The 62,508-nt window shown below is 46.1% G+C and overlaps 3 protein-coding genes across 6 annotated transcripts; 2 read left to right on the top strand and 1 right to left on the bottom strand.

Moving 5' to 3' along the window:
- Positions 1-11,340: 11,340 nt before the first annotated feature.
- On the top strand, positions 11,341-36,573 carry SMYD1 (SET and MYND domain containing 1). 2 transcript variants are annotated; one of them, XM_027691256.1, is made up of 10 exons: positions 11,341-11,558; positions 20,989-21,165; positions 21,845-22,058; positions 23,552-23,682; positions 25,588-25,626; positions 28,301-28,493; positions 31,943-32,035; positions 33,176-33,339; positions 34,850-35,018; positions 36,081-36,573. In XM_027691256.1, exons 1-10 carry the CDS (start codon positions 11,422-11,424, stop codon positions 36,237-36,239), a joined length of 1,476 nt encoding a protein of 491 aa, XP_027547057.1. In that variant the 5' UTR covers positions 11,341-11,421; the 3' UTR covers positions 36,240-36,573. The 2 variants fall into 2 exon arrangements, with proteins under 2 accessions (XP_027547057.1, XP_027547058.1); XM_027691257.1 differs by lacking the exon at positions 25,588-25,626 and having other exon boundaries at positions 11,342-11,558.
- A 916-nt stretch (positions 36,574-37,489) lies between these two features.
- On the bottom strand, positions 37,490-40,839 carry FABP1 (fatty acid binding protein 1). Its single transcript, XM_027691258.1, has 4 exons — positions 40,696-40,839; positions 39,492-39,664; positions 38,175-38,267; positions 37,490-37,611 (listed from the first exon to the last, which is right to left on the bottom strand). Exons 1-4 carry the CDS (start codon positions 40,760-40,762, stop codon positions 37,561-37,563), a joined length of 384 nt encoding a protein of 127 aa, XP_027547059.1. The 5' UTR covers positions 40,763-40,839; the 3' UTR covers positions 37,490-37,560.
- A 9,881-nt stretch (positions 40,840-50,720) lies between these two features.
- THNSL2 (threonine synthase like 2) lies at positions 50,721-59,157 on the top strand. Of its 3 annotated transcripts, none has more exons than XM_027691296.1 (9): positions 50,722-50,853; positions 51,332-51,559; positions 52,255-52,449; positions 52,716-52,868; positions 53,533-53,763; positions 54,609-54,757; positions 57,438-57,563; positions 58,429-58,568; positions 58,677-59,157. In XM_027691296.1, the coding sequence occupies exons 2-9, from the start codon at positions 51,337-51,339 to the stop codon at positions 58,942-58,944; spliced, it is 1,485 nt and encodes a 494-aa protein (XP_027547097.1). In that variant the 5' UTR covers positions 50,722-50,853; positions 51,332-51,336; the 3' UTR covers positions 58,945-59,157. The 3 variants fall into 3 exon arrangements, with proteins under 3 accessions (XP_027547099.1, XP_027547097.1, XP_027547098.1); XM_027691297.1 differs by having other exon boundaries at positions 50,723-50,853; positions 51,335-51,559; XM_027691298.1 differs by lacking the exon at positions 52,255-52,449 and having other exon boundaries at positions 50,721-50,853.
- The last annotated feature ends 3,351 nt before the right edge of the window (positions 59,158-62,508 follow it).

Here is a 62,508-nt window from a genome sequence, read left to right as displayed (position 1 = left end):
TTTCCTACCTCGGTCTAACACATGTAGTTTTGATAAACTGGGTTCCCCCGAGAGAGAAATATCTTCAAAAACAAAGACACAGAGTTCCCAACATTTGCCTCGATTCTGGAACCTTAAAGATTTGCTCTACTCAGGTTTTCTGCATGGTCACAAGATGATGATTAACACATTGTGACATGAAACAGGCAGGGTTCCCAAACAGTAACTTGGCTGGGGAAGGCAGAGCAGCACCATGAGCATGGCAATGTCACCTGCTTTAATGCAGCTCTTGGCATTCCCCTGCTGTTACTTTAGCAAACAGCACTGGAGTTCAGCTCCAGCTTTTCCAGTATAGCACAGCACAACCTCAGCTGCCTTCCTTAGCCCAAACAAGGCCAGAACGTCCCAACCCACAAACGGATACAGCAGCTGCTACTGAAGTTGGTTGGAAGCACAGCACCTTCAGAACTGCTGGGTAACCACTTTTAAAAACCCTGAGCTGGCATAGCTTCAGCCTCAAACCACATGAAAAAATGTATGAATAAGTGCAGCCTTTTATTTCTGAATAGTTAGTGGATTTTTAGGCAAATATAAACATATATATATATATCAGGCAATGTATTTATACATGGTCTTCTGATAAACTGTATTGAGACAAGTTCAGGAATAAAATAATCTGTCTCTCACTTAAAATCCCAGCCAGGCAGTGAGTTTGTAAATGGTCTCCAGTTTGGTCTGGGACACTGCAGGCTCCTTCCCAACCACTTCCATGCACATCCACAGCCTCCTTGATAAATGACACGTCTCTGCTCGCTCCCAGAGAAGGGTCACGAACAAGTCTGACCTTTTTCTTTCTAACTATGCCTCAAGGCCATTTGCCACACACAGCAATGATAGAGCACAGGGAGCTCTATGCTACCACTGCCTGTGTGCAACCAGTTCTGTAAATATTAAGCTGAACTTAAGGCCTTTAGCTTTCAGATTCACAAGACATCTTTCCTGGCAACTAAGAAAAACTTATTTAAAAGAACAGTTTACCTGAGAGTTTGCAACCATGCCATCAGAAACTTTTCAGAGAATCAATCAAAAGCAGTACCCTTGCAGAACTGTCAGACTGACCTTGTCATTTATATGTCTCCAAAATATTTAAATAAACGTGCTGGTATCATGAATTTGAAGTTGTTTGGATCAACTTTCTGCCATTAAGAAATGGCAGAACAGACCAACTACTGTTTGTCACAGAGGGACTGCTCCTTAATAAAAGGATATGGATAAAAATGTTCTAGAAATAAAAGACATCAGATTTTTTTAAATAAAAGATCCACATATTCATGGCACATGATGAAGTCAAACAGTAATTTTCAGTGTAGTTTTTCCTTTATTTTTAGGCTATTCCCCCCCCAAAAACGCTGTTTATGTTTGTCAACAGCCAAATTCTGGAGGAAAAACAGATCTCTGGACTGGAGACATGAATCCAGCCCACACCTCCTATTCACTATGACCCAAAGGCAGTATTTTCTCATGTAATTATTTGTAGACCTGATGGTCTGTCCTTGCCACAGATTTCCCAGCTTTATTTTTGAAACCTGTGGTAACTGGTAGTGCCACAAATGTGCTGTGAGAACTCATGTTTTGTGAAGTCCACTGACATACTACAGCAACAACAAACAGCAGTTTATGTATCTAAAAGGATGCACGAGTGAAGCACCACACATCAGGAGCTTCTGACAATCAAAGCATGAATCTGATCCTACTGAAATGTTAAGAAGAGTTTTTCAAGTGATTTTAGCATGGGACATTTCACCTCAGATACTCATAGGGCCCCATTAAAAGAAAGATCCCTTAAAGATTTAACTCCATGTTCATGGGAAGTGTGGAGCACTGTAACAGTTCCCTTTGGCTTCTGGGGTGAGAAATCCCACTGAACAGATTGATACCTCTCTTCATTAATGGCCCCTTTTTCAGTTTCACAACACACCATCTGCCTCACCTGCACCACTTCCTCTGCTCTGTTATCCTTCCTAAATGCTTAGGAAATGCTTTTTTTAAGAGGGAACTAAGCTGATTAGACAGAATGGGAAAAAAATGTTCAGGTACCATCCAGGCATAAAGGGAAAATCCAGCAATAAAATAAGTAACAAGTTTCTGCTCCATCATACTTCACTTTGTGTGTCCAGAAAGAGAATGTGAAAGAACATAGACTGTCCTTAAAAAAACAGATATTCACGCAAATAAAAAGAAAATATTATTGTTGTTGGACTGTCAAGGAGAAGAAAGCAGACCCTGGAGACAACTGCGACCCTTAGTGACAATCCAGGTTAGAATTAGCATAGTCCCTAAGGGAAAGCTAGAAAAGCAGGTGAAGTTTTCCATTTCACTTTCAAAGAAAGGAATAAAATATTTTTGATTCTTTTGACTATTAATCCTCAGAAGCCATACAGTATTTCTTGTGGTTACTTCAGCTCTTACTACGATTCAAGAACTTAACATCTAGTACACAGAATAGGTACCAAAAAGATTTTATCAGTCAAAATGCCTACAAAATGCTAAAAACCAGAACACACACACACAAAATGTGTATTCCTTGTTGGATTTGTAACTCTAGTCATTTATAGTAGTCAGTCAAGATGCTTGGGCATTTTAATAAAGGGCTGCTTTACTAAAATTCCAGACATGCTGCAGAGCCTCAAGAGAGAAGGAAAACAGAGGTGAGAGGAGATGAGAAAGAAGAAGACTGGAAAGCTGGCCTATGCCTCTGCACAGAGACAGGGGACAAGACTTGTTCAACACCCTTAAACCTACATTCTCACATGTAGGAACATTTGTATTTAGGCATTTGAGCTTGAAAACACTGGTTTTCATTTCTGTGCATCTCCGAATCCTGCAAAGGTACCATGGGAGAAATGAGTTACCTACTGTAAAGGGAGGAGTTAAAACTTAATTCTTATGAATGTAATTTTGACGGGACCTTTCAATATTATCCTAAACTGGCAGAACTGGCATAAACAGCATCACTTTAAAATGACTGCTTTCAGTTGGGGTATGAACAATGTTTGAATTAGTTGGTTTTATTAGAAAACAGGTGTTTCAATCCAGGTGCTTTTTTAAGTGACTCCAGATGCCAACAGTTTGCTATTTGAATATGAAATAAGCAGTAAGTGTCAGAGAAGGGCACGATGCCTCCTTCCCACCTAGGGAAGAGTATTCTGCTCTTCTTTGAAGAAATACAGTTGGTGCATTTGCTGCATCACTGTTCCCTCTGAGTCAATGTTCTGCTTAAGTTGCACTTGGAGTTCTGCTTCATAATTTTATTTTTTATGATACCACGCTTGAGATTGAGAAGTATGTTAATAATTTGATTAAAATGTAATGTTTCAGTGAGTTGGTCTCACTCTTACAAATCCTCCATCACTAAGACAAGCCATGAATCACTGAAGATTTACTAATTACCAAAACCCAATCAAACTTTGCAAAGATTGGTGCAAGAAAAGTTTCCGAAACACACTTACATTAACTCATAAAAATGATTTCTCATTCTTATCTCCAATGTGACTTATAAAAATGTCTCAATAAATAAAAAAAAAGTTATTAAAGCAGAATAGATCATAACAATAAATGCATGCTTGAAACCCAGCATACTATTTATTGGCATAATTTTCTCACTTGTATCTTCTGAGACTGCTCAGAGTACACAGCAACTAATAATTCAGATGAAGTGAAATTAAAAGCAGCTGAGATAATAGTGAATAACATTGGTGAAGACAGAGAACAACTTCATTGTTTTAATGTTCAAACACTGAAATATGGGCATTGAGAAGGCAATGAGAACTTCAGGCTCTCTTACCAAAAGGCTGAAGGACTTCAAATAAATTAAAAAAATAAAAATAACAGAGGTGAATTTTGGACATTTGGAACCCAATAAGTTGCCCAGTAATAATACATCAGATTCTTAGTGTCTGAATTGAAAGATAATGATTTGCTTACTGTTTCTCTATTCTCCATTATGATCTTAGAAGCATATCCAGCTTTTTTTCCTTTGTTTTCTTTGTTTTTCTTTTTTTTTTAAATATTCCTCGTTGGCACAGCAATTCAGCACTGTCATTAAAACTCTAATGTGAGAAGCTTAAAGACATTTTAACGTTATTATACTTGCATATTATACTAATTGAGAGAAGTTTGAGAACACCTTTCCAACTTTAAACCTTTGCTATCTGTTTTCTTACTTTTGCTGGGTTAATTGTAGAGGAATCTTTGTGGCATGCCACATAGGAAAGGCAGGGAAAAAAGCGTTCCCTCAAGGCAGTATAAACGTGGTGGGAAAAATACTAACATTAATTAAAATATCAGAAACCAGGTAATTTAAGAAAGTCTGTTTGACCCAGGATGTTCTACCACTTGATTAAAGGGGAAATGCTCCCAGCTTTAGCCTGTTATTAATTTTTCCCTTCCAGTTCTTCAGGGTAGGGAACACAGAAAACAGAACAATGTAGTAAAGAAAAAGTCTAGGCTAGACAAACCCCTCAAGGCAAAGGCATAAAGTTTCAGGTTCAAGGTACTAAACCCACAAAATGACACAGGCAATTTGTGCCCTCAAAATGCCAACGGCAAGCACAGCATTTTAATGAGAAATGGATGGATACACATGAGTCAGGTCCAATGACTGCAATTCCACAAGAGCAAATACTGACTCACGTATTTTCTCATTTCACGAGCCCTTTGCCAGAGCTGTCTCTGAGGCACATCCACACAAGGGTTAGAGCACCTCACCAGGTACCACCTGTCAGCCTCACCATAACCCAGGTGCACGCTCCAGCCTGTCCCAGCTGCAGGGCAGAACAGGTTAATTTACATCACGTGCACCACTTTAATTTGCTTTACTCTGCAAGCAAGAGAGGTAGGAGCCTGCACGCTCAGTTATCTCAGCTGACTGGTTGTAACTTCACATGATGTTCAAGCCCTATTGCTTGTAATCAGGCCACCATATTCCTACTCCATAACAGGATGAAAGATGAACAAAAGCTTGAATGCTGAGACTACTAGCTGTCTGAAACAGCAGCACTGAAATCCAGTCCCTTTTGGCTGTGGAAGTACAAGCAGCGTACAAGAGGAGCCAGAAAGCAAACTTAGAAATACACTCAGATATCCACAGAACTTCAACTTAAAAGGGGCAGGCAAAGGTAACAGACTTTAAAACCCTTATCAAATACGGTGGACTGTGGTATTACAGCACTGTATTCCTACACAAGGAAAGGAGGCTCAACCAGAGAGATTCTGATATCTGCAGTTCGGTGAAAGACTCTTCTTCAAGGAAACAATACTATAGTAGCACTAAATTTTAATTTTCTCAGTGAGTTTACTCACTGAATACCTTTTTTGAATGATTTTTGTTTTGGCTTGTTTTCAAAGCCCATAGGATTGTTAAAACAGTGAAACAACAAAACCGATTCTGTTTGGAAATCAGTGCTATTAACGCTGGCACTGCATGTTTCCATTAACTAGTTTTGTCACTCTAAGACTTTTTCCCCCACAGAATACTGTAATAAGTTACCTTACAAGCTTTTATATTCATTTTTGAACACTGCATTATCACAGATTTGACTAAGACGCATGGCTAAGCCTTTACACACTACTAAAATAAGGGTTAAAATGAGTGTTGCCCAAACCTTCTCAGAGGCACAAACCAAAACAAACAGTGCTAAAAGCCTCAATGGCCAGAAATATCTATGATCTGCCCTGGCCCACAACAGAAGCTTGCAATTGGTGTGGAACACAATGTTCCCCCTTTTGCGCAGGATGAGCAAGTAAAAATACACTTTGCCTGCTCTTTCACTGCTCTGAACTCTGCCAGGACACAAGAAATGTTTTAAAACATTGACTGAAGTGCAATATACCAATCACTACCAAAAAAATTAAGGTTTTGATGAAATTATAAAGAGTTGTGCCATAGAGTCTTTCCAAAGCTGAAAGTTATTGCTGATTTTACATTTTAAAAAAGGACACCCCCCCTCAGACCATCAAACCAGAATATACTCATAACATGCAGTTCCACAGCTCTGTTTGGCACAGGTATGAACTGACAAGCACAACCAGCAATCCTTGGTGCATCTGGCTCATGACAAAATCTGTACCAGCTCTGCACTAAAAATAAGGGTGTGAGCCACCTCTAAACTCTGAGGATTTATGAAACACAACCTTCAGAGTCTTAAAATCTCTTGGTCAAAGTACTTCTAAAGTTGCTAATGCACCAAAGCACATTTTGGAATTCAGAAACGTGACAATTCAGTTTAAGAAATATGTGCAAAAAATAAAATTTAAGCCTAAACATAGCAAGACTATTCCAACTGTCCCCAAGTATATTCCTTTGAAGAGCATACATACTTTCCTCCGGAAAGCTGACTGCTTAAAATAGCTGTCAGCTTTCTAAAGAGAATGATTAATTCCACTGGAGTTATTTCTGTTCCAAGAGTACTACTAAATTTAACTGACAATGGGAAAAGCTGCTGCTAATGGATGTTTCACATGTTTTAAAGTAAGTCCATGTATATGCATTTGTGTGTGTTTTTTTAGTTTTTGACTTGATTTTCAATCAGTCAATGCTTATAAACCACTGACCAAAGCCTTTATGTGTGCAAGTGTTAAAAAATACTTGCAGTATTTTAAATGACTTGGTATTCCTGGAACCACAGAATCACAGAATGATTTGGGTCAGAAGGGGACCTTGAAGATCATCCAGTTCCAACCCCTGGCCATGGGCAGGGGCACCTTCCACTAGAACAGGTTGCTCAGAGCCCCGTCCAACCTAATCTTGGATCTCTTAGTTGTTTTTTTTGGGGTGCTATTTCCTAGATTTCAGTGGGCTGATGTCCTTCGGGAGGGACTGCCTTGGAAGGAGAGGATGTAGGAAGCTCCCTTTGCTTCTGAGCCACAAACTTAAGATGCAGCTACAGAGCTCTACATCACACGTGCACAAAAGGAACCTGTTTGTCATTTTACTGTCCCATAAGTGTGAGATGAGTTTATGACAATAGAGCAAGACCTCTTTGCACTGAAGAATAAATCACAACACTGCTTTTATTGCTGACAACCCTGCCTGCTCCTTCCACATGCAAACGCAGCCAGGACTCTGGTGGCAGCCTCCCCATCCTGCTCCTGCTCCTCCTCCTCCTCTGCCACAGCCCCGCTCTGGCCATGGCGAGGAACAGGAGCCAGTCCCCCTTCAGAGCCCGGAGCTCTTAATGTGGCCCAACCACCAGCTCCTCCCGTGGGCCAGATACCCCCTCACCGCCCCCCTGGGCCACCTATAGTGCCCAGGGCTGCCATGACCCCCAGCTGGCCCTGTTGGTCCCCACCTCGCTGCCCCAACCAGATCTCCCTGTCAAGGCCCGTGGCCTTCCAGCTGTCAGGGCCTTGTAGTCACCATATACTGACTGCCAGTAACTATATAGTGATTGCTACTGACTGTATAGTGACTGCTAGTGAATGTATAGTGACTGTATAGTGACTGCCAGTGACTGTATAGTGACTGCTAGGAACTGTACAGTGACTACTAGGAAGGCACAGTGACTGCTATGACTGTATAGTGACTACTAGTGATTGTATAGTGACTACTAGGAACTGTATAGTGTCTGTATAGTGACTACTAGTGACAGTATAGTGAGTGCCAGTGACTGGTAGTGAAACAAGAAGCCAGGCCCAAAAGAGTTAACTGAGAAATCTGGGCCTGCTAAGGAGCTGCCAACATCTAAACAATCTGTGCTCGTTCTGTTCTACCTACTGGACCAAAACTTAAAAGAATGGTAAAAGAAACATACAATAGGCCCAGAGGTAATAAATTAGGATGCAGTAAGATAAAGTAGACATTTGACTAGGAGAAACAGGCCAGGAGCCAAGGCTTTCTGCAAGCTTCAGTGAGCAGGTCGAGAACAATAGAAAAGAAGGAGGGTCAAGCTGAGGAAGATGAGATTAAGCCCCCAGACCCACAGGAGGAAGAGCGGATGTACCACCAAAATTGAGGGCCAAGAGAAGCACCACCCCAAGCCCCGCCTGAGCTCCACCTATACTCCGCCTGTTATTAATATATCTAGATAGATGTTGTAATCACATGAATATGCATTAATCATATATGAAAATTGTATAAGAACTACTGATTTTGTGTGAAACCTTTGAGCAAGTTCTTTGTGGTGCAAACCACACTTGCTCCCGGCGCTGTCAATAAATACCTTTGCTGCTCAAAGATCCAAAAGGCTGTGAGCAGTTCTTTATACAGGATTTTTCGGATTCAGTAGAGACTATACAGTGATTGCTAGTCACTGTATAGTGACTGCCAGTAACTGTATAGTGACTGCTAGTGACTGTGTAGTGACTACTAACTGCCTAGTGACTCCTAGTAAATGTATAGTGACTCCCAGTAACTGATAGTGACTGCTAGAAACTGTATAGTGACTGCTACTAGCTCTTGGGAACTGCCTCAGAACTGCCCATTAGCTTCTAGTAATTGTCAGTATCAGCCTCGTGTCTGCCTCACAACTACTAGTAGTACCTGCCTTGTAATTGCCTCAGAACTGCTGGTATAGTGGCTGCCTCAGAACTATTAGTACCTGTCTAATAACTGCCCAGTAACTACTAGTAAGAGCCTAGTAACACCCTAGTAACTGCTCAACAGCAACAATAAAAGTCTCTCAACAACTATTAGTAAGAGTCTACTAATGTTGCATTAACTGTGTGGTAACCTCTAGTAATGTCTTAGCGTCTGCCTAGCAACTACTAGTAATGGCTTTGCAGCTGTCTAATTTCTATGTAATAACTACTAGTAACTGCCTTGTAACTGCCTAGTAAATACTAGGGACTACCTAATACCTGCCTAATGACTGCTAGTAACTGCAAGCCTCCTCCCTCACCTCTCTGCCCCCCAGCACCCAAAACACCCCCAAATCCCACAAACTGCTGCTGAACCACCAGCTGGCCCTCCCTTCATCACCCCCCTGATCCATCCCTCTTCAGGGCCAAATTCCCCTCAGTCCCCATTGTGCCCACCACTGGGAGAATGAGCAGACTGATTTCCCCCCAGTTTTCCCTGCTGTCACCCCCAAAAGGGGTTCATCCAGATCAGCCCCCCCCTTCACACAGCAGGTGTTTACATGGAATGGTTAAAGCTGAATTACAGTGACAAGATGAGCCTGAGGAACACCTGCCTAGCATGGGTATTTTTTTACCCCTCTTTCTTCCTTTTTTCTTTCTAATTTATGACTTGCCAGAGCTTTACTCACCACAGTCCAAAGCTACTGTGATTAAATTTGATAAAATTGTGCTTTGGATAATTTTTAGAGGGCAGCAGAGGGTGCTGTTAGTTCTTCTCTTAGGAGGATGGGGCCACTCACCCCTCTGGCCCAGAATCCAGACATACCCAGAGTACAGAATAATAATCTCCTGTCAAAGGGTCATCCTTGCTCAGCACTCCAGAACTGATGTTTCTCTCCAGCTGGCTTTGAAATTCAATGTGTTTCCAAGGGGATCAAAGTAGGTTCACTCCTCCAAATAGATATTTAAAAAGAAGGAACCCACATTATCCAGTATCTACTCTAGAAAGGTAGATTCATTGTTGTAAATGTATTATTTGTTCTCTTATTATGTTCTATTCTATTCTGTATTATTTGTTATCTGGGAATCAGAAACAGTGTTTAGTGTGATTAACGACTGGGTTCAATATAGCCACGCTCCAGATTGTGTGGTTTGGGGAAAAAAAATCAGCATAATTTTGAGGTGCTAAAGTACTTCTGGTAGTTTCTAAAAGAAAAGCATCCTGACTTCACCTATCACACATGTAGAGCATTGCAATTAAAATTGTAATTGCTTGTAAGGCTTAATTGCCTGTAGTGACTTTTCTGCGCTGCTCAGTGTTTCTACAACAGCTTGTGCTGACGGCTCTGGGATGGGTGTGGCCCTCCTCGGGAGGAGTGGAGGTGTCTGATTGTTTGGGGAAGACACAGCTCATAATCACATGAGCAGCCGGATCACCCTGGATTTATGGAGCTGTGGATTGATATTGTTTGTGCTTGGCACACTCAGGCAGACTATAACACAGGGCGTTTGTGCTGAGGTATGATACCAGGCTTCATTCACAGGCAAGGAACGTTGCCAGAATCTTTTAGCAGAAGATGCTGAGCAGTTCTGTGTCTTGAGGAGCCCAATGGTAATTCCCACTGCCTTGGAAATGTAATGTGTTTCTTTAACTGCCATGGGATGCACAGGAATCACCATCTTTATTTCTTTGCATCTCACTTTCCCTGTTAATCAGACAGATTTTTTTCTGTGCAGCACAGAGGTGTGGGAAGAGGTTTGCAATCATTGTTATCTGCACCGTGCTTAGAGAGCAAACACAATCAGGTTTCCTATGAATGGGAGGGTGAGATTAGCAGGAAGCAGCCCTGTGAAGTACTATTAAATGATAAAAGAATGTTGAACAGCAATCTGGGCTGGGTTCAATTTCCACAGAAGTTCACTCTTACATGTGGAGGCCTTTCCTTTTGTTTCCCTGAACTTGCACTGGGGCAGAGAGTAAAGCCAGGGCCTGCTGCTAATGAGTTTGATTTCTTTTGCAGACTCCTTTTCCACTCAGGTGGCTCAGATTTTCATCCACAACCAAGCATTGGAGATAGGGCGAGCTCTCAGGTGCAACACTGTCTTTCAAGGAGTTTTAGTGCATTCAAAACTGTGTGGATATCTGAGATGTCTGCTTGTTCTCTCAGCCCACACTGAACTCCTGCTGCCCTTCCAGCTCCTTCCTCACGGCTCTGTACACACGTTGCCACTGGCATTTGGGAAATGAATCCTCTCTTCCAAGCTCTAGTGGTGACAGGATGCTGAGAATTTCCAGGCACGTGTTTCAGTGTTCTCCCTGCCTCTAAACATGCTGTCCATCTCCTTGAGGGTAAAAATAAAGCAGCTTTGTTTGATTTCTAGAAAAAGCCAGACGACAGTGTAGGGGTCAGAAATAGGCATCCCAGCCCTCCCCATCCCACTATCTCAGCTGTTGCTTCCTGAGAGACAGAAGCATGTGGTTGCTAAAAATACCCTGTAAAGAGAATACATTCTCTCTCCAATGGGAGAGTATAAATTAAGCTGAGTTGTAATATATACAACTTCTTTGGGGTGGGAGAAACAATTCCAAACGTCATTTTCGCGGAGGATTTTCCTAATGAAGCAGAAATCCCACCCCTGTCCCTTCCCTGCGTAGGTCGGCGATATTGTGCAGAGAGAGGATCTCCGGCTCCTGCCTCTCCTGCTCCCACCCCCTTCCCCTCCTATGGGAAGCGATGTGGCCAGGGGTGGGGGGAGGCCGGCCCTTTTATAAGCGTGGCCTTCCAGCAAGTCCAAGTTGATAGGAGTGACAGGAGATTTGGCTTGCTCCGAGATACCCACCTCCCAAGCCTCGGGGTCCCTGGGATGACCAAAGGAGGAATGGAGTCAGTTGAAGTGTTCACAACTGAAGGCAAAGGCAGGGGCTTGAAAGCCCAGAAGGAATTCTTGCCTGGGGATGTCATCTTTGCGGAGCCAGCCTATGCAGCCGTGGTTTTTGACAGGTAAGAGGAAAGCACTTGTAACACACAGACCAAAAGTAATCTTGATGCAAAATTTCATCTGCCTGGTTGCATAGAAGTTTGAAAGTGGACAACGCCAGGAAACAGAGTGAAGGGAAGTCAGAAGCACTTCTGTAGATACTTTCACAGCCTACAGTGCATGTGCTTCCCAGGGCTTAGATCATCTTTTTTACTTTTAATATGGTGCAATGTATTTCCAGGATGTGACCTTGCAAGGTGCTTGGTGTCATCAGCTTTTACAAATGCAGTGGAAGTTGCATGTATTCTGTGCCTCACAAAACCAGCCCCAGTGAACTGCCAGGAGTTAGTGTGATTCAGGTACAGCGATCTTGGACTGACTTTGCTGAAGCCTCTGGTGTGTAATGCACGATAAAAGTGAGTTCCATTGTGCTCTGCTCACATGTACCACCTCCAGCTGTACTCGCAGCTTCATCACCCGCTGCCCTCGGACTAGGAGCTGGTGGGGATCAGCGGCTGACATTGTTTGTGTTAAAGTGATTTTATATTTACACATAGCTGAGTCAACTGGAGACAAGTGTCTGCTTTTGCTCTTGCACGAGACTGAATTTAAATTTACGTCCACACTGATGTAGCCAGAAATTAAGTTCTGGTACAAGGATGTTTTTCTTTTCTGCTGCTTGTTTTAAGCATAAACAACATTTGCTGAACTTGCACTCCCAGTGTGGCTGATAAGTCCCCACTTCTGCCCTTTGAATCAGAGGAAGATTCACTTAAATAATGTGGAAGCTAAAGGACGCAAAGAACCAATTTCTGTGTTAATGTCCATAGGGCTAAATCTAGAACAAAGCCTCAGACATGAATGGAATTTGTTCAGGCTTATAATAAAGAGAATAACTGAGAGCAGAATGTGGCCCTAATTTTTAAACTGAAGAGTTAGATGTCAGTTGAAGGTTTCATTCTGGGCTTAGGAAAGTTGTGAGTGTTCTTCAAGGGCATCATGGTCAGTCCCAAGACGGATTTTTTTGCCCCAAGCCAATGACTTCAGTAAATACTCTGCACTTTAAACAGGTCTGTGAGCAGCCCTGCCTAGCTGAGCTTTCCCTGATTGAACAGGCTCTGCTAATGAAGTCTGGGGCACAAGCAGAGGTCGTGTTGCTGTTTTAATCCCAGTCATTTTGTACCTGAAGCTGATCAGTGCTACTGTGTGATCTTGCAGTAGCAGAGGATTGGAGATAAAATGGACAGGGCAAGAAATAATTTTTTGTCTGTCTTTCATTCACTTGCCCTTTAACTGTCAGTGGGTGAACATGATTATGAATCTTTGCAAGACCAGCAATGACAGCTGTAGTTTTTATTTTAATCTGTCATTGCAAGAGATCACATTAAAAATGTCATTGTTCATTTTAAAATGCTGAGTTCTTGAAGTCTTAACCCTGAGCTCAATTACAGTAGTTGGGGACAAAATCATCTCTTCTTGATGTGTCCTTTTAGCTCTTCTACTTCAGTTTCACTTGTGTCACTAGCTGGAATCTTCTGGTGATATTATTTTTGCTTCAGAAGTGCCTATGGACAGTTATTTTTCCCATATGCCTTATTAACAATAATTAAAAAAAAAGAATTAAAAAACACTGAAAACGTTTTGGCTTTTGATGGCTGGTAGAGAGTTTTTTTTCTTGTATGTGAAATGTTGCAAGCATCATGCATAGAGCAGAGCTGCCCGTGTTGAAGAGCTACAGCTTTGCTGCATTTTCAAATGTCACTTGTGTAATGTGAGATAAGGGGAGAAACTATCACTACATCAGCTCTTAGACTGCAGACTGTGTCTCAGGCTTAAGTTTCCAACAGAAAACCTCGGATGGGGAGAGATGTGCTTCAGTCCCTCCCCACACTGGGTTTGTTTAGTTTCCAGAGGGCAGGTCCAGAAGTTGAGCAGCAAGGAGGCAAGTGCATCGCTTCTCTGTGAGGGGAGAGGATGGGGATGGCTTCAAGGCATTCTGATCTTCTTCTTCTTCCTGTTGTGAAATAATAATGGACTCTTACCCTCCTGTGACACATTTTATCCCAAAGCACTTCATATAGGTCAGTGGGGAAATGCAGTACCCAAATTTAAAACAGGCAGTGCCAACTAAATGCCTGTTGGTTAGTGCTTGACAGGGGATAAGCTGGGCCTGAGATATAATGGAAAAACACATTTTTGTTGTGGAAATTACCCTGATGCTTTTCTTACACACCCCAGGCTTTGGTTTTGAAGGCATCTTCTACTGCTATCCCAGAGTATACAGTTGCATCAAAATCCATTGAATTGATTGCTGTCAGAGAAAGGCAGCCTGAATCCTTGTAGGACCTGCAAGAATAAATTCACACTAGGCCATGGTGGCTGGTTTTGCCCTGAAAGAACTGCTGTTGCCTCTGCATGGATGATGAGTCCAGTGAAGAGGCATGTGGTTTTCCTTGCCCACAAACACACCTGTATAGGTCCTAAAATTGGTGTTGAGTCTATGCTAATAAAAAGGGTCTCAGCCTGCACAGGGAAACCCAAAGTCCACAGTTCCTCATCCTAATTCAACTCAGCATCTTAATCTCTTGCTGAAAGCACTCTGTATGTGTTCTATGGAAAAGGGGACTCAAATGCGAGTGATTGGTGGGTTTAATTTTTTGGGTCAGGTCTTACCAAATATGTGACCAGATTTTCCACAGATCTCAGCTTTCCTTGTGCATAAAGACAACCACAGAAGCACTAGAGAGCAGAGTTGGTCTCTACTTCGCTTGTCCAGCAATATGCCTTGAGACTCAGCTTGCAAATGGAGACACCCAAAGCCAAGGTCTTTTTAAAGAATTTGAGATGCCCCAGGGTGTCTGAGACATCCTCTTAAGGGTAACAGGTAAAAAACAGGATTTATGAGAATCAGGCCTCTTCTCAGGCTGGCTGGGTGTCCCTGCAGAGCCCAAAATAGCACTGGACTCCTGTGTCCAGACAAGTGAATCCAGTCCTAAGTGCCCATGTAATCAATGGAACACCATGATGTGCACTGAAAACAGACACCCTTGAGCTGAATGACTTTCCAGACCTCAGTGAGTGTTGTGATGGAATCTCTCCTTAGACACAGGGGATAGAGATGAGCACATCTAAGTGTCTAAATCTACACCCTGCATCCCACCTTGGAAGCCCCTGCAGTCCCCTACAGTCATTAAGGCTGGTGAGGGCTAGCCCTCTTCAGCCCAGTCATCTGAGCAGCAGTTTCTTACACAGTGCCAGAGACTTTTAGTCCAGAAATACATAAAACTCAAAGCTAAAGAACATTCCTATAAACATTTGTCAGCTCATAGTTCCTTAGATTTTAAGGCTAGGGTATGACTCACCAGGCTAACCCTGCTCATGGCAGGGGGGTTGGACTAGATGACCTTTAAAGGTCCCTTCCAACCCGAACCATTCTTATTCTATGATTCTATAACCTTTTTGCTTAACACAGTGTTTACCTGGTGTTGACTCTTGTATCAAGCCTGTTACTTCCACCTGAATGAGAACAGGCTGCCTAGAGAGATGGTGAATATGGATTGAAAGAAGGTGCAGAACTCAGTGTGATCTCCAGTATTTTGCTCTTTGGATAAAGTGCAGACAGAGTCTGAGCTGTGTTTGAGTCAGCCCTGCTGTTATCAGCTGAAATATCTCTCAGAAAATACCAATGTCAGGCCTTCTTTGCCCTATAGTAGATGCAGAAGGCTGGAAATGTATCTTCTCAAGGGATTAATTGCTTTTGTTGGGGTAATTTTTCACTTTGCAAAGCCCCTCTGCATTTCCCATTCCCACTGAAGCTTTCTCTAGTGCTCTGCTTACGTGCTGGGGCTCAATCCTTCCTCCCTCTTTGCTTTCTTGTTGAAGATCCCAGGTCTACCTCCCTCACTGACACCTTCAGGACGATGGCATTCCCAGGGCCTGGGCTCAATGTACTGTATGTGACCTTCTCCTCTGGCACATCAGTTGGCTCTCAAGCCTGTAAGAGTTTACATTTCCTATGAGCATGGGGATGCCTTGTATGTCTCTGTCAGCCTTCGTCAAGAGAAGGTTTGCTCTTTAACCAGTGGGGTTTGAGATACAGTAGTCAAGGGAAACAGTGTCATGTGGTAGAAAGCCAGGATCACCTGAGGATCTGCTTGATGAGTGATCTAGAAATGGCTAAAAAAGTGAGATCATTCTTTTTGATGTATGAAACAGACCTAAAACGTTTTCCAAGGAAATGTGGAATTGTAGCTGTTATCGTAGCTAGGAGTATAAGAAATCCAAAATTTTCCATAACAGCGTGATTCTGAAAAGATTATAGAAACGAATTCCTTGAATTGATGCCAGTAAATACTGTGAGCTAATGTGATCATATTCACACTGTTTAAAATGTTCTGGAGTTTGATTTTTTTATTATTGTCTCATTTGTTGAAAAGCTTAGATAAAACCTGAAAGAAAATCTAGCTTTTTAAAAGAAAATCACACCCACACCTCTAAAAAGAGGCTGGGAAATTTCGTAAAGAAAGACTAAAAATAAAATAGTCAAAAATTAGTCTAAAACAAATCTTCCACTCAAATAAGACAAACTGGGATATGTCATCCCTGACATTTTAAAGATGAAAACAACTAAGCTCCAACTCCTTTTTAAAGGAGCAAACCCATTCTTGTGCTAATAATTCCTCATTAGGTAGTCTCAGTAGAGGCCAGCTGTTGGGCACCTCCCTTGTCCTTTCACTGCTGGAAAGGAAGGTGCATTTCCTTAGGCTGTTGTCTTTATTGAAGTGTTACACACTCTGCTTTGAAAGCTAAGGAGACTTTGCCTACGTCGTAAGCTGTTCTTCTGCTGTCCTCTGTAGCAGGTTGAGGACAGCCAGCCAATAATAAATAGGATTTAGGTGTAAGTTAGTTCGTCCATGTGTATCACCTATGATGTACAGAGTAGAATGAACCTGCATTAAACAGTTTGTGAGCTCCTCACTATGTCCATCAGCTACTCAATGAAATCCTCCTCTGTTCTTTGCACTAAAGCCATCTCACCTGGCTTTTCCAGGCCAGTGAATGAGGTGCTGTGTGTGCTGGATGGCAGATGTTTGGATTGTGAATGTCTCAGAGATGAGGTTAACACATTTTGCGTGACAGTGCTCAGCCCTCTGTCCTGGCAGGTCCAACAGTTCTTAATCCATCTGAATCCAATCCAAGCAGTCACAAGAGTTATTTGTTTCTTCTGCTTTCACTGAGAGCTGTGCTTGCAGGAGCCACGGTTTAGTTGTCAGTGCTCTGTCACCTCTGGCTGTCACATTGAATCATTGCTTTTGTCACGGCAGCTACATCCAGGATTAGTAGTTTGTAGTTGTGCGTCTCATCTACGTAACATCAGAGCACATGAGTTCTTCAGAGTTCAGCTTGGTTGACTCTTGGATGAGAGGCCGAGGAAACCTGAGAAAGTCATTTAGCGAGTCAGTCAATGGCATCTGCCCTCCAAGCCAGCCCTAAATCACTGACATGGCAAGGTTTGACAGGCTGGAGATATCACTGTACTAATGAAGATCCTGCTTTTGGGCAGGGTGAGAAAAAGGCTCACAGTGTGGAAGATGGCAGTGAATGAGTGGCCAGAGATCACCTCAGAGGCCATGGTGTATGTAGACACAGCAGAAAGCAGTTGTGTTGCCCCTGTGTTAAAGCAAGGGAAGCTGAGCACCAAGACTCTGAGGGTTGAAACCCTCAGGGCTCCTGGGCAGGTACTGCACTAGAATTCACCTGCCCAGGGTACTCTTCAGAAACTTTTGGTGCTGCCTGGCCATTCGGCATCCTGACCACATGGGATTGGGCTGCTCTGTACCAAGAGGGGAGGTCTGGGCTACCTGGAGCCATTTCTAGAAAGTTAAACACTTTCTAGACCAGACAGAGAAGGTTTTTTAGACCAATGATTTCCACAGGCTGAGAGACTTAGGTTTAATCTTGGGCCACTCCACCTGTCCTTGGGGGACCTTAATGGTTGCAAAAGGGGTGAGACAGGAGACTGTGGATCACTGCAAGCCTTTGGTGTTCTTGGTGTTGTCTCCAGATGGTATCAGAGCCTGGCATAAGGTCCAGCCCTGGGGCCAAGGGAGAGCCCCACTTTGGCAACCCCTTTTGGGGCACCCAGCTCTGAGCTCCTCTGGGACAGCAGGAGTTTGCACAACTGCCAAGGGGCACTTGGGGGATTTAGGTGCTTACAGGCAGTACTTGACCAGTGTTAGTTGAAGATTTAGGCAGTAGGTCTCAAATACTTGTGTCTCCTGATTTTTTACTGTGCCAAGAGTTGAGCCCAGGCCACTGGAGATATGGTAGCACACATTATCAATAAACTCAGTCTTCTTTTAAAACATTTCTGGGCATTGAGAATCCTGCAAGGGTTTTGTGTGAGAGACAGTATTTCTTAAACCTGCCAGTCAGATTACCTGTGAGTAATTGTGACTGGACTGTTCCTTTGCTTTCTCGGAGAATCTTGTATAGCTTTTTTTGTGCGTTGCTGCATCTCCTCAGAAATGGGGAGTTTCTAGAGCTGGTGGTAAGTTCTGCCGGCTGGATTTGCTTTGGAAACTCTGGACACTCTACGCGATAAACAGCAAAATGCAAAGCCAGCATTTCAGTATTTTTCTGTTCTGAGGGAGCAAGCTGGAGGGAGAGAAGCACCTGTTTGAGAACTTGGGATTTGCTGCACTGTGTTCCCTACCCACCTGTCATTCCTCTCTAAAAAGAAACTTCTTTTTTATGCTTTCTGGCTGCCCTCAGAACACCCAGGCAGCAGGAGGGAGCCCCATTCCCCGAGGTATCTCCCTGTGCTTCCCGGCACAATGTAACCATGCAGGTTTTATCAGCTCTCTGGCTCTCCTTTGCCTTACAAGGAGTGTAATCTCTCTTGCACCTCTCTGCCCCACTGACTTGACAGCTGACAGAGCACAGCCTCACATTTCTCATCAGCTCCCAGCTCTTCCACTTGACACAGCAGAGCTGGTTCTATCCCCCTTCCTGGACACATGCTTACCCCTGCGCCATTCCAAGTGCTTGCCTTGCATTGAACTCCCTCTGGCACTGCTCATTTTTCTAAACCTCCTTTTCCAAACCTCATTTTTGCACGTGGTTTTGTCTGCTGTGGGTCATCCTGCTTTCAAATCAATGGCCCTCTTCATACTGCAAAAGCCAAGGCACTGAATTGATTTTTTCAGATCCTCACACATCACCAGAGGAAAGAAAATTGTTAAATGTACTGTGATGGATATAAATATGCATATATATATATATATGTATGTATAGTGGAGAGGCAGGACAGTCTTTGGGCTGAACTCTCTGGAGCTGTGAGTCTGATTCCTGCCTGTGCCACATCCTCCTCCTGGGATCATCAAGAATTTTTTTTATTTCCTTGTGCCTCAGTTTCCCCACTCTGGGCTATGGGCAATGATAACCTCTCCCTGATCATGAAGCCTCTGTGGTCTGTGAGCTTTTTGCAATGAGGAAAACCTCCTCTCTGGCACCAGCAGTGTCTGAGTGATGGGAATTTAAACTCTCCTGTACTGTGGAGCCTGGCTGGAGGCCCAGATAAAGTGGGTGGTTGCCTGGAGAAGCAGACAGCTGGAGACACCAAATCAGGCAGTGAAAAGCCTTCTCTAGAAGCAAGAGGAAAGTTCCAAAGTTGTTTGGGCAGGAGACCAAAGTGTGTCCCCCTCCTTCTCAGTGAATTAAGTCCTAGGAGCAAGCAGCTGGACACTTGGAAGGGGCACATGATGGAGGTTTCCCCTTGGTCTGGGACCTGGACACTCTCTGAGGGAGGATGGAAGGTTAGGCTTCTTCATCAGTATCCTTTGATATGTTCCTCTTGCAGCCTTGTTTTTAGGTATGTGCATACAATTGTAGGAAGCTTCTTGGAAATCCAATTTTGAACCCCCCAAAGAAGAAATTTGCCCCTTTTGGAGGGTATTTCATCACCATCTGAGTCACAGTAACCTCTCAGCAGAGCCAGGGGCAGGAATAGCTGGTAAGCAGCACTTACTGCTGCTGGCATCAGAGAAAGACACATCAGGCTCTTTGGATTTGCATGAGAAATTTGCATCACTAGCCCCTCTGCAGGAAGGCTTTAAGTGGCCTGAAGAGCCCAGTGCTAAAGCTGATGCCAGACTAAACAGGGAGGGCTTCACGCCCTGAGGGACCCATGTCCTACTCCACCCAGTGCTCCTATGAGCTCACTTTTCCTCTGTCTTCAGCTTCTTGGTGTTTTTTGTCCATCCCTGAGCAGCTGGAAATCCTCTTGTCCTTCGGCAGTCATGCCTGGGGATCTGCTGGAAGCCTGTCCTAGTCCCTCAGACCTTCACTAATCCATGCTGAGCATCTCTCTGGAGTCACTGGGACCAGGAGAGCCCCAGACCCACCCAGCCTGGAGCTTTGGTGGTGGACAGCCAGAACATACATGACACAACCAAAGGAAGGAGGAAAAGACATGAAACACTCTGGTGAGAAGATCTACCTTCAAGGAGGTTGTTTTGTTGGCTCTTTCATGTCATTTCCAACACAAGGCCACAATCATCAAGTGCAGTGCCTCCAGAACAGCTACACCTATGGCCTGGTGGCAAAAAGAAGTGACAAACAAAGCTGCCTTTTAATCCTTGGAAACATATCTTGGTTTCAAGCAGCACAAAACCAGAGTTTCCCCATGTAACCACTTCGCTCTATCGGTCGTCTTCGTTGTGGTGCTCCTTTGGTCTGCTCACTAGCAGAGCATTGCTGATGTGTGTTTTTATCCTTACGGTGTGCATGTGCCTAAGGACAGCTTAGGATAGTAGTTAGGACAGCTCAGAGCCATGTTCCTGCTTGGTCCCTCTCACCCAGTGTTTTCCTAAATCTCTTGAGCACAGTGGTGGCCACTGCACCATTTTGTGACCTGGTCCACGTGGGGCCCAGGAGAACCTTAGTGTTCGGAGGAGTGCTCAGTTCTGCCAAATTCAGAGGCTTTGCAGGCAGGTGAAGCTCTTGGGCTTGTTCTTTGCCTTCACATTCTTCTTTGTGCTCACCTGAGCCACAGACACATCAGGCATCTACTTTCTGCTCAGCAGTGGGTGACTGGTGCTTCAGCACAGGCCAGACAGAAACCGAAACCAGACTGAAAATCCTCTTGATGGCAGCAGTGCTGAGGAGAAGCAGATGAGCTTCAGACAAGAAGGCTGAGAGCTGGGGAATGCTTTATTGCTGTCCTCCTTTAAACAAACTCTTTGTCTCTTTGAAGTAGCCAAACAGAAAAGGAACAGCACCGGGCAAGCACACAAGGATTAAGCTGGGTGAGATGTTTCTTCACCTTCCCAAAAAAATCTCGAGAGGTCCATCCTTAGCAGCTGTGGGGAGCCCAGGGATACAAAGGTGGCAGAGCTGGGCTGAGCCAGCCCTCAGTGGGGTACGAGCCAATGTGTCCTTCTGTCTTTCCAGCCTGACACATGTCATCTGTCACACCTGCTTCAAGCGGCAGGAGAGGCTGCACCGCTGTGGCCAGTGCAAGTTTGCCTATTACTGCGACCGGACCTGCCAGAGGGCGGCTTGGCTCAACCACAAAAATGAGTGCTCTGCCATCAAGAGGCACGGCAAGGCACCCTCTGAAAACATCAGGTGAGAGCCGACCCCCAGGGACTGAGCTGCCAGCCTGGGAGAGGACAGTGCATCCCATGGCGAGGAAGAACTGGGTGGCCTGATTTGGACAGGGTGGAGGTGGGAGGAAGCTTAGAAAGTGCCAAGACTATCCTTGGGCTGAGGGGATGGGGACTTGGAAGAGCATCTGGGGTGCAAGGGATGTGCTCCTGCTTTTATTTTTTTGGTGCTGGGCCCCAAAAATTCTACTGCAGCTGAGTGTGGTGAGGAAAAACCCACCCTGGATGGCTTAGGAGGTGTGGGAAAGTGGGGAGTAGGTGGAAAAGTGGAATAGGAGATGGGCTCTTCCCAAATTTGTCTATAGGATACATTAATTTGTCTTCACATCCCTGCTCTGTCATAAGAAAATGAGAGGAGTCCCCAGGGAAATGGGAGCATTTGTGGAGGGCTGGGGACCTGGGCGTCTGTAGCACTTCTCCAGATGAGAACACAAATGCAGGGGCAAAACCTTGCTTCTCCCTTTTCTTCAAAAGCCCATGGATGGTGATCAACCATCAGCCATCTGAAGCTTAGCCAGTCTCAGTCTGTCTGTCTGCACACAATTTCCCACCCATGAAATGAATTTTGATGGACCTTCATTCCCTCTCCTTGTGGTGGGGGGTGGTGGTGGTGCTAACTCCTGTGGCTGTGTCCCGGCCAGGCTGGCTGCCCGGATCCTGTGGAAGATCGAGAGGGAAGGCAGTGGGCTGTCTGAGGGCTGCCTGGTCTCCATTGATGAGCTGCAGAACCACGTGGACAGCTTTGGGGAGGAGGAGAAGAAGGATCTCCGCACTGACGTGGAGAGCTTCCTCGAGTTCTGGCCGCCCCACTGCCAGCAGTTCGGCATGCAGTTCATCTCCCACATATTTGGAGTGGTATGTTGGAGGGGTTGGGAGAGCCAAGGGGGCAGTGTCTTTAATGCCAGCTTTCCAGAGACAGTCTCCAGCTGGCCTGAGTTGAGGATGGCTGACTTCATCCCTCCGTGGACTGCCCGTTCCCCAGCCCCATCTCTTCTGCACTGACACTGGGAAACTGAGGCATGGCAAGGGCAAGGTCTGAAGCATTTTGTCTGTCTAAACACGCAGACAAATGGTTTGGCCAGTGGTAGGTGCTGCGTTGTCATCACAAGTCCCACTGGACATCTCCCTGCACCCAGGAGAGCTGAGAAAATCTAAATATATTCTTAGTAAATATACCTAGAATATATTTGAATATAACAGATCTATTAAGTAGATACATTACTGTCTATTGATATTGTATGCATTGGATTATTTATTTATAATATCTAATAAATATTTATCTATAGATATTATTTATATGATAAATATTTTATATATATAATAAAATTGGTAAAAGATACTAACTATATTTGATAGTATCCATTACCACCTTGTTAACTACAAATTTTTGTTCTCAGTGTAGCAAAGAGGCAAATTCCTAGAAGCCAGTCCAGACTGAGCTGCTCTGCCCCCAGCTCTGGTACCAGTTGGTTAGTGATACACCAACAGAGCCAAAGGGGCCAGGGTGATCTGGGAGGAGACACGCTCTGCTTGCACCTCTGCCAGTGACTGTTGTGGCAGAGAAGTTGGGTTTGCCAGTCCTATCACAGGGAGAGGACACAGCATCCTTTGGTAGCACCCCACAAACAAAATCCAGTCCACTGGACACAGGGAGACATATGTGCTTATGACTGGCATAGCTTGTCAGTGGAGAAGTAAGGAAGTGCAGAAAATGTACAGAATCAGTTCAGAGAGGAAATAAAACTACTAACAAGGTAAAACAATTAGCAGTTGAATTCCTTTGGTCTGTCCTACCACATATTCTCTTTGCAAATATTTCCTTTTTTTATGTTTGTGACTATAAACTGTTCCATTCATATGTGATAATAATGTATCATATAGGCAAATAAAATAATTCATTCTTGGTAGATTTGTCATGGAAAAGCCATTCTGAAAATTCATAACAAACAGTAGTAATTAACTCGTTTTTACAAGCTTTGAGAGCAACCCAGCAAACATGACCTGATTGAACGCAGCTCTCAAGGTTAATTTCTAACTGATACCTGTTTTAATAAGTGTGAACTTTGCTTTCTGCTTGTATCGCTTCAAATTAATTTTCCTTTGACCTTTTTCTGAATTATTTCTAGGAAGCAAATATATAAGGAAACCAGTACATGGTCAAACCAAGTTTATCTTAGGCATCCCAACCAAATATTAACAGCAAATATTCTGCAACATTTACTCAGCTCTGCTCTGTGCTGGTCCCTGTGCATGAGTCCTGCACTGCTTCTCTTGATGTTTTATCCCAGCTGGAAGGTTTTCAACTTTTTCTTCTTTAATGCTTCTTCCTGCTTGTGTTTTGGGACTAGATCAGCTGCAACGGCTTTACCCTCAGTGACCAAAGAGGACTGCAGGCTGTTGGTGTGGGAATCTTCCCCAACCTCTGCCAGGCCAACCATGACTGCTGGCCCAACTGTACGGTCGTCTTCAACAATGGCAAGTGAGTGGATTTCTTTCCTTGGGCACAGCAGGGATGCATCCTAAGGGGCAACTCAGCAGACTCTGCCAACCCTGGTGTCAGATCCCTGTCTCAGAAAATCTATTAATTCTTATTTCCTTCTCTAGCTCAGAAAAAAAAAAAAAAGAAAAAAAAAATCAGTATTTTCTTTCTAAAGAGGAACTGTTTTCTTTCATTGTTATTTTAAAACTTATCATCTGATGCACTAAAACACAAGATTTGACCCCAAATCCAGCAACCAGAAAAGAATTTTTTCCTTTTTTTTTTTTTTTTGAGTTTTGTAACTAGACTCAAAATAGGTAGATAAAGTAGTAAGTAGCTGTTTAGCTCCCCCTTATACTGAGGCTTCATAGTTATGGAGTAATTCCAGTTAGTAATTTATGAAGGATTATGCTGAGTCCACAGTCCAAGTTTCTCATAATTGAAGCTTGCTATCAGCTGTGTATCACTATCTGCTGGGGTGTTTATAACCATTCCTAACACAACCCTCATCTGGTGAGAGTGTTCCATCTCCATTAATCATTGATTAACACTTTAGCAATGGAACCTAATCACAATTGTGACTGTTATCTGCAAGCAGTGTCATGTCTGAGTGGAGGATGCTCTAAAGCCACTGAGCATTCCCCATTCCCACCCAAGTCCTGCAAGAAAACTTTTGAGAGAAAAGTGAAACGGGAAGAGGTTCAGTGGGAAGTGCAGGGACATTTCATCAGAGCTGGGAGAGGAGGCTGCTGCTCTCAGGGCTTGGGACGGTCCACAGGAAGGATGCTCTACCCTTCCCAGCCTCTGAGCCATGACAGGTATAAAGTGCTGCTGATCCAGCAAGTTGCACCGTGTTCAAGACATTAACTGTGGGAAATTTCTTCTCAAAAACTGCACACCCGCAGTATTTCCTCCAAACTTTTCCGCTTCCTGTATTCACCAAACTTTAGTGCTATAAGTTAACCCCCTCCCTAGCCTCCCTTTCTTCAACTAACACATTGCTTCTGCACTCCAGTTATTGCTGCTGGTTTTCCCTGGTAAAACTACACCAGCATTTATCAAGCACCTCGTAAACATGCAAAGAGAAAATAAAATTGCATTACGATGATTGCCTTGGTGGGAAATAGGGTCTGATCCAAAGTCAGGTTGGAGTCTGTGGTATGATATCCAGTTGTCCTGGATTAGATCCATAGTGGGGTGATGGAGAGCCTCTCCAACCAGCTTCCAGCAGTGGAGGAGGTAACCAGCAGTGACAGCAGCCCTAAAGTCTGACCTCCTGGGCAGTAAGTAGAGGACTGGCATTTTATTTACCTGACAGCTTCTCAAAGCTCCCACATGTATCTTTTCACTGACTTGAAACTTGACCATCTGGTTATTTCCCAGGTAAATTATGAAGGTTTCTTGTCTTTATGTGTAAACCTGATGATAAGTCCCCGTTGTGAGAACTGAGCTCTCTATCAGCACTCAAGGCACTACACTAGACTTGAGGACCCACAAGCTCATCATACAGAGCACAGTCCTTGGGGCTGATATCTCAGTCTGGTTTCCATTTCAAGCTGTGTTTTAGGGACCACAACTGCTGATGTCAGTGGAGACATTTCTGTACAGGAGAACTAATCCCCTCGCGCCTGCCAAATGTCAGAAGAAGGTTTTGCACATCGCAGTGCTAAAATCACAGTGCCAGGGCAGTTCTCCTCAAAATCCTCCATGGCCCAGTGATGGGCACTTCAGTTCTGGCAGCTGCATAGCAAAAGGGAGGCTCTCAATGCAGTGCATCATGAGGGAGGCACAGGGAACCCCCTTGTCTCCTGCCAGTACAACGTCCCAATGCGCTATGCCATGTACCCATTTTTTTTTGTTGTACTTTTATGTGTGTAAACTGCAGATGTTTGTTTTGTCTTTCAGTCATGAGGCTGTAAGATCAATGTTCCACACACAGATGAGGTGGGTCAGTCTTGAAAGCATCGTTCCCCTCTTGTTGCCCTGTACCCCTCATGCCCCATATTTAATGGAAAAGATGCAAACACCCCAAGGGTCTTCCTCTGTTTGCAGCAAATTTCACTTTCCCTGTTTTCTAAACTTCTCTTCCTTCCCTGTGTAAAGCCCCACTAAACCCAAACCTCACTTAACTCTGCATTTTGTAGTAAATTAAAATGATCGTGGTAATAGTGTGACTATCTCCCCCAGGGTGAATTCCCTCTCTGCCTTCCCACTCTCTCCCTTTGCTTCCTCCCTGTCAGTATTTCCCCTCTGCACTTCTCATTTCTCCTCCCCTGACCATGGCAAGAGCATGAAAGTCAGAACAAGGTCTTGCTAATCTTGTACAGCCCAAAATAAAACCTTGCATATTAGGAGATGAGAAATGATTGTGTTACTGACATACTAAATGGTCCACGTTTCTTCTGCAACAAACAGTGCCCGATGAATGCTCTGCCTACAACAGCAGTTCCGTGAGATGTAGGTTTCAATCCTTTTTTATCATAATACTTGATTAATGTTTCACCTTTTAATGATGCCACTGTTACCTGATCCCAACTAAATAAATCACAAAAATATGTGCAAAAAGAAAAAGTCTCTGCTTAGCTCATGGCACTTGGTATATTATATTCAGTCCTATTAAGTCCCCACTGTTGTCTTTAATTTCAATCAGACTGCAATTTCCTCAAACAAGTTGTGAAATACTTTGGAAGTGCTCTTCTTCACCATCAATACTTACTCAGGACATTACAGATAGGGCCATAAAAAGGGGCACATGTGTTTCACTTCTGATTAGAGTTGCTATTTTGGGGCAATTTGAGTTTTGATCTATCAGGCACTCACTATGCCTGTGCGTGCAGCTATCAAGGTCCTTGCTGCTCGTGGCAGACACCAGGGAAAAGAACTTTGGACAAACTCAGTGGTGTGCTCCTGGCTGACAGTGTCTCTTTAACTACAGCTTTTAAAATATGCCATGTGTTTCCTGGCTTATCCCAAAGGCCATCAATCCCATCCACACAAGGGATGGCTGCTTAAAATATACCTATAGTGCTTGAGCTATCGGGGGCATCATGAAAGTCAGAGGCTTGATTTTGCTTCTCTGGTTGCATGACTCACTTTAACGAGAATCCTGTTAGGTGTGAGCAGGAATGTTTATATGTGTAAACCTTTCCGATGGGAATTGCTCCTTTTCATGCACTTTCTCCTGGAGTAGCAGGTTGCACTTTTCTCTGGCTGGCATTTTCCTGTGGTTGCGACATAACTAATTCCTGCCCTTTGTGACAATGGCATGTTTAGTGACAAATTTTGTATGAAATATGCTGTTGGTATGATTGAACAGCCAGAGAAGGTCAAGACCAGCCTTGGAGAGTAATTTTTACAGCAGCTTCAGCACAGCTGAAAGGCTCAGAGCTACGCCCTTGGTGCTGAGAGCTTGTAATGGGAATTACAAGGGAATTAAAAGGGAACTGCAGGAGATTTACAATCATTCACAAAAATATGATCACACAGAATAAGTCATGTCTTCCCCAAAGGACTTTGAATGCACCTGGTGAGACCTGTGAGTCCTCTGCCACCTATGCCTTTGGTGAGGCCCATTGTTGGGTTCCACCTAAAGCACCTCATGTTCAGGTGGGGGCAGCACATCCCCCCCAGGTCCATCTCATAACAGGTATGTACATCAAACAGGCTGTTGAGCTCACTAGTAGTTGGGAGAGGAGATGGATACAGAAGCATCACCTCACAGTTGGTATTTGATTATTTTTTTCCCCATTCTGGTCAAATTCTTCAGCCACTTGTGCCTGTCCAGCAACTGAGAGATGGCCCAGAGTAACTGGGAGATTCAGTGTGTAGAGTGAAACAGCAAGGGAGTAGTTTTGAATGTCCATCTTATTTAAGAGGTTTTGCAGGGAATGACATGAGAGAAAGGCAGGTACTTTCCAAAAGCCTGTCATCAAGGACTTTCCATGGATTTCTCTAACACAGGCTGGCAGTTGAATTGTGGTTGTAATAGCAATAGGCATCAGGTCAAAAGAACTATTAAAAGATAGACTCTTTGCAGATAACCATACTAAGCCTTTATGTAAAGATGCATGAACAGGGGGAGGGCATCCCTGACCCAGCACCCAGAGGGAATTTGTCTTAACTTTTCAAAGTGAAAACGATACCGAAGGCAGCACAGCTTGGGATCTGGGAGTCTAGCCAGGAGTGTGTGGGTAGTAGTATTTAAAAAAAAGACCTAAAGTCCAAACTCAGCATTTTGTTGGGTATTCCTGATCTTGGGGGTTTTTCTCCTGGTGAGATCTCCTGCAATGTAATAAAAGTTGATGTCTAGGTTCAACCCCCATCTGGATAAAGTAATTGAGCCATAATCTGTTTGTAGATCAGAACTTCACATATCCATGCCAGGGACTCGCGGAGGGGCAGGAAAAACAGGTGTGACTGTATTCTTGCTCTGTGTTCAGTTAACCAGACTGCTGTCTATCTCTGCATTGCTCCCTGAAGACCTACAGCAGGGCCTTAGGACGAGGGCTCAGCTCTGCAAGGCAGGGGCAGGTCGCAGGATTTGTCCCTGATGGCTCTGTGGCCCCACCTTTGCTTCTGCTGCTCCCCCAAGCGCACTTCTCATCTCCTTTGCACTCAGGATTGAGCTGCGGGCTCTGAGCAAGATTTCTCCGGGGGATGAGCTGACAGTTTCCTACGTGGATTTCCTCAACCTGAGCGAGGAGCGGCGGAAGCAGCTGAAGAAGCAGTACTACTTCGACTGTGCCTGCGAGCACTGCAAGAAACAGGTCAAGGATGACCTGATGCTGGCGGTGAAGGGGGGGGAAAGCAAGGTACGGTTGGTCCTGCTGTTTCCAAACCCAGTGGTGGCTGTGTCTCCTCCACCAAGGCATCTGAGTGTCTCTAGGACTGTGGTTTCTCAGCACGGGGACACTCTTAATAAGAAAAGAGTCAGATTTTGGTAAAAACATGACTAGTGCCAAGGTAAAAAGTGAGAACAGAACTGAACCTTGACTGGTCACAACACCAATTCAAGCCCACCATGCAAGACCAGTTTAATCCTCATTATGCAGTCTAAGTGTAGTTTTTAATTTAAAAAAAAAAAAGCCCATAGAATTTGCCTTTAACCTAAAAGTCCATCAACAGACTGAATACAAAAATATTGGAAAATTGGGTCTAGAGCTGAGAAAAATGCTGGCATCTAGACTGGGGCTTTTTCCTGAGAAACTAAAAGAGAATCATCATTTTGAGCAGCAGACACAGAAATGTGATGCAGGTGATTCGTGGTGACAGAACTAACCAGTGCTGCTGAAGCTGTATGGTTTGTACCATCACCCTGGCTCCAGGAATGTGGGAAGTCTGAACTTCCAGTCCCTCTTTTCAAAGCCCTGTCACATGGATTTTACACCATCACTTGACATTCGTGCGTGGTTGCTGTGGGCAGATTGACTGTGAAGAATTAACATGTTTGACTGCTCATTTTTAAATAATCTGTGTTTTCCTCGGAGGTCTCACAAGTCATCGAGTGGGAGAGTGTAAGGCTGTGTCTTGCTGTTGGCAGAGGCATGTGTTGTTTGGCCAGCAGCTCCAGTTTGCAAGTGTGCTGGCGGCTTTAAGAGTTTCTTTTTAGTTCCTCTGCCCAAGGATATAATTGCTCATAGATTTTGTCCTCCATGGCAGTGTTAGCTTAGGGGATTTCTATTCCTGCAAGCTCTATAAAGTGTATAAGGGAAAGCAAGGCAAAGCAAGGCAATTTAATGTATCATCAAGTCATTGATCTGCACTGCTGAGCAGTTACATAATGAATCAGACAGTACAGCTCAGGGGCTGATGTAAGGCAGGACCAAAAAGCAAAGATGGGATGAGGAGCTGTGACTTCAGACCAACAGTGCCACCAGGAGAGGCTCAGAGAGATGCACTTTCCTGAGAAGAAGGACAGAACCCTCAGCCTCCAGCTCGAAGTTACCAGGAAACCAAGCCCAGCCCTGTAACTCTTCTTTCATATAGGTGGAAATCAGGAAAAGCTGGATATTGCAGAGTATAAGTCTCTTCTTGAGAAAGGTTTAGAAAAGTGGGAAACTAATATGAGGGAGTTCCCATTGGAAACAGAACATGGCACTAGAGGAGACCCATTGCTTGCTGGGTCAAGTTCTCCTCTAGTGCAAAACACCCTACTCCATAATCCCATTTTAAATTATTGAGCTTCACCTTAAAGCTAATCCTGACTACTGTACTTCCCTACTTATAATATAAAGCTGCCCCAGAGCTCAGTTCTCTGATGCAGAAGGATTTTTATCTGGCTTTCTGTAGAAATATTTTTTAACGCCTTCTCCAGTAGACAGCATAAAAAACCCTCAACTGTCATTCAACACCTGCTATCAAGCCTTGAGTGAGCACTGAGAGCATCAATCACAGAAGGGTTTGAGTTGGCATCTCATTCCAACCCCCCTGCCATGGGAAGGGACACCTCCCACCAGAGATGCACCATCCCCTTTTTGTGACAGAGGTGCTGTGCAGCACAGAGCAGGAAAACATGCACTTTTGGGTGAATACCCTCCACAATCTGAAGTGCCTGTGTAGAAAAAGGCTGTTAAGTATGGAAGGTGCATGATTTCAGCAGTTAAAAATACACTCCATCCACAGACAATAGGTATCCAGGCTGACCTCAGCCTCAGAGCTCGGCTGCTCGCCGACGGCTGTATCACATTTTCTGAATTCAGACACACTTGCCTGAGAGCAGCAGCACTCACAGCTGCCTGGAAAAAGTGCTAGGAATATGTGCAGGATTGACAGCTTACATCCCCAACAGCTGCTCTGACCTCCAGTCCTTCGCCCCTTCCAAAGAGTAGCAAAGTTGCCATTGTTTATAATGGCAACGGACTTAGAAGTCTAGTAAAGGCAAGGGAGGATTTTTGTTAGACAAAGCCACTGTGGAAATGCTGTTTAAAGTACCTATTCTGGGAGTCTTTACTCAGGCAGCAAGTCCATGTGGTTTGCACTGACATTAACATTGCCTTTGAATTTGCTCTGTGCCCCAGGACACCCTGTGTGCTGCTCAGACAGCTGCCCAAGTCTGATGAGCTATGATAGCTTCAGTCCAATAATACAGGATAATAAATCATAACACACACATATGTATCCATAAATAGATGAGGGGTATATGGCTCTGAAAACTACTGGTTTTCCTTCCATCCTAAGCTTTCAAGAGCTTCTCCCAACTAGCTGAATTTCAGATTCCTCAAAAATCTGATTGGCCGGGTATGGGAAAAAGAAAACGGGACAGTCATATGGTCCTGACTCCCAGCCTTTGCATCTTACTTTGCAATGTTGTTTCTCTGCTTTTGATCCACACCCTGAGGTCTTTCTGGCTGCTGGCTCTGTTGTGTGTCTCCAGACCAGGGTCTTCTCACAAACTCCTGCAGTCATGTGATTGTGGGCTGATTTCAGATTTCCCATTTATGAAAAGAAAGGTCATGATAGCTAGAACAGTTGGAAAATGCAAATTTGAAAGGCTCAGAAAGGCAGAAGATGAATGGTGGTGCTGGATAACACAATGTTGTATTTCAGCATTAAATGAAGAAAGAGGAGGCAGTTAATTATGAGCTCGTTAGTGTTTTTTCAGGTGTGTCTAGATGTGCACCAGGTCTCCAAATGCACAATAAAATGCAAACTTCTTTGAGGTGTGGGAAAACACATTTTCCTCTCTGGGTGCAGCTGAAATCTGAGCTCAATCATTTTAGGTTGTTTGGATGTAATGACAGCATTTCTCAGGGTGTGTAAAATTCAGTGATCTTTCCTATTCCACCCATCTCTCATTCAAGAGCCTTGTTTATCTCAAGCAGCTGCACTATGAACACCTGATACACACCAGCTGGTGGCTTTCACAGCCTCTTTGACATCTCATGAGACCTCTCAGTTGCAGGGTCAATTCTGTCCCTTTTCCATAGGGGAGAAGTGGTGGGGAGAGTCGAGGAATCCAGTTATGCATGGCAGAGGTATATGGCCACTACCTTCATGAGCATCACTCTTGCAGAAGTCAGCAGGAGCTTTGCCTCTTAACTCGATAGCGAGTCCATTTCTGCCCATTTCAGTCTTGAGCAGGTCTGAGGGGCACTCTGGTACACACAGCCAGCAGTAGAAAGGTAAGGGGTGATGTGGGAAGCACCCCAATGAGCTAATTTGGGTTCCCAAGCTGTGGACCAAGCATCCTTTCGACCAGTGTACTTTGGCATGTGTCAGTCTGTGCATTTTCCTCACTGGTTTTCCCTAACATTGTTCCCAGCCCTCTGCAGACACGGTGAAGGAGGTCATCCAATTCTCCAAGGACACGCTGGAGAAGATCAACAAGGCCCGGATGGAGGGACTTTACCATGAAGTGAGTCCTGGTACTTTTGCTCTCTTGCTGTAAACACACTGCCCAGGAAAACAGGCCTTGTCCCTCTGTACCTCCGTGATCTAAGGATGAAACAATCTCCCCATTGCTGTAACCTGAATATCCTCTTGTGCTTCCTGCCCTCTTGGCAGCTCAAACTGCAAAAGCTGACACTGGTTTCTGCCCTCTTTAACCCACAACTGTGTCTCACACAACATCCCAGTTTCTGTTGTGAAGATGATACAAGGAGATTCAGGTGACTTTCAGCATCTCTGACTGACACAGGTGTTGAACCAAGGGCCTCCTGGGTGAAAAACATGAGTTACAGGGCAAGTGTAACAAGTCAGCTCTGCCAGGTAGCCCCATAAAAAGGAGAACAGGGGATTTGGGAGAGGGACAGGACAGTCAGGAGACTTGGCACATCAAGTTGTGGGCTGCCTTTGCCTGTGTTGATCTTCTCTTCACCTCCTGGCTCCTCATGTTGCTCATTTGTCAGGCTCTGAGGAGGGGTGCGTGGTGTGGGACACCCATATCCCACCTGGAATATGGGCTACAAGGGCAAAGGGTGAGAGCGTGCAAGTCACTTCTTCCTTTCTCCCTCTTTTGCTCACCCAGGAAATATTTAATTGCTCTCTTCAGAGAGTACTCCAGGTTGAGTAGCAACCTCTGTGTTTTAACTTCCTTTGGGAAAAGGGTGAAGCCCCCCCAGAGCAGAAATCTGGACACTAGATCAGAGCTGGGTGCAGTACAGCTCCATGTCTCCAGCCACGTGGGGTCATTTAGAGTATTCCTTGCATCAAGTGCTTGCAGGAGGTTGGGTGGATGACACTGGGGTATAAGAGTCCTGTAGGTAGCTTGCTATCTAACAAAACCCAACCTTCTGGAATCCTTCTTCTCCTGAGCAGTAGATATCACTTCTTCCTCACCAGTTTTATGAATGTAACCCTGGGAGAGAAAGCTTTGAGCACCAATCACTTTCCTAGGCTGCTGTTTGTCAGTAAATCAAAGCATGTCTTACCTTCCCCAGTCTTCACAGAGGCTGACTCAGCATCTGGGCAGCCCACAGTGCTTTGGTGTGGCAGCTTCAGGACCAAAGGTGCTCAGACTTACCCTTCTTCCCCCTGCTTCCCTCACATGCTTCAGGTTGTGAAGCTGTGCCGTGACTGCCTGAAGAAACAGGAGCCTGTGCTGGGGGACACAAACATCTACCTCCTGAGGATCCTCAGCATTGCCTCCGAGGTGCTCTCCTACCTCCAGATGTTTGAGGAAGCAGCTGACTATGCCAAGAGGATGGTGGATGGCTACCTGTACGTCTGTGCCCTGTTTCTGGCAGCTCTTTGTGCTTATGTAATGTTAAACAATGTTACAGGAATAATTTTCTTAGTCTGTTCCCATCAGGGCAATGGTGCTGGAATTCAAATGGGAACCTGTAAATATGTCATGAGATAGAGAGGGACCCCTTCTTAAATGCACAAGAACTCCCAAACACCTTAATTTACTAAACTGGATGTGGCAATTGGTTTGGGTACATCTTTCATTACCCTTTCTGTTTTGTCTCAGAAGCATCTCAGGGCTGCCCTGACAGCAAGACACAGAGCCTGGGTGCAGGACAGAGAGGCTGTCACTGCAGGTGATGGTCTGTTCCCCTGTACCCTGCAGGAAGGAGAACTCGCAGGGAAAAGAGAAATCGTGTCAAATGGCTGTCACTCAAGATATCCCTTCACTCTTGAATAGTTTGTGGATTTTATCTTGGCTAATTAGTTTAGTCTGGGGTAAATGCTCAGTGAGAATAAAGAAATTCAGGCTTAGTTCGCATAGATCCAGGGTAAATCTCATGGTAAAAATGGTGTGCCTTATTGTTACTGAGGTTTTGTGACAGGACTCATGAGTAGTTAACAGAAAAAATAAAAAAGAGAGAGAAAAAAAAAAAAGAGAGAGAGAGAAAAGAAAAAAAAAGAAAAGAAAAAAAAAGTAATGGAAACCATAGAGAAGAGAGAAAAGCCCAGTTCATCATCTTATTCACTCTCTTCACTTGTCTTCTTGGTCAGTTCTAGCCCAAAAGGCCTATGGTATTTTTTTCTTTTGCAGTGGGGGGACAGAGTCACCTTCCTGGCTTGCAGGCCTGACAAGCAACTTTAACTGTCCCAGCTCTGGCACTGAGCTAATTGAATCACACAGAGGAAATTCCTTCCCCTCTGTGTTCCTCAGTTTTTCAGACCACAGTGAGGACTATGGTAGTTTCCTTCCTTGATTTAAGATCTGCCAATTCAATATGCCAAATAAGCCCTTGAAGGCAGGTTTTCAGGTAGGCCCAAGCATTTTTTAATTCTGTTTCAGCTTCTAAAGTTGGATGCAGGGAAGAGGTTTCGTTTTTCCCACCTCAGGTACTGACAGTCCCCAGAGGCAGGGGTGCATCTGCACAGGGTGACATGAATATTTCTGAAGTTTCTGGAACCACCTGTTTCTCTTCCCACTTCGACTGAGAATCTGGTAGTTGTTCCATTCTCATTTCACTAAGCACCCAGTTGGTGCCATCTGAGTAGTAGGGTCAGATCTGGGTTTTGTTTGTGCCAAAACAATGTGGAATGAACCCTGTTCACAGGTTGTTCATCTTTCACAACTCATGTCCCTGTATAGCTCTGTCCTTGTGTAACCTGTTCCTGCTCTTTCTAAGCCGGGCTGCACATTTCGGTGGCACTGGGTGCAGCAGGCTCTTCACCTGAGTAAACAACCTGCTCTTCGGCAAACATACCACATCACTGACAAACTTTTGGGAACCCAGGTTTTTTCTGACCTGATTACTCAATGTGCTTCCAGGAAAATATATCATCCCAACAACGCGCAGCTGGGGATGGCCGTGATGCGGGCAGGAGTCACTCACTGGCATGCTGGTCTCATTGAAGCTGGGCATGGCTTGATCTGTAAAGCCTATGCCATTCTCCTGATAACCCACGGACCATCCCACCCAATTACCAAAGATCTGGAGGTAGGTGTCATATCCTGTGTCATCTTTGCTCTCTGTCTGGGCAAAGTTACATTTCAAGCTGTAGAAACAACCCATCCGTAAGAGCTGAGAGATGTATCAAGTACTGCTTCTTAACTAATGCTGTGCTTTCATGGGGATTGTTACAGTCTGCTGGGAAATGCATCTCCCTTCCTATTGGAAATTTTCATCCTGAAAAATAGCTTTTATCCTGCACCAGAACATACATTTAAAATGGCAGTGGAGCCCCTGAATCTCCTTTGAAACTGCTGTGCCCAAGGACAGAGCCTCCCTTTCTACCAACAGTCTGATTTTGCTGCTCTCAGAGGCTTGGCATTGTGATTTAACTACATCAAATTATCTATGGTGGTTGTTCCCTGTTTACCAACTGGTTTTTTAGTTGGTGTTCATTCTTCTTTATTTACCACTCCCCACTCCTTCTAAGCAGCAGTGCATTTTTTCCTCAGGTGACTGATAGGTATTTTCTAGTTTAGAGTCAAAGAGCTGCAGATCTAAGGGAATTACATCTGCTCAGATATGAGGAACTGTTTACAATTGCAGCTGAGGAATCTGTCATTTATTTAGCCTTTAACTCACTTAATTCAACCTGTTGCCTTTATAGCATTCTCCTTTATTGCCCTCAAAAAATTACAGGGTACCAAATGAAATCCTTTATTATGTCTTAGTCCCTGATACAGCAGAGCTATAATCTTTATTAATGCAATTTTATATCCTCAGAAAAATTAATATCTTCTACGTAAAGCCAATCTGACTGTTGACTGTTTCCCTTGTATGTAGCAAAGGCTGAGATCCCAGCACCTCCATTCCTGTGTTTCCCTTCACACTTACTTTAGGAGGAAAATAGTGGATATATGGCTCATGCTTATCTCTGTGCTGCTAAGCCAAGGGTTGAATAAACTCACGGGCAGGTGTAAAAATATATCCTAGGTCATTACATGGCCTAGGACGTCCCTGAAGGACAGTGCCTGTTTTTTGGCAGTGTTTTGTTTACTTGCTTTGAGATTCACTTGCATCACAGGCTCTGTAACCCGCTGTGTCCCTCAGGCCATGCGTGTCCAGACGGAGATGGAGCTGCGCCTGTTCCAGCAGAACGAGTTCATGTATCACAAGATGAGGGAAGCTGCCCTCAAAAACCAGAAGATCCAAGTCATGCCTGAACCCAGCAATGAGAACGCACCAAGCCTCTTCCACAAAAAGGAATAATGGCACGAATTCATGCCTGTAGGATGACATCACCTTGTGGCACTTCCAAACATTGGGAATGTGTTATAGGAATGTACTGTATCCATAAGGATTGTTTCCAGTGGCACCAGTCTGACAGCATGGACCTGCTGGGGGGAAATCCTGAAAAATATTCTGGGGGCTTAAAGCAGAAGAGGTGTTGGCAGAAACAACATCCCTTTTCTACCACTAGCATTAAAAATCAAAGCAGAACAACATGTTATAAAATTATTTACATTTTTATTGGAAACCTGTTTCTCTCTACACAAGTCCTGATTATGAAGTCCTTTGTTAAGTTTTAAATGATTTTTCCTAAGTGTTTCTGTTACTTCCTTAGGATGACATAATTTCTTTCCAGTGATGTCCATGGGATGGTAGAAGTGGGAAGCTGGTTCCAAAAAGTGTCACGTATGTCTGTGGGCATTGAGTGCAAATTCAGTAATACCCAAAGATGGTGTTTGTGTTCAGTGGTATATTTTTGACAAAAAGCTGCTGAAAAATGATTCTATAGCTGGCACAGGTGCGACATCAAACTGTGGGCACTTTGCAAGTGAGACTAAGTGGAATTCCTATATCAACATAAGTTAATTAGGGCAAATTAGTCTCCTTAGTTAAAAATCAGAAAATGTCTGCAGTGATTGCAGCAGATGGGCATGAGATGGGTCCGTGCCAGAAGCCAGTTGCTCTGGTGTGGTGCACTGGCTGTGTGGCTTGTTGTAACTGAACAAACAGTTTCCAAGAAGAGGTATCCACCTTTGCTCACCTGATGCCTTTAGGCACCTGGCTTTTGATTAGATAGGTGCTTAATCAATTTTGCATTAATAAAAAAAGGGATGGCCCATGGATCAGCTGCCAGTGGACATCCAGCGGAGCTAAGGAAAAGTTTAAAGGCAATGATTGGATTTCTAGCTTAAAAAAGGTCTTTGCTGTCTGCCCATCTGTCTCAAAATACAACTGGTTTGCTCCAGACCTTCAGTGGCAGCCAGGAGATGGAAAGGTTTTTCAGGAATCCCATGCCTGCTCCTCAGCAGAAGAGCAAGAAAACAAAACCCTTTTCCTGCTCCTGCATCCACCCAGCCAGGGCAGCCCCGGGTGCAGGACCCACTGGGACATCCCCAGCATGATGCTGGCACCTGTCCCCAGGAAGGAGCTGGAAGAGCACACATCAGCATGGGGCACAACTCAGAGGATCACTCAATGGCTCTGAGCCTGCACCCTGGCTCAACTCCATGAAGTTTTTCATAAAAATTTTATTTTAATGGATGCATTTTACACAGTAAAATGATTGGTATGTGCAAGGTTTCTAGACTCTCTTGCTGATTCTCTTGAAGGTGAGGTCACCCAATGTCATTGTCTGAAAAAAAAATGGAGAGTGTTAGCTTTTTATGGAAATGTAGAATCATAGAATATCCCAAGTTGGAAGGGACCCATAAGGATCATCATGGTGCTTAGCTCCAAACTCATACGTAGAAAGGATCTGGTCTTGCAAATCAAAACAGGACTGATTCCCACTCTATCTCCTATAAACTGAAATTTTAAAGCTTTGGATTTCTTCTTGAATACCCCAAAGCAGGTAGGGTTAATCTGGCATCCCCCAGCTGGGATCAGTTTGCTGTGTCTCTCTTCTTTAAGGGTGCCAAGCCCAGACACACACCTTTACCTCTGGATGGGTGAGAACATGCCCTCATTACCTGAAACCTTGACCAGCAGTGCCTAAACTGGGGTCTTATAAATACTTTCTGGGTCAGACTCTAATGACAATCTACCCCCAGTGCCTGGCTGCGGAGCCTGCATGCAGGCACTTGCTCTTCTCCAGCACCTCCCCAAGGTCCCCAGGATCTCTGTAGGCTTTCTGGAGCCAAACCCTGAAGGCAGCTCTAAGCACCATTACCCCAGCCATTGCCCTTCCACACTTACATGGGTGATGGTGTCTCCGTTGAGCTCGGTGACGGATTTCATCCCTTTCACGTTTGTGATCAGTTTGTTGTTACCCTCCATCTGCACAGTAGCCTGGTAGGAGGACACAGAGGCATTCATGTTATTGCTGGAGGCCACCTCAACCCCTGAATTTTGTCCTCTCCCTTCTGTAGTAGGGGAGGACTGCAGAGCCACCTGGGCTGGGCCAGGGCATGCCATGTCATCTTCTCTCCACCACCCACCTATTGAACACTGCTGCAGAAACCTCCTTTGGGGTGAGGTGACTGGAGCTGGGTGAGAGCATGGGGCCTGAGGGAAGCCTCAATCAAGGTGGGAAACTATTAAAGGAGCTTTCAGAAACTCTATCACGGCTGGAAAGGTCTCCAAGGGACAGGCACATCTGCTGAGTCTCTGCTCCTCAGATGCTGCACATCTCAAAAGGCTACAGACAGCCCCAGCACCCCTGGGGCAGCAATGAAATCACTCAAATAAATAACCCAGCAAAGCCCAACTCTGTTTATCTGTCTTGCCCAGCTATAAGATGTGTTCATCTGTCCTTGAGCTGCTGGTTTATGGAGGATAACACTCTTCTAATAGCTCTTTTCCCCTACTTTATGCCAAAGGGACTTCAGTGATGCTGGAAATTGTGATACAGCCAGTACAGTTCCAGATCCTGATTTACCAGGGCATTTTTTTGGTGATCATCCCTCTTACTTTCAAAAGCCCCTGAAATATCATCTTCTCCTGAGGTAGAGGTGAGAGGCAATATTTGCCAGTCGTGCTACCTTGACATTTTATGAACCATTGGAAACTAATGTCCAGGAACAGGAGCTGAACAGTTTCAAGGGTGATAACTCCTCACCTTGCCAAATCATCTCACCCAGTGTAAACAGAAGCAGTGGAAAAGGGTAGTAGAGAAGTTAACAGCTACTGGGGCTTTAAAGGAGAGATTTATTGGTTTATGATTCATTGTCTGACCTTTCTGCACTACCTTTGAGTCAACAAAATGAAGGTGGAGGTATGTTTTGTGTTGCAACATGACAAAAAGTCAATCCCTTCCACCTCAAATCTTTCAGAACTTTTGCTGTCAGAAAAATTTACTAAAGCATCTCTATCCCCTTTTTCCAAATGGGATATTAAAACACTGGCTTCCAGTGTTTTCCAGACCAGGTATTAAAATAGCTTTACAAATGCAAGAAGTGCAGAAGTGCTTTAACACCTCAGTCCCTTTGCTCAAATGTGGAAGGAATGGCTGGAAGGGAAAGTTAATGTCACTGTGCCCACACAGCCCTGGCAGAGGAGTGGCTGATCACTCACCTTTGCTTTCTCTCCTGTCAGCATCTCAATCTCAGACTCCTCCCCAACGGTGAACTCATTTGTCAGCACTTTGGAGCCAGTGGTCACGGTGACCTTGAACTTTTTCCCATTCTGCACAATTTCTGTGGTGCTCTTGAGGTCCTTGCCCTTCTGGATCTGGTCATCAGGAAGCCCTGCCCGGGAACAAGAGACATTAGGTGAACCATGGAGCCAACTGTGGGCAGATTGCTGCTGAATGAATGAATGTGGCAGGATTTGGGGACGTACAGCTGGGAAATTTCTATTGCAGTGTGGAAAAAACTTTCAATGATGATGCTTCCCCAAGAGCTACATATCCCTGAGTCTGCTGGGAAGGAAGAATAATACTGTCATCCTGGATTTTGTGTGGGAACTAGACATATTCCTTTTCTCACTGACCTGGCTGGCAGCACAATAGGTACCTCCCTGACTAAGAAAAAAGTCCTGCTTTCTTTTATTCACTGAAAGACAAGAAAAAATGGAATAAATCAAGGTAGAAAGAAGGAACCAAGTGGTTTTTTTATGAGATTCAGGGTTCCTCAGAACCAGTTAACTAAAATCTTCTCCCAAAACCTGAAGCTGATCTGACGGGTAGAGCCCCCCTGACACATAACTGTGCAGAAACAGTGCCAAGTCCTCCTGAATCCCCACAGGAGCACATTCCCTGTCACAGATACTGATGGAAATCTCTCTAGCCCCATTCATCATTAAGCAGTTAAAGAGCCTTGGCTATTTTTCTCATCAATGGTTGAATTTGGGGCTTTGCAGCATCGCCAAGCAGCAGCACAGGGGTTGAGCCATGTCCTGCTTGCCCTCAAATTTCACAGCCTGATGGAGCAGATGTGCAGTCCCCCTAAGCCACCGAGGTCCCGCTGGTTTGTCATGTGTGTGCAGCACTTGGGCAGTGGCTGCAGAGCCTGTGAGGATTGTTTTCTTGCAGGCCATAAAATTTCACCCATCATCTCTTGATATCCAGCCCCCAGCCAGGGAGATGCTTCCTCTTCTATTTTGATATCACATGCCCACACACATACATTTAAACACCCCAACAGCTTCAGGATGACAGACAGAAATAGGAAATCTGAGAGATTTCAGTCTATGTCATCAGCACATAAGCACAGTTGGCTCCCAAAAATTAGTGGGCTCTGTAGAGGCAAAGCAGCACATAGCACACACAGGCACTTACCGAGGGCTTTCATAAAGGGCTCAAAGTTTTCCTGGGACTGGAGTTCATACTTTCCAGTGAAGCTCATGGTGGAAAGGCTCTCTGTGCTCCCAACACAAGAGAAGGTGCCTTGCTTGCAAGCAGAGCCTGGTTTTATATGGTCCTTTTGCCTTAAAAGTTGGCCAGAGGTGAGATGATGTAATTGTTTTATGGTCATGTTCAAACATTAACGTAAAACTGGGCAATGGTCAGTGATAAATTGCTCTACATTTTACGGACCACAATTTACAGTGTGGGGGCAGGGAAAATCCCATATAATGAATTTTATGGAAGTCGTGATGTGGCATTGATAAACAAATGATAAAAAAATAATAATAATTGTGCAAAGAGATTAACTATCAGAGGAACGAGCCGAATCATCTAATGAGCTTGCAGTCTGAAAGCACGTACCTGGAGGAGGAGAAAGTGGTGAAGGATTGTGTGTTCCCTGGAGCTGACTCCAAGGGGGTTTCTGCTCGCTGGTGTGTGCACACAGGGTCTTTAGCACGGGCATGAAGAGTGGCTGCACACTGACAGGGACTGCCTTGCTCACAGACTCACAGACACAGACCTCAGATATAGCAGTAGTCACAAAACCATCATTGTCCCGTAAGAAAAAACAAGACTCAAAATCAATTCCTGGGCTTGCATGGGCCCCTCTGAAGACTGCAGTTTCATTCAGGCTCCATCACTATGGCCCTGCCTCCAAGAAAGGGGTTTTGTATGGATAATGCATCGGTGCCATTAGTGATCTACCAGAGCTAAAACACCCTTTCCTCTCCTTTCCCCAGAGGAGCCACAGTCACTCCTGCACTGAAGAAGTGTTGTGGCCCTCAAAGCTGCATTTCTCCCAAATGCCACGTCAGAAGTAGGTCCAGTGGCAGCCTCCAAGCTGAGCCAGATTCCTCCCTCCAAAGTGGGACTCAGAGCTGGGCTCCTCTTCCAGTCCAGTCCCTTTGCCTGAGCATCCCGGATTGCTGCATGGCATCTGAGCATCCATCCTCTGGGTCTGGACTCCCAGGCTCAGCTTCTTGCTCCTGTTTCATCCGCTGCCCCAATGAATTCCTTCTCCCTCCCAAAGTCAGCCCAGAGTTTTTCCCCCTTTTCACTCACATGCCTTCTCTTCGCAATTCTTCCATTTTGCCTTCTCACAGCACCTTTGTCCTTTTTTGAAGTGAAGTCATGTATAAAAATGTAAAAGACCTGCCTCCTTGCAATTTGGAGATGTTGTCAGAGCCTTCTGCAGCTGCCTGTCCTGCTCCTGCCGGCTCAGCTTGGCCTCTCTGTGCTGCAGTGGTGCTCAGTGACACTGCCCAGGCCAGATCAGCCTTGGTTTCTGGTTAATTAGTAGAGGCATTGTCTGCTGGACAAGGCAGGAGGGGGAAAAGCTCAGCAAGGGGGGTGGGTGGTGGATGAAGTTGTCTGGGGGGAGGAATCTGTAGGGGATGTCATCCCTGTGCACCATGGAGGGGGCCAGGCTGATTCAGAGAGCACTCATGGCAGGTGGGTTGATTCAGCAATTTCTCCAAACAGCTTTTTTTGGCTTTTTTCCCTTTTATCCCCTTGGGAATGACATCACCTTAGGAATTGCCTTTCACTTGTTTCCCTGCCTGGGTGAATACCCCAGCGTCACATGGGGCTGCACTGACACACGTCCCTTTTTAGCATCTCCTCTGTGGTGACAGTGGTGACTGAGCTTTCTGGCCAGATCCTGGCAGCAGCTGGATCTGGCAGCTCCCTGCCTCCTACGACGGGCCACCTGGAAGCACATGTGCCTCCCATATATTCGTGCCTTAGACCTCTGGCTACTCCTCCAGGCAATTCAGATCCCCTCTCTCTGCATGATGGGGAGAGAGATTCAGATTTGAAAAAACTGCAGAGTTCCCAGGCCCACAGTGTCCCTGGAGGCCAAGCTCCTGAGGTCTGGATGTTGCCCATCAAATGTTGAAAGGGGAATATAGTTGTCCAGGGCTCTCTTGGTAATTGGGCAGAAATAGTTTGAGTAGTTCAGAGAAATGGACAACTCATGAGACAATTTGCCCCATTTGGGACCCACGTTGTTTTCTGCAGGTATCCTCTCCTCTTCTACTTACTGTGAATACCTGTAACACATTTATGCTCCCAGCCTTGGTGTATTGGATAAATGTGAACTATGATCACTGCTGGAAAGTTTGGAAATGCAACCAGCTGATTTTTGATCACTGATCAAAAATAAAACCTCTTCATATTCTTTTGGACTTGGGTTCTTTTATTTCTTTTAGCAAAGAAATGCAGAAGTTCTTATAAAAAAAGAAGAACGCATATTGAATGAAATTTGGCCAAGGTAATTATTATCTAGCCAGGCCTGCTGAGCAAACTGCAGGTGAGATAAACTTAATCTCAATAGCAAAGTTCAGAATACTTGTACATCTCCCCACCAGAATATGGGATCTTTTAAAATATGATATCACTTTAACTTTCCAAGGCCAAGAAAATGCCCCTGATTTGCATTAACACAAGACCAAGTGTGTGATAATTTGATTAAACTAAATCCATACCCTAAAACCTAAGCTTGGTTTGTAGAAAGGGAAAATGCATGGATAATTTTCAAAAATTACTGAGGAAGCTACATCTGGGGGGAAGCCAGCAGGTACTTCTACATTTAAGATGCTTTGAAAATAAAGCATAGATCTTGGAAGCTTGTCAGAAAAATGGACACAAGTGTCTCATTTCTGCTTTTTGCACCTGAATCAAAGATATGGACATGCAGAAAGTCTCACCTCCTATTTAGACACCTGAATGCTCTGTGTCCCAAGGTGATGAACCAGAGAAATGCCCATTGGAGGGACCTTTGAAGGTCTCTGGTTCAACCTCCTGCTCAAAGCAAGAATATCACCAATGGATCACCCATGGTTTGGGCCAAATCTCAAACCCCACCTCCTTTGCCTCTCTGGGTACTCACCCTGGGCCTCCAACACCCACCTCTTGAAGTAGAGGTGCTCAACCCAAACCTCCCAAAGTATAATTTGTGGCTGGTGCCTCATGTTACAACACCAAGAAGAGCTTGGCTCTGTCACCTCTGTAGCTGCCCTTGGAACAGTTGCATCCTTTTACCACCTTCCCTCAACCTTTCCCTGGGATTCCTCATCCTGGCTCCCATTTATTCAGCGTCTGCCAAGGCAGTGGGAAACCACCCTCTTATGTGCACTGCTTCTTGGTGATTTGGACATTATGCTGGGAAACCGGATTTTGAGTTTTAGGGCTCCTACAGAAAAAATCTCCCTCTGCCTCCTCCAGTTTGAACTAAACTCTTACTTAAGATCTGAACTATGAAAATGACTTAAAGCCAAAGCACTGTGTGGGGATAGGCACTTTGCTCAGCTGGCAGCCTTGTGGAGGTCTGAGAATGTCTTCATGCACCTCACCTCTTATCACCTCCTCTTGCTCCTCTTGTCTATCCCACCAGTGAGTTCCCAGTCTTTGTGAAGCCTTTGGTTTCCCCTCAGTTCTTTGGGAACCTGGCGCTGAGTTCTTCACTAGTATTTTCTTGGTCCAAATGTGAAAGGCTACAAGCTGAGGCTTTTGTTGATTTAGTCCTGGATTTTTCTAGTGCAGGTCCAGCTGGACACCCCAAAAGCCATTTTTTTTGGAAGCCTGGTCACAAGTTTGCCGGTCACAGATCCCCAGGTGGGCTTCCCTCTGTCTCAACCTATAGTATTGCTTAGGTAATCCCTATTTCTGCTGCCCTTGAATCTGGGAACTTGGTCTGCTGCCCAGTTTTCACATCTTTGATCTGATTATTTTAAACCTTGAGGAACAAAGGTTTCTTTGGCAGGCCACATGGCTGCACTGCTTTGAAAGGTTGCATGGGATGGGAAAAGATGCCACTGCTGCTGTGAGCTCTCTGTCGCTGTTGGTTTCCACCAAGTTTTCTTTGTGCTGCATTACCAAGACAGCACTGAGATGAAATACAGCACCTTTCCTAGATTTTTCTCTTTTAAAAAACAGCCTTGGCAGTCTCCTGGAGACTCCTGCCTCCAAGCTGTAACTTCCAAGCTGCAGACATGCAAGCGCCAGTTTGTATTGGTTTAGATTAGATATGCCACTATCAGAGCCCTGATAAGGCTGCCAAAAGCGGTAGATTGTAGAGAACTGCTGCTTGATAAACCTTTCCATCGATGCTGATATTCAGCAAAGAGCAGCCCTCAGCCCTTGTCATCGTATTACAAAGGAACCAAAGGGAGCAAAGGGTTTGTATTGCATCTCCAAGGGCACAGGAGCACTACCAGTGATAGCATGAGACCTATCACTGCCTTAGCTCTGCCTGCCTATGATCACCTGGGGAGCAGAGCTTACAGAAGACCTTGCCTTTGCTGCTGGGGTCTTGCCTTAGAGTAGGAATAAAGGTACTGGCTGTGCCACTCACCTCCCACTCTCCTGCCTCAAACATCTGCGGCGCAGTGCCACGGCCTCTCTCTGGGCATATGGACCCCTCTGCTTATGCCCTCAGAGGCCATGTATTGTCCTTGGAGCTTGGACTTTGGTAGGATGAGCCTGTCCTCCATCTCACTGTCCAGCTCATGGAGTCAGGGTATAAGGACTGAAAATGGTGCTCTTTACGTATGGAGCTTGGGAAAGGGCAAGGAAAGAAAATGTTGGGAAATAAATGGAGCCGTTAGCAGTTAATGTTCTTGAGTGAGGAAGGTCTGGAAGAGTCCCCTAAGGCAGAGTCAGTGAACATTTAGCCAGTGCAGATGGCTCATCTCATCCCACCGCATTTGCAGTGCAGATGTCCCCATCTGACCCAGGCAGGTGAAGAGCCCCTGAGACACGGGGGGGATGAGTTAATCTTCATCTGCACAAGTGGAGAAGACTGGGATATCGGGATGGAAAGGACAGCAGCCTCCAGTGGTCAGATGAATTCCAGTCCTGGAGGGACACCTGGCTGTTGCTGTGGGCCAGTGCTCACCTCTGCAGCTGGCCTGTGCTCTCCTTCATCCTGATTTGTCGAGCTCAGTGGCTCACTTAATGCTGCTCACAGGGGGTTGCAGCTAATTAGTCAAGGAGAGTTTCTCAGGCCCATACAGGCATGAGGAGGAGCCTGTTCCTGTCTCTCTCTGAGGCAAATATATAACCACAGTTTATATATAAAATAAAGGAAAGTTCAAGCAGTAACCCCCAAGACCTTCCCTAGCAGATGGTGTTCCTTGGCTGGGGAAAGCAACAACACAAGAGTGATGCACCAGCCAGAGGGTCAGTGCTGAGGCAGGACACTGCTGTGAGGAGGGCAGAGAGGTTGTGTGGGTCTGAGAACACCTGAGTTTTCACCAGGTTCAGGACCATAGAGATGCTCCATGGGAAACAACCACGGTGCCAGCAAGACCGGAGCTGTGGACAAAGACCAGGATTGCCACTGTCCATGTCCCGCTTTGTCCTGTCGTGTTTGCTGTAATCAAAGTGCTGCCCTGAGCATAGATATCCCCATTTTTCATATTATAGAGCACGCAGAGACTGCCTGACTTTCCCAAAGTCACCTGGAGAAGCTGTGACTGCTCTGCCTCCAGAGCATCTCTTCTGTCAAGTCCCTAGAGGGCTGTCACAGAGCCCATATCCTATGGGACAGCAGATTTTGAGATAAAATTAGGCACGGGGGTATATTGTAAACCTCGGTATAGTAGGACCAGATTGCACAACCTTTTCCAGGTAACAGTGTCTCCAGTACCCCACCACGGGAGCCAGCACTGCACAATTCCCTGTGCTCCCTTTCTGCTCTGTCTTTATGAGCGGGTCCTACACTTTGATCTACAAGATCCAAGCCACAACACAGATGTCCTTGAGCTGGTTGTGAAACACCTCCTTCTGAGAAAAGAGTTGCACCCATCTGTGGGGAAAGGGCTGCCGTGCTGGCAGCTCCTTGCCCTGCAAAATCATCAGAGGTGGACGTGGAAAAGTCTCTGTGTTTACACTGGTAATGAGAGGAGTTGACCCACGTGGCAGTTCTGCTTCATGGCAGCTAAAATACTGACAATTTATATTGCCAGTATTTCAGCTTTGGACACTTTAGTTCATCTACAGTTGAGCATTTCTGCCTTATATCTCCTTGACATGAGGCTCAAACAAATGATTCTGGGTGCACATTTGCCTGTGAAGCTGCAGACACTCGGCAAATCTCCTCAGCCCCCCTTCCCATGCCATGGATCTCCAAATCTGACCAACATGTGAGTCTGCCCCTGAGATAGGCAGAACTGAAATAGTTTGATTTCTGCCAAACCCTTACTTTTTTCTTTTTTTTTTTTTTTTTTAATCTAGAATCTCCCTGTTTTGTCTGTGAAAGTTCACACTTCTGTGCCTGAGAGAGCACAGGACATTTAACTTCTTCAACAAGCCCCTGTAATAAGCTTATATATTTTTCTCAGCCAACATAATGCACTTTCCACTGGGATCTATTCTGTATGGGGTAGTAAATGGCATTTCAAAACCCCAGATATTCTGATCACCCCCTTACCAAACCTGCCTGGTGTCGCCTGGGTCACTTATAGGCCTGAAAGCTTTTATTTGCGTGTGGTTTTCAGGCCCCAAACAGCTTGTGGGCAGAGACAGGACTGGGAGATATGGGGAGATTTTTGTGCTGCTCAGGGTTATGAGATGCTTTTTTGTAAAAATTGGTGCATTCTGGACCTGGTTGAAAGGTGGGGTCCTTTCTGTGTGCCCCTTTCTGAATGCCTCCCTGGGGGTAGGAGAGATCCTGCTGAAAGGAGGGTGATAAAAGCCGTTCTGTTGGCTCAGGCCTCTCAGCTTTGTAGCCTGACCTCCTGACCCAGAACTTCGCCCTTGCCTCCTCTTCCTCAGCTCCAAAATAGGGCTCTCTGGGGAGATGTTTCCCATCTGTTTTTGGGGTTGCTGGATGTCCATGGCCTGAAAGGTGGAGGCAGGTGTGGGAGGGTGGGAAAGGCTAGGTGGGGGAGCAGGGAAAGTCTTCCGAGGCAGCAGTTCTGCATCTCCTCCGTGGACACAAGGCATTGCCGCCATCTAGTGACATGGGATTGACAGGTACAGCCCGTGTTCCTGAGAGCTCCTGGGGATGCTCCACGGGGGGAACGGACAGGGCACCCCAACCCAAAGCGTTGCTTGTGCTTGGGACATGTAGGGGGGGCCATTGCTGGAGAGGATGGAAAAGCGGCTCAGCAAACATGAAGCTGAGAGTGTTGCCGTGCTTGTCTTTGAGTGCTGCAACACTTGGGCCTGAGACCTGAAATTTCATGGGAATTTGTGCAGGAAAAAACTGCCTCCTTGCTGTTATATGCACCCTTCTGCTTCCTCAGTCCTCATCATGCTTTTGGATGCCTTTGGAAGGCGAAGAGGCTGAGAAAATTCTGTCTGGAGGGATGAAAACCGATGCACTACAAAAGAAAAGGTTGGAAAAGTCTGACAGCAGCCTTAGCTGGGGTTTGCAAATACAGCTGGTTCCTGACATATGAGTCCAAAGAGCATGAACTGCTCAGGAACAGACAAGGTCCAAAGTGGGAGTGCTAATACCAGCAGGAATATGGAGGCACTGAGTAAGACCAGGTTAATTAAAGGCTATTACATTTTCCAGCCCTTGATCTGTTGCTGTGGTAGATGAGTCCTGACAGGCTGGTGTGCACGGGCACCCTCTTCTCCTTTCTTTTAAAGTTCAAAATAATATTAAAGAATCATAGAATGAGTCATAGAATCATAGAATGGCCTAGGTTGGAACAAATTTAAAGATCATCTTGTTACAACTACCTTTCACTAGACCAGGCTGCTCAGAGCTCCACCAAAAATGAAATGCTACTCTGAACCTGAATGCATGGAAATTTCAGGGCTGAGCATGGGAAAAGCTCTCCCACTAAATGCTACTGTCATCCCAGTGAGTGTCCCAGGCACTTCCTCTGTGTTCACCTGTGGCTGCCACATCAGCAGTCCCTGCATCCCAGCATGAACCACTGATCCTGTTAGTGAGGGTTATCACTGCTGATAGGCCCAGGGCATAGACAGGCTTGTGGCACCAGCCCTGCTGTAAATGCAGATAGCAGGTGTCCTGGTATAACCCATTTTTTGCAGGGTTCCTGCATCTCAGAGGGATGTATTGCTGAAGGGATCATCAATCTCATTGTAAACTCTTCACTTGAAAAAAAAAAATTAGCTGAATCAGTGAAGTCATCTCTTTAGCTGTGCTAAAACACATTAAAAGAACTAGACATATGGTAAGTAAATGCCCTGAGGCATAATGTCTCATGGTGGTGGGAATAGGTGAGGTCTCATTGAAATGTGCTGGGTGACCCTTGCAGAGATGATCAGATGCACACTGGTGATATTAAATTATTGCACTGGTAATAAGAAATATCAGCTTGTGCAGCTTTTCCTATGGATTTGATTCTTCCCTTGTTCTAGCCTGAATCTGAGCTGAGCTCAAAGTGTGCTCTGTCTCTGTGTGGGCAAAGAGGGAAAATCCTAAATTCACCTTGGCACACTGTTGTGGGAGAGGGAAGAGGTCAGAGTAGAGGAGACAAACCATGTATCCTGCAGCTTTTAATATTTCCTTTATTTCCAATATTTTGCTGTTTTTTTCCAGAGGTGCTACTTGCAGTTTTTTGTGTCAGCTACCACTGGAGCATGATGAGGAGTTGAGGCTCTGATCTGGAGACATCAGATGGCCAGATGACCTTGGGAACTTTTGATGACTTCAGGGATGACTCTGGAGAGGTTTCACCATCAATTTAAACTTGAGCCGTCCCTGATGAACAAGGTCCAGCCCCGTTGCCTGTTTTTTTCTAGCACCTTCTGAAAGGACCTGTATGCATATCTGGGATGGGCACAGACCCCCATTGCAGGGTCAGCACCCCACAGCATGCCAGTGTGGCATGAGGACCTGGTGGCTGCGGGTACAGGGAGGTCACAGCAGGTTTCATTTTTGCAATGTCATGAGGAACGCTGAGCACAGAGGTCTCCTGACGGTGGAGAGATGTGGACTGGTTGGGTGATATAATTTATGTAATTATAGATAAGTAGCTCCCTGCCTAGTTGATTTCCTAGAGATTTGCTCTGCTCCGCCCACTGTGTGAGCTCAGATAAATTATTAAAAAGCTTCTGTTTGCTTCCTGCTCTGCACAACACCATCAGGGGCAATTTTGCCCACAGCCTGAAGTTTTGCTTCTGCCTCCTGCTGAGGAGCTTGCAGAAGCAGCCCTTTGGAATGCTGGGTGGAGAAAAGCCTGTTTCTATGTCAGTGCTCAGGTCAAGGACTGGACCACCCTCTTCTGGAAACTTTTCTCGTGGCTCCAGTTACTCCCCAGAGTTAAGAGAGGCAGTGTAATGTGTCAGACTCCAGTGCTTTGGCAGGCAATGTGTCCCCTGCTGCAGACATGAGCTCTTTGGGTCATGGCAGGCTGTTATCAGCCATCCCTTGTACCTCTGCACCTTACCTGCCTGGACTGAAGTCCCCACTCAAGCTCCAGCAGCACACACTGAGCTGCACCCTGGGTTTGTGCAGCCACTGGTCCTGTGTCAACATTTCTCTTCAAAAAGCATTTATATTAAAATAAAAAGTAGAAAAGGGATGCACAGCCATTCCCTGCAAAGGAGAACTGATTTCTTTTTACACAGTCCTGCACATGTCCCCTCTCCCTCCCGTGCCTCAGTTTCCCCATCGGTGGGACAGGGCTGTTAGGAGGCTGAACACTTGCCTTTGCACAGCTGACTTACAGACTGATCTTTGTTGCAAGGATGTTTCTGACCCAAAACCTGCTTTAAGCAGGTTCAATCTCAAATTGAAATCCAAGCTCACAGTTACATCAGAAAAATGTGTTTCCTCAGCTGGAGTGTCTCTGGAGTTATACTGGAGACAACAAGCCCTCTGTGTCCTGTGCTTAATCACCCTCATGTTAAAACCTCTCTCCTAATATTTAACTAGATTTCTCCCGAGCTGCAGCATATTCCCATTCCCAGGCTCGCTGCAGGGAGGCTTTCTCTGCTGGGCTGCTCCACAGGGAACTTTGTCCGGTTGCAACGGGGACAAGTTTTCCGTGAGCACAAGTGCAAAGGGTGAGCGGGTTGGAAGCGGTGGCAGCAGGCTGTTTGTTCGCTCTCCTGCCGCCCATCCCTTGCCAAGGGGCTGCAGCGTTGGCCCAAGTGCCCGAGGTGGGAACGGCCGTGGGAGTTCACGGGACCTGGGTGGGAAACAGCCTCTTCCAGCAGCGCCGGCGGCTCCTCGGTGGGATTTGCGTGAACACGGTGGATTTAGCTCAGCCCTTCCTGCGCCGAGTCAAGTCCTGCCCTTAGTTTAACCCCTTTGAACAGAATCAGCCTGCTCTAAAAACATAGTTATTTCCCTTTTCTTTAAAAAAAAAAAAAAAAAAAAAAAGCTGCAGCTTTAGCAAACAGCCCACAAGGGACATGACGTGCTTGTGCAGCGGCTTCTGCGCCGTCAGGGCTTTTCCTCGGGCGGGAAGTGTCTCCGGGGCAGGGTGGGAAGGGTTGAAGGGAAAGCGAGACGAGGAGGCTCCAGCCACCTTGGCACAAATCCCAGGCAGCCATGGAGTATGTCCGTAGGGGAAGTTTTTGCGGGAGTTGAGGGGGCTGCTCTGGGTCCCTGGCGGTGACAGCAGTCCCTCCCCAGCAGCCATGGAGTACATCAGCACACGGGGCGGCACGGGGGCCGTTGACTTCGAGGGAGCCCTTTTCTCCGGCTACGCGCCCGACGGGGGCCTGTTCATGCCCCAGAACATCCCCTCGCTGGACAGGGACACCCTGCGGCGCTGGAGCAGCCTGTGCTACCGTGGGCTGGTCAAGGAGCTGTGCTCCCTCTTCATCCCAGCCGACCTGGTCCCACGGAACACACTCAGTGGTGAGCGCAGCCGCGCAGGGAGCTGCTCGCGGGGATGTGCGAGAGGATTTTAGGGTGTTCAGATGCACCTGCCTGCCTAGACCCCACCCTCTCACGGCCCCCAGAGGATGGAGCCTGCTGCACTATTGCCTGCTTCTTTCTGAACCCTGATCTCCTCTGTCACCTTTCAGTGACGGACAAAAAGTGTTCCCTGTGTGCAAATAGGGATTCTGGTGACTTCAGTAGCGATGGCTGATGCTGTGACCCTGCTCGCTGCTGGGTCACCCGGCTGCTCTGCTGGGCTCCAGACTTGCCCTCCCTCCAGGGCTTCCTGCTGCTCCACGCTCTACTTGAGACCACATTTTTTATGTTTTACATCATTTAAGAGCTGTCACTTCCACCAGAGGGCAGCTGCAACCTCTGTCTCAGCGACACACAGTGATAAAACTCAGGTTTCCTGCATTTTATATTTTAGCACAGTTTTCTCTGATTGTGTATAGTGTCCCCTGGGGTTACTTGGCATAGAATTATCAAACACCATGAAGCTGGTTTATTCCTAGTAACTACTTATAACTTGTTGGATGTCTGTCACTGCTCCAGCAACTGAGTCTTTGGTTGTGCAGAAAGGTACCAGGAGCATGAGGAACACAGGTGCAGGAAGCCATGGGTCAGAAAAACACTCAATCTAACAACTCCTTTAACCATTTTCCCTCTAGACCTGATCGACAGGGCCTTCAGCAGGTTCAGGCACGAGGATGTTGTCCATTTATCCAGGCTGAAAGATGGGCTGAATGTTTTGGAGCTGTGGCACGGGGTTACTTTTGCGTTTAAGGATCTGTCCTTGTCCTGCACAGGGCAGTTTTTGCAATATTTCTTGGAGAAAAAGCAGAAGCACATCACTATTCTGGTGGGTGAGTATGTCTCTTTGTGGGGGGTAACGTTTCTGGGCAGGCCTTTACATTGAGAGCCACCATCCCACAGCCCTCCCTACAGATGGCCCAGGGTGGTATTGCCTAATGGGTGGCTGGTGAATGATCTCCAGGCAATGCCAGGGTGGCTTCTCTAGTCAAAAGCATCTCATGGAGCTTCTCTGTGTCTTTTCCTAAAGTGCAGCGATGCAGGTTTGACTGATGCATCAATTTTTTTCTTTTCTTGGTGCTTCCTCACTTTGAAACAGGGACTTCAGGGGACACAGGGAGCTCAGCCATCGAGAGTGTGAGAGGGCAGAAGAACATGGACATCTTTGTTCTGCTGCCCAAGGGGCTCTGCACCCAGATACAGGAACTTCAGATGACCACTGTCATTGAAGACAATGTCCACGTCTTTGCTGGTTGGTACTGCTGTTGGACTGTCCACTCTATGGCCCTGCTGTGTCAAAACCATGACCCTTAAAGTCTCAGGGAGATGCTCAGTGGGATTTACAGCTTTAGCAGCTGTAGCCAGTCAGGTCATTGCCATCACCGTGCCCAGACAGGAGACGACATCCCCAGCTTGGTGACCAAGTAGTTCAAGGCTTCTTTGTCTCCTGGCCACAAATCAGAGCTGCCTCCATGCAGGCAGTTGGTGTTTGGCTACACTGAGTTCAGCACCATTTCTTGACACTAAAAGGATTTGGAGTTACCCCTTCCCTCTGTCTTCTCACCTTCATGTGTGATCCATCCCCTACCACCTTGCCATCCCCATGGGTCAGCATCACCACTGGGTGCTTGAGCTGCTTGAGTTCGCATGGACCCTTCTGCTCAGCCAGGTCTCACCTTGGCATCTCACAAGGGGAAATACATATTTGGGAAATATATATTTGGTATAAGCAGGAACCCAGAGTGCCGCGTCTGCAGAAACCACCCGACATCCACAGGGTGCCACTCAGCCCCCAAGGCAGATGGGCCACAGCAAACCCCAGGGCTTGAGACTAACCCCTGTTTCTAAGCAGAAATTACCTTATGCCTGATGCACTGCTGTTGGCAGATCTAATCTTTCCTTTCTCCTTTTGGCAGCTCATGGGAACAGCGATGAAATCGATGAGCCCATCAAGGAACTGTTCGCCGATGACAATTTTGCCAGAAAATACAATTTGATGAGCTTGAATTCCATCAACTGGTCTAGGATTATGGTGCAGATTGCTCACTACTTCTATGCTTACTTTCAGTGTGCCCCATCCCTGGATACCACCCCGTTGCCAGTGGTGGAAATTGTTGTGCCAACAGGAGGAGGAGGAAATATCACAGGTAAAGGGAAAAAGGTTAGATAAGAGAGACAATGCTGTGATCTATAGACCAAAAGCACTTCAGAGATACTAGGTATTGCTATTTATTAAAACACCCACTCTCTGGTAGGATTTCTTCAGAACCACTTTTATTTTATTACTCATGTATGCTTATTACTCAATTTAGGTGTCACTGATGATTTATAGGATGCAGAAAAACCCAAACCACCCTTTGATGATGACTGTAGCTATCTTGAGGATGGGAACATTAGGAGAGGACAGAATGTGTTTGATGAAGAAAAGAGGGAAAATACTGTGGCTCTAATTTCTTAAGTGAGACATTAACAGAGGTGTGGAATCCTACCAGGTCCTACTCTGGTTTGCATGGTAGTGTGTGGTCAAGAGAACCACTCATAATTGCGTAATCTGGCCTTCTAAATGAGAGCCCTTGTTTGCCTCTGTCCCAAAATAGGCATAGAACTGTCTTATGACAACATCGAAGGGTTTGATATATTCACTGCACTTCCAGGCTGCCCATCTGAGGCAGCATTAACAAGCCCAAAATCTTCATCTCTCTTGCTTGCACAGCACCTGCCTGACCTCTCGTCCCCTAACCATCCATCTTCAAATGTGGAGATGCCCAAAGGTCAGTGTTCAATGGCAGGTGGAGCATTGCATCCCTGGATTTTATAATCTGGTGCTCTACCAAACCCCTATAGACAGATATCTCAGAGTCCACCAGGGAATATCATTTGTGTCTGCTTCTGAGCCAGGTGCTCCATCAATTTGTACAATGACTCCTTTTCTAAACTTCCTTTGGATGTTTCTTCACCAAGCACATATTTATTTTTCACTGTTTTTTCCCAGCTGGCTGTATTGCCCAGAAAATGGGTCTCCCGATTCGAGTTGTTGCCGTGGTGAACAGCAATGACATCATTCATAGAACTGTCCAACATGGAGATTTCTCAGTGGCAGAGAATGTGAAGGCTACATTAGCATCAGCCATGGATATTCAGGTGTGTAGTGAATTGGCCAAAATGGGGAAATAGCAAATATTGAATTTTTTTTCCTTTTACTCTGATCTGCCTGCATAATTCTTCCACTGGCAGTGCCTCTTAGTGATGCATTAGGAGGTGTGACTCCTATTAACCATTTATGCTGCAGACTGCTGAGCTGAAGTAGATCAAACACCCTCCTCCTCACTTTTCAGGGCTTGACTTTGTGATCTTCATTGTTAAATGCTGTGTTTCTGGGGTTTTGTCCTGTGCAAGGTTAGCAAGAGAGGGACGCTTTTACAACATGTGACAACTACAGAACTATAAGTGCCACCATGTCTCAGGGGTTTTGTTGATGCTTCTGAAAGGCTCCACCAAGAGCAAGAGGAGAGACCAGGAAGAAGGTAGGGAAGTCCAGAAGAAATGCCTCATTTATGGCCGTCTGCAGCTTGCTCAGAGCAAAACAAGTCTCAGCAGGCAGGCAAAGGCCTCAGAAAGAAAAGTCGTGGAGGTACAGAAACCAAACACCTGGAAGCAAATACCTCCTGTCTCATCCCTACCCTGTGATCCCCAGGGATTGGATCTGCTTCCAAACAAGTGATCAAAGAGGGAAACCCTTGGTGTTGTGTCTCTGTGGCCTTAAGCTACCTGGATTTTCCAAAAGCTGTCAAACACCTTGGGAGGACCCGGGAGCCTGGAGGGGCTGCCATGCTCTGCAGTCACTAAGTCCCTATGCCCTTATCACCAGGCTGTGCTCTGTAGCTTGGCTTTCCTCCCAAGCCATGAACTTGGGGAGCTCCTCAGAGCTCCAGGGGTATCTGGGCTCCTCTCTGGGCCCATGTCCTTCAGTAACACTGCTCCACTGAGGTTCCCAGGCATGTGCCAGCCTTTGGGATTATGGCAGCAGGCAGTGAGGCAAGGTGATATCCTGAGATTGCTGAGGAGCTGGATGGGTGTATCCCTCTCCACATCCCTCTCCACACCTGTGTGGGACATCGTTGTTCAGCTCACATCTGAAGCATCCATGCAAATATTTCCATAGCATAAGAGATCATTCATTCTTGAGGGGAATTCAGGAGGTCTCTAGTTGGGGCCTGTTTAAAGCAGGGTCGGCCCTGAGGCCACACCAGATTGCTCAGGGATTTTCCGTTTGGGTGTTGGAAACCTTAAAGGATGGAGAGTGCACAGCCTCTTTAGGTTGCCTCTTCTGCAGCCCAAAGTACAGCAGAGAAAATTTTCCCATTAGATACTCCCTAAAGAGTTGAAGGTGAAGCAGGAAGTATGGTGTGGATGAGCCTTGTAAGGAGCAATCCCAGGAGAATCACAGCAGGTGTTGAGTCTTTGCAGCACTTAAAGACAACCAGGGGATGTTCTCTGGCCCTCAGGTCGGGAAGCACCACACAGCTCATGTCCACGTGCCAAAACTTTGTCCCCAGCATGATCTGTCCTTCAAATTGGGCCCCAAAGTTCTCCTGGACAGCTCTGGTGGCATGGGACAGAAGCAGAAGCCTTACTTAGATGGTAAGGCCAGTACTTGCACCAGTGTCCTGGCCCAGTTCAACTTGCTGGTGTCAACATAGAGATCTGTAGTGGAAACCAAAAGGCTGGCATGAATGAAGGGTGAAGGGGAAGCATGTGTAAAGGATGTGGGAGCAGCAGAAAGAAGGACAGGAGAAGGGATGTCGGGAGCATGGTGCTGGAGGAACTTCTAGGAGCAGGTTGTTGAAGTCCAGGGCACACTGACATGTAGCTTCTCAGGACAGCAGAGGGGAAGCAGAGGACAGCCTAAAACAGGGGACAACCTAAAGCAAAGGGCAGGCAACACCCAGACTAGACTGAAGATTAGAGGCTCTGGGAGGTGATGGTGGGAAGATGAAGGACAGAACTGGGGCCATAAGACACCCAGATAAGGACACAAAAGTCTGAGTAAGTCCTGATGACTCTCCAAGGTAGAACAGAATGGAGTGACAAAAGGTCACAGGCAGAAAGATGTGAAGAGTTCATTCAAACCCATCACTTGAACCCAGGAGATGTGATGAGTACTCTGTGAGTTTGTGCCCCTTGTCCTGTCTGTCCCTACAAGGTGTCTCAGCCAAACCACTGGATGAATGTTTCTTAGTGCTTGTAAACATGCAGGGATGAGACAGGGAGAAAAGAAATTGGTTTGTGACCCTCCTCTATGGTCTTGCACAGAGCTCTGCTGCAGTGTTGCAACACTGATTGCTACGCAGCCATACAGGCCAGTCAGGCCCTATATGTGCCCTATAAATTCACAAAGATTATCAGCCAGCCCTGCAGGGAGCTGGGTGTCTCTGTGAGTCACCCAGCATCTGCAACACTGAGTAAACAGCTGGATATTTCTGGTTCTCCAGTGCATGGTGTGTTATTAGCCTGGGTTCATCACGGTGATTGTACAGATGTGGTCACACCGTTGATTCATCAGTCATCCCTGCATTTTCTGTTTTAATCTGATGGTCACTGTCAAACAGGTCATAGGTCCAAAAGACATCGTGTTCCCAAAGACTTGTCTTGGGATGTAGGTGAGCAAAGGGAAGACAAAAAGCCCACGCCAGCTGCCACCAAGAAAAACGCAGCAGTAGGACCTCAACCCTACGGAGACATCAGAGAATCAACACAGGTGGTCATCTCCCGAGAGAGATGCTTGAATTTCCACTGCTCACCTATTGCTTTGTTTTCCCAGGAGCCTTACAATGTGGAGAGGATCCTGTGGCTGCTCTCAGGCTCTGACAGCAGCCTGATTAAAACGCTGATGGAGCAATTCAGCGTATCGAAAAGCCTAAAGCTGCCGGAGGATTTGCACAGAAAGGTCAGTTCCTGACACACACAACACTGTGTATGTGTGTGTGCATGTAAGGAGAATTACTGTTTTCAACTCATTTTCAGAATAAAAAAATCCTAGTGGAGAGTTTCCAACCAAAAATTTACGTGTGAGGCCAGAACAGAAGTTTTATATCAATGTGTGTGCACTGAGATGTTAAAAACCGCTTTTAAATTTTTTTTTTTAAAATGCTCTTTCTTCTTTGCGAAACTAATTTAATAAATGCCTACAATTATTTAGTTAGGATCTGAAACCACCCCATCCTTGTCCATGCACCGAGGCATTGTGCAGCAGATGCTGGCACAAATTGAGTGTTTGGGAGCGGGTCTGATGACTTGGGTGCTGCAATTCAGCCTCACTCTTATGGCAAATGGGAGCACAACACAGAGAGAGATACAAGAGAAAACCAAAGATATGAACTGTGAGAGGGCCAGATGCAAAGCCCTGCCTCTTCCCATCCAAATTCCCACGCACTGGCCCTCACTAAGCATCCTTTGCCTTTGTGCCTGCTCCTGCTTGCGCTGCAGCAAGATAAATACTAAGTAATGATTTTCTTAAAGGCAAGAAGAGCTGTTACACTGAGGTGGGTTTTACAAGTCCCTCAGAGCATGGAAATAGCAGCCAAGAGCTGAGGAGCTGAGTCTCGGCTCCTTTCCACCCACACTCGCAGCAGCTGTGGATGGAAACCCCTTGCTCACACTCCGTCCCCACGGTTGTTTCCAGCAGTGCTGCAGCAACCCCTCTTCCTTCAGCCCTTGGGGAGCCCCGTCCTCCAGCCTCCCTATTTTGAGTTGCTTTGCTGAGTGCTTGTGGCTAATGCCCTGTGCAAAACAAACCTCCCTGATTCCCACAGCTCTCCGAGACCCTGCGATCCTGCTCAGCCTCCGACGAGGATATTGTTGGAGCCATGCGGCGCTGCTGGGAGGAAAACCAGTACCTGCTGTGCCCCCACTCTGCCGTGGCTGCTCACTACCACTACTCTCAGCCAGACGGGTGAGGGAGTGTTGGGGACTGGAGCATCACTATCCCCTTGTTCCTTCAGTATTTCCAGCCCAGGGCTTGCTTACATCCCAAATTTCCTTGCTTTTCTTCCCTTTGCAGCATTCCCCGGTGTTGCTTAGCTCCAGCCTCCGCAGCCAAATTTCAGGATGCCGTGCTCCGAGCTGGCCTGGTTCCCCAGATTGTCCCTGAAATCACTGCCCTAACAAAGATGGAGACGAGGTCCACTCCCTTGGAGCGGGGACAGGACTGGGCACAGGTGCTCCGGGGGCGGATTGGAGCTGTGGCACGGCAGTGGGAGGCAGGGGGGGGTCAGTTTGCACCCCTGGGGCAGCAGGGGATCAGGGGGCAGGTAGTCACACAGACCTGAGGTACTGGGCACAGCTGGCCAATGCCTCCCAGGGCTCATTCTCCGTTCCCAGGAAAGCCCCATGTTATGGTGGGAGCCTCCGTGCAATGATTTATTAGCAAGAACGCACTTCCCCATTGAAGTATATGGACTATTTCATAATATTTTTAGTAAAGAGCTCTGCAATTGTATCCCCTTTGTCCTAATAATTCATAAAATCTGATTGAAACTCTGGATTTACCTGCCTGTTCCATCTTTACTGGCTATTACAGAAAGCTTCCTTAGCACTATCCACTGCTTCTTGAGCATTATCCAGTGATTCTGGCTCCGTGCTGGGATGTTCAGCCCAGTGATCCCAGTAACACCCAAGATGCTCAATGGGAAGCACATGCAAGACTGGAGCTAATCCACTTTACCCATCCCTGTAATTTAGGCAGTGGCAGGGATCATTCCCAGGCATTGAAACTTGCCCAATTATAGTGTTAAATAGCAGATGTTTTCCCTGGACATGCTTATCTTACAGCACTGGAAAGCAGTTCTTTATCTCACAGCTTTTGGTCCTAGTCCTGCTGCAGACTCTTCCCAGGCAACTTCCACTGCAACGAGTAGGAAATGGGAAATTCCCCTTATCCTCTGCCTGAAACTTCAGGTCATTCAATACCACGTTCCCATCATATACATATAAATATATAAATACCTTGTGTGGGAGCTGCCTCCACAAGTCATGAATCTGGCAGGAATCTCTTGTGCCTAAAAAAGGGGAAAGAAAAAGAGGAATAATTATACCAGGGGGGAAAAATCCCCCTCTGCCATCAAAAAAAATTCCCCCTTTGACATCAAAGGAAGTCCTGTAATGGGAGGATTAATTTGAAGGTTTAGTGGCATTTAACAGGGTAAAAGTAAGTTCTGTGAAGTGATTCAGCCTGGGATGTTGCAGAATGTGCGGGAAGAGTGGGAAGATTTGCCTGGGCTGCCTTGCTGGCACCCAGCAAGCCTTTTCCTTGGCTCCCTCCGGCACAACCGGCCCCGTGCCACCTTCTTCCATCCCACTGAAACCCTGCAGGAGAGGAGGGACCTGTGCCTTCTCCAGGATGGGGGGCTGAGGTTGCCCCATCCAATTAATGTGGGTGAGGGAAACAGCTTAGTTGAAAATTATGCAAAAAATCCACAGCACTTGGATGTTTTTAATGGTAACGGCTCTACTTGCATGGATCGAGGAGCTGGGAGGAAAATGGTGGTGGGGTCCAGGAATGATGCTTCACAAGGCCATCATTCACCCTTCCTTAAGAGCCAAACCAGCAAAATACCTCCTATTTAAGTAGCAGCTTAACCTCAGCCTCACAAATAACCCTGCCCTAAAGGATGGCTTTGCACGGGGGGGTGGTGCAGCATGTCACTGGGGGTGCCAGTGAGAAACCCCCTGGTCCCATTCGGCCCCCACGATCCCCTCTGGCTGATGCAGATGTTATGCTCAGTGGACTCCACCACCTTTAATAGCTGCCTCCCCAAATCTTGCGTCTCTCGGCCGGGGACGGCTGCCCAGCTGTAATTTAGCTCTTAATCATAGCTTAAGACACCCTGTGAGAGGGGAGAGGCCTGAAATTCCACATCCAAGCAAGAGGTTGCAAACCCAGCTGTCTGGTCAGGACTGGAGTAGGAGGAGGAGACAGGAGGGCAGGGGGCCAGACCTGGACCCCTCACTGGGGAACACAGGGAAGGATGGGGTGAGTGGGGCTGGACTCACAGCCTGCCAAGGTCCTGGGGTGTTTTGCAAGCAGAAAGCCTGATGAATACTTTCCATGCTCCCATCCCAATGCCCTGAAGCTGTAGGATGGGTAAAGGGTCTGGCCTCTCTGCAGACAATGCCCAGGAAGGGTAAAAAGGAGTTTAATTCTCAACCATCCCTGAGGATACCCCTATGGGGTATCAGATTTTTTGGGGGCAATGACACCACGAAAACTCACTCTGCGATCTCTGGGCCAGAAGCGCAGCAGGAAAAGCCTGTTTCATGCCTGGAGCCAAGGCAGAGGGAGCACAGACAAGCTCAGCTTGCAGGGGGTGCTGCGCTCCCACAGGGGGAAATGCGCAGCCGCACGTGCCAGGCCAGTGCCTGGGATATGGGAAGGAACCTGGCCCCCTGGGCATGCTGTGTCCCACCCTGCTTCGGGACCGTGGCATCTGTGGCCACTCACACTGGGATCTCACACTCTGTCCCCAGAACAGGAGCACGGGGCTCTGCTCACTCATCCTCAGGTCTCTGGCTGAGAGGGAAGGTCAGCTTGGTTTGTTGGAAAGATGGAAAATGGAGGGAGGGAAGTAATGCAGAAAAGTGGTCTCTCCTCACCCAACACTGCTGGGGGGCTGCAGGCTCTGGCAGCCTGACATGCTCCCAATGTTAACAATATATTAGTTCTGCCCCTTCCAGAGCTGATCACAAATCCAGGACAGACTTGTCAAATAGTTCACCTCATACATCAGCTGATCACACTTTTGTTCAGCAAAAATTCCAATTTCAGGTCCCTCGACGCAAGAAGATCTGACATATGTGATCTAGGAGACAGTGATGCCCATGAACCAGTGGCCATACTCCATGGGAATCCCATGTTCCCCCAGAGGTCAGGACATCCTTCACACTGAGGGACATGGCTGGAATGTGTTCCTAACTCCTACATATCTTGAGGAGAAAGTAATGTCTTGGGATCTGTCTGGATACTCATGGGGTCTACCCTTTAGGCCATCTGCCTCCGAGCTTGCAGTTGTCACCTGGTGTTGGGTCCCATGGAGACTTCAGCAGCAGAGCCAAGCTGTGGTTCATCACTCCAGTCATTAATAGTGCCATTAAGAGTGCTATTAATTAAAGGGGTACATGGGATGACTGGCTGACTGCAGCACTGGTTGAAACAAAAGTGAGAGGAATATAAAATCCCGGGCTGCAGTTGAGGATGCTATTTCCCATGAGCAGAGCAGTCCAGCCTTCCCCTGTGCTTTGCCACAATGTCCATCCCCACCTTCCAACTCGTGGCCACCCAGCCCACCCCTCCCACCCAAGGAACTGATTTGGAGGCAATTACTCCACTGACTGGGCTGCCACGTCCCTCTGCTCCAGTGTCACATTTATGAGCTAGGAGGAGGAGTCCACAACGTGGTGAATTATAAGCCAATGCTTTAAAACAGTGTTCTGCAGGTTTGGGAGTTGAATTATTATTTATAAGGCCCTGAGGGTGCCATGTAATTTATGGACAGGTATGAAGACAAGTAGGCGCTCAGACATGGGGATGAGCCCAGTGTAAATGCTGAGATAGAAAGACAGATAGATGGATGGATGAAGATAAGCTTCTTGGCCAGGAGAGCTGGAGGTTGAAAAACTGGAGATTGAGAAGCCTGCCCTTAGACATTTCTGCTCTCAGACATCTCTCCTCTCCTGGAGTGATACCTACTGTCCCAGTACTCTCACTCCATAAAAGTAATTTCAAGCCTAGTGCAAATAATTTGTTTACTTTTTTTAAAATTAATTTATCCCATGTGCAAGGAAAAAAAATAAAGAAGGACTTGCTTTGTTGTTGCAATTTGCTGCTAGGCATTCGT

This window comes from Neopelma chrysocephalum, unplaced genomic scaffold, assembly GCF_003984885.1.
Source record: "Neopelma chrysocephalum unplaced genomic scaffold, ASM398488v2 Primary Assembly neopelma1_83, whole genome shotgun sequence".
In the NCBI taxonomy this organism is placed as follows: Eukaryota; Metazoa; Chordata; class Aves; order Passeriformes; family Pipridae; genus Neopelma; species Neopelma chrysocephalum.
This window is presented reverse-complemented; position numbering and strand designations above follow the sequence as displayed.

Bases quoted from the DNA above. Each gene is read 5' to 3' on its own strand.
- SMYD1 (XM_027691256.1), top strand. From the start codon at position 11,422: ATGACCAAAGGAGGAATGGAGTCAGTTGAAGTGTTCACAACTGAAGGC. The intron at 25,627-28,300 runs GTGGGTCAGTCT...CTTTGCACTCAG, and splicing joins ATGTTCCACACACAGATGAG to GATTGAGCTGCGGGCTCTGA. The intron at 28,494-31,942 runs GTACGGTTGGTC...CATTGTTCCCAG, and splicing joins TGAAGGGGGGGGAAAGCAAG to CCCTCTGCAGACACGGTGAA.
- FABP1 (XM_027691258.1), bottom strand. From the start codon at position 40,762: ATGAGCTTCACTGGAAAGTATGAACTCCAGTCCCAGGAAAACTTTGAG. The intron at 38,268-39,491 runs GTGAGTGATCAG...TCCTCCTACCAG, and splicing joins TGACAGGAGAGAAAGCAAAG to GCTACTGTGCAGATGGAGGG. The intron at 37,612-38,174 runs GTAAGTGTGGAA...TTTTTTTTTCAG, and splicing joins ACGGAGACACCATCACCCAT to ACAATGACATTGGGTGACCT.
- THNSL2 (XM_027691296.1), top strand. From the start codon at position 51,337: ATGGAGTACATCAGCACACGGGGCGGCACGGGGGCCGTTGACTTCGAG. The intron at 51,560-52,254 runs GTGAGCGCAGCC...TTTTCCCTCTAG, and splicing joins CCCACGGAACACACTCAGTG to ACCTGATCGACAGGGCCTTC. The intron at 54,758-57,437 runs GTGTGTAGTGAA...TTGTTTTCCCAG, and splicing joins CATCAGCCATGGATATTCAG to GAGCCTTACAATGTGGAGAG.